The sequence below is a fragment of the Monodon monoceros genome, unplaced genomic scaffold (assembly GCF_005190385.1).
Source record: "Monodon monoceros isolate NGI ecotype Baffin Bay Population unplaced genomic scaffold, NGI_Narwhal_1 Super_Scaffold_12, whole genome shotgun sequence".
Lineage (NCBI taxonomy): Eukaryota > Metazoa > Chordata > Mammalia > Artiodactyla > Monodontidae > Monodon > Monodon monoceros.
Genome location: NW_021703768.1, coordinates 84,093,411 through 84,165,499, shown reverse-complemented (window position 1 = coordinate 84,165,499; position 72,089 = coordinate 84,093,411). Strand labels below are relative to the sequence as shown.

Sequence of the window (72,089 nt, the reverse complement as noted above, 5' to 3'; positions counted from 1 at the left end):
TTCAAAAGAACACATGTACCCCAGTGTTCATTGCGGCACTATTTACAATCGCCAGGACATGGAAACAACCTAAATGTCCAACGATAGATGAATGGATAAAGAAGATGTGGTACATATATACAATGGAATATTACTCAGCCATAAAAAGGAATGAAATTGGGTCATTTGTAGACATGTGGATGGACTCAGAGTCTGTCATACAGAGTGAAGTAAGCCAGAAAGAGAAAAACAAATATTGTATATTAACGCATATATGTGGAATCTAGAAAAATGGTACAGATGAACCTATTTGTAGGGCAGCAATAGAGATGTAGCTGTAGAGAACGGACATGTGGACACGGTGGGGGAGGGGAGGGTGGGACAAATTGGGAGATTAGGTTTGAGATAAATACACTACCATGTGTAAAATAGATAGCTAGTGGGAACCTGCTGTATCGCACAGGGAGCTCAGCTTAGTGCTCTGTGACAACCTAGATGGGTGGGATGGGGGGAGTTGGAGGGAGGTCCAAAAGGGAGGGGATATAGGAATACATAAAGCTGATTCACTTCATTGTACAGCAGAAACTAACACAACATTTTAAAGCAATTTTACTCCAGTCAAAAAAAAAAGACATAAGACCATCACATTCTGAACCAAAGTAAGCAGTTCTCTCTCTAATAATAGCATTGTCCAGTAGGTAGCCTCAGCTACAAGTGGCTATTGAATACTTGAAATGTGGCTGGTGATGTGTTGTTAGTACAAAATATGAACTAGATTTAGAAGACCTAGTACCAAAAAATGTAAAATAGCTTATTAATAATCTTTACACTTACTACATGTCAAAATTATAGTCTATTAGAGATATTAGGTTAAATAAAATATATTATTAAAATAATTTTATCTGTTTCTTTTAAATTTTTAATGTAACTACTAGAAAATTTTAAATTGCCAATGTGTCTCACAATATATTTCTATTAGACGGTGCTGAGTTTCAATCGCCATCTGGTCCTGACTGAAAAAACAAAACAAAACAAAACAAAAAACAGCAATGGACACAGGAGTTTCCTGTTCCAGGAAGTCTTGACTGGAAACTGAGCCCTACCACACAGTCTTTGTATCACCAAGAAGCTGATATGAAAGGCTGTACTTTTCCAAGGTGACTAAGAATCTAGGAAATCTGTGATTCTACAAAAATTAAGCCAGAGAGCTATGAAATAAACTGTTGGAAACTGTAAGGGCTTTTAAAAGAACAAGAGAAAAGGGGATCAAAGAATCATGGGAATAGACCTCACTCAGACAGATGTACTAAAGATAATCAATGTGAGAATTGTGTGAATTCAGATGTAGAAATTAAAGTGGGACATACTCCAGAATGTATATGTAATCTTGCTGTAGGCATACTTCCAAATAAACCAGTTCCAACAGTGAGGCTTTTGTTGTGACATACTGAGAATTCGCTTGTTCTACATCTAACCTGATGCCCTTCTTGTATTCCCTCCTATACTACAGAGCTAGAAAGCCGAAGACTACATATCCTAGACTCCATAACAGCTTGGCTTCTAGATGTGAGTTTGGTTATATGAATCAAATTCAAAATACAAGACCTGAGTTTGGAACTGAGTACATGGTAAAGTGCAGAGCAGGAGCATTGATGTTGCAAGCTTGATTCTCAAACTGATAGCTGGAAGGGTGAAGCTTCCGTTGGATAGGCAGCTCTCTGATGGTGGCCAGGAACAGCTCCTTGGCAGCCCAGTTTTTCCATGAAGATTTGGGAGTTACTCCTAGAAGCTCAGTCTAATATCTGTCTCTTCAGCTATAAAATGTACACAAAAATTGTACCTATCTTATAGGCTTTTTGTGAGGAGTAATGAACAAATGCATAAAAAGGATTAGCACAAATGATTGCCACCTAGAAAGCAATTAATAACTATTAGCTATTATTAGAATTTTAATGTTAGCTATTAGGATTTTTTTTCTTTTCAGTAGGGAATCAGAAATGTCAGTATCTATTAAAACTGCAATAGGGATAATTAATTTTTTAATTCGGAGACCCGTTAGTTTTCACTATTACTGTTGTAATTTACCTATGGCTATTGATCATCTATAAATATTACCACTGAAACAACAACAGCATAATATGCAATTTCAAGGTTTTAGTTTGATTTTTTTCTCCCTTAGATAAGAAGCATGGAGCCACAAATTCACTGACATATTCTTGCTTATTTTTCTTTTTTTTTAACTTTTTATTTTATATTGGAATATAGTTGATTAACAATGTGTTTGTTTCAGGTGTACAGCAAAGTGATTCAGTTATATATATACATGCATCTATTCTTTTCAAATTCTTTTCCCATTTAGGTTGTTACATAATATTGAGCAGAGTTCCCTGTGCTATACAGTAGGTCCTATTGGTTATCCGTGACAAGGAGAAAGAATAGTTAGGGAGTTTGGGATTGACATGTACACACTGCTATTAGGATTTGAATTCAGGGCCGATCATGGAGGAGGTTTGCATAGCAAGTGAGATTTTGGCCAGAGGTAAAACTGATTAAGCTTTCTTCCCATGAAGAACCAAGATAAGTTCCTTAATCTGGAGATGAAGAGAAGTTGGAGAAGTAACTCTCTTAAGCAGGTAAGAACAAGAGATCTGAACGACAAGAACTTGCCACACAGCAATATTCCAGGAAGTTAATTACCTGGGACTGTTCAGGAAAACGTGTACAGACAGAGGGGCCATAAATAGAAACCTCTCATTCAAAATTATAACAAAAAAATTATTAATGCTTAACTCTCATACTAATGGAGAACGTTAAATGAAGGTTGGACTTATTTTCTAAGACTCTATTGCTGACTTCATTTCCAGAGGGCACCATTAATTAATTCTTTAAATGTTTATTGGGCCTCCCAGGTGCCAGGCACTGGGAATAAAATGTCAGAAAGCAAGTTCATGGCCAGTAGTTGAAATGGTGAGGGTTGATAGGAGCCAAAACGAGAAAGGAATGGAGTTTGAATGGAAAGTAATCAATCTTGGGAGATAGTTCTCAGGCTGGGTAGGAGTCAACGGCATAACATTCCCCATAAATGTTTTTCTCCTTCACTTTGCACTCTACATCAGTCTTCTTCCATATCCCCTTTACCCAAGATAGGATCAACAATGAATATAGAAGCAATGCTATGAGCCGCTTGGCCAAAAATAGGGGAGCAACTTTAATGTTTTTAAACAATCTCAAATATACAAAGAAGTTGTATGAGTATTGTGCAAAGAGATTTATTCTTGAATCATCTGAGAATAAGTCGCTGACATGATATACCATCACACTCATGTAGCTGATGTGCATTTCCTACAAACAGGACATTCTGCTATGCAACTACAACACAATCATGAAAAAAAGTTAACACTGATATATTACCACCAGCTAATCCTCAGACCTTACTGGAGTTTCACTGATTGTTACAATAATGTCCTTTATAGGATCCACTTCAGAGTCATGCATTGCAACTAGTTGTCACATCTCTTTAGTCTCCTCCCATCTGGAACAGTTCCCTGACTTTCATGAAGAGGGCATTTTTGAGGTTTATAGGTCATTTATTTTGTAGCATTATCCTCAATTTTGGTTACTCCGATATTTTCTCATGATCAGATTAAAAATAACACAGATGAGAAGCTATATTCTTCTCATTTCATCCTATCAAGTGGCAAGCAATCTATTCCCACCATCACTACTAATTTCACTTTGATCACTTGATTAAGGTGGTTCTGCTAGGTTTCTCCACTGAAACCATATTCTTTAACACCCTGTACTTAATAAGTAGTTGGGGAGATGCATTTTTAAACTATGTAAATATCCCTTCCCTCACCAAATTTTTAATGTATTCACTTATCTATTTATATCAGTATGGATTCACAGTGTCTGATTTTATTCAATAGGTTATAATCCATTATTCTCATTACTTTTTTTGATGTTTGAATTGCCTCAGATTTGGTCAGTGGGAGTTCCTTCAAACTGGCTCTGTGTCAGGTTGATACTGTCCACATCATTCTTAGATCACTTTCTTACTTTCTAGCACAAAAAGATGTTCCAGATTTATACTGTACTTTCCCTGCCTCAGCCTGGAATTAGCCATTTCTCCAGGAGACCCTGATTCCTTTTGGTTGAAAGTAAGAGTACTGTCAGCTGTCACCCACTTCAGGGAGTGCCTTAGCTACAGATAGCCACCTTGCCCAAAATCACACTCTACGCTGGGAAGCCAAGTGAGGCAGGTATGAAAGTCTGGAAGACCCAACTGCAACTGCAACCCACATCTAATCACTAGCTGTATTCATTGACATTGGGATGTTGCTTTCCCCAGGCCCTCTCAGTGGGCAGAGGTACTGTGTGTGTGTGTGAACATGAACACATTTACAAGAGTATTTATTCATTCATATATCTGTGGTAGGCTTAAATATGGCCCCCCAAAAGATATCTACATCCTAATCCTGGAAGATGTGAATGCTTCCTTATACAGTTGGGGGGGGGAATAAAAGAAGGAGAGCCTTTGTAGATATAATTAAATTAAAAATCTTGAGATGAGGAAGTTATCCTGGATAAGTGGGCTCAATGTAATCGAATGGGTCCTTATAAAAGAACAGCAGGAGCATCAGAATCAGACAAAGAGATACGATGATAGAACCAAAGGCCAGGGTGATACAGGGCCACAAGGTCACAAGCCAAGGAATGCTGGCAGCTTGTAGAAGCTAGAAAAAGCAAGAAAATGGGTTCTCCCCTATAGCTTCCAGAAGGAATGCCCTGCCAAAACCTTGATTTCAGCCCAGTAAAACTGATTCTGCATTCCTAGCCTCCAGAACTGTGAGAAAATAAATTTCTGTTGTAAGCAACCAAGTTTTTGGCAATTTGTTATAGTAGCCATAGGAAATTAATCCAAAATCTATCACCACATGGAAGCCTTCCTCACCCAGCTCAGACCCTGATACCCCATATTAGGCCACCACCCTCCTCACCATGCTGGGCTCCATCCTGTGGCAAAAAGCCTACCGAGAGAATGACCTTCTCCCCCTGCTCAAACTCGGAGACCTCATTCATGCTGGGCCACACTCTGTACAGATGCTCTCCACATCCTCCCGAGGTTCCAACTCTGCAGGCCCCACACCAGGCTGCCTTTCTGTGCATATGTCCTCTTCCCTTTCTTTCACCCTTATAAGCATTCCAATCTGCCCCTCCACGGGTACATCTTTTTCCCATTGTTTGCAACGAAGTAAGCATCTTCTCTCTTCCCATCATAGGAGGCCAGACATTTGTTCTCTGAGAAATTAAACCAGAGAGTCTCCAGACCAGAGAATACCAGGCACCTGGGGGATTAAAGGAGTTTCTTCTGCCTTTCTCCAAGAAGGCTGTCAATCAACCCTGCACTCAACCAGAGAGGAGATTAAGGGAATCCTCTCTGGAGAAAGTGAGTAGCCTTAAAGAGGAGACCTATAGATACTGGTATTTGGAGGCACTCTCCCAACAAACAGGCTATTCCACTGTTTGTAAGTCAACAAGTTCCACTTAGGCACACAGGTTCTGATAAGGGTCTTCATGTATAACACTTGATTTATTGGACAGCAAAGTATCACCTGATTATTCAGGGAAACCCAAAATGAAAGGTCTTTTAAAAAATCAAGAAGACAAAAGAACTCAGAAAAAAATAGTGCAGGGAATAGCAGAACAAATTTTAAAAGACATATCCTTAGAAAGATAAAAGAAAAATAGAATTATATAAAAGACAAATAGACAGCAAGAAAGACCTCTTAGAAATTAAAATAAAATTGATTATATTTTTAAACTCAGGAAAAAATGGTAACTATGCAAAATTATGGATGTGTTAATTGACCTGATTATGGTAATCATTTCACAAAGTAAAGATGTATCAAATCAACATGTACATTTTAAATATATATAATTTTGTCAATTATACCTCAATAAAGCTGGAGAAAACATTTTAAACAAATAAAAATTCAGTAGAAGAGTTGAACTTTAAAATTGAGGCTTTCTTCCACAAAGTAGAACAGAAAGACAAAGGAAATATAAAATTAGAAAGAAAAAGTGAGGAAAGACCCACCTCCTAGAGTAATGGAAATAAAAACAAAAATAAACAGATGGGACCTAATGAAACTTAAAACCTTTTGCACAGCAAAGGAAGCTATAAACAAGATGAAAAGACAACCCTCAGAATGGGAGAAAATATTTACAAACGAATCCAAGGACAAAGGATTAATCTCCAAAATATATAAATAGCTCATGCAGCTCAATATTAAAAAAACAAACAACCCAATCAAAAAATGGGCAGAAGATCTAAATAGATATCTCTCCAAAGAAGACATACAGATGGCCAAGAGGCACATGAAAAGCTACTCAACATCATTAATGATTAGAGAAATGCAAGTCAAAACTACCATGAGGTTATCACCTCACACCAGTTAGAATGGGCATCATCAGAAAATCTACTAACAACAAATGCTGGAGAGGGTGTGGAGGAAAGGGAACCCTCTTGCACTGTTGGTAGGAATGTAAATTGATACAGTCACTATGGAGGACAGTATGGAGGTTCCTTAAGAAACTGAAAATAGAATTACTGTATGACCCAGCAATCCCACTATTGGGCAGATACCCACAGAAAACCATAATTCAAAAAGACACATGCACCCCAATGTTCATTGCAGCACTATTTACAATAGCCAGGACCTGGAAGCAACCTAAATGCCCATCGACAGACGAATGGATAAAGAAGACATGGTACATATATACAATGGAATATTACTCAGCCATAAAAAGGAACGAAATTGGGTCATTTGTAGAGACGTGGATGGACCTAGAGACTGTCATACAGAGTGAAGTAAGCCAGAAAGAGAAAAATAAATAGCGTATATTAACGCATATATATGGAATCTAGAAACATGGTACAGATGAACTGGTTTGCAAGGCAGAAATAGAGACAGATGTAGAGAACAAACATATGGACACCAAGGGGGGAAAGCAGGGGGTGGGATGAATTGGGAGATTGGGATTGACCTATATACACTAATATGTATAAAACAGATAGCTAATAAGAATCTGCTGTTTAAAAATAATAATTAATTTTTTTTTTTTTTTTTTTTTTTGCGGTACGTGGGCCTCTCACTGTTGCGGCCTCTCCCGTTGCGGAGCATAGGCTCCGGACGTGCAGGCTCAGTGGCCATGGCTCACGGGTCCAGCCGCTCCACGGCATGTGGGATCTTCCCGGACCAGGGCATGAACCTGTGTCCCCTGCATCGGCAGGCGGACTCTCAACCACTGCACCACCAGGGAAGCCCAAATTTTTTTTAAAAGTAAGGAAAAAGAATATCATTCCAGGCTATATAACATCCAACTAATAGGAATTATAGAAAGAAAAATAGGGAAAACTATCAAAGATATAATGCCAAATTTATCAGAGATGAATGGCATAAACTTCAAGGTTGACCCTCAATAAATAAAAGTAAAAAAAGGCTCACATCAAGACACATCATAATGAAATCTCTAAACACCAGGGATAAGTAGAAGACCCTAAAAGCTTCCAGGGAAAAGCTAGGTTGCATACAAACAGATAGGATTAGAATATAATTTTTCTATAATCTAGAATTCTATATTCAGCTACTCAATCAAATGGGAGGGTGGAATAACAATGTTTTCAGATCAGAATGGCTCAAAAATGTATTTCCCATTAACCCTTTTGTATCAGTCAGGAGAGGCCAGATTACAAGCAATGCCAAAATCTCAGTTGCTTAATTCAGCAAAGGTTTCTTTATTGGTATGCCTGGAATTTATGTGAGTACAGGAGATTCTCCAGGTCAACCATCTTCCATGGCAATTTAGCAATCCAGGCTTAGCTTTGGTCTTATGACCATCTCTATACAAGGCATGGTATCTCCTCCCATGGGTAAAGAGTATGCTTTTGCACGAACTGGTACGTGTCACTTCTACTCACAGGCCACTGGCCAGAAGTAGATAATGACCTATGTAGCTGCAAGGAGGCAATAAACTGTCACCCTCCCATTTGTCCAGGAAGAGAGGAAAACTGATCATAGAGAAGTATTACAAGTGTCTACCAAATTTATTTTAAGAGGCCACTGTTGGATGTGTTAGACTCAAGCAAAGGAGTTATCCAAGAAAAGGGAAAATACGAGATACAGAAAATAAGAATTCCACATCATCAGGCCTGGAAAGCAATCAGTCCAGATTAAAGAAGGAGAATCCAGGGCTCTGGGAAAGTGGTCATGAAAGGAGGGGAAAAAAATGGAATTGACGGACTGTCTTACATGTGTGAGGATTTAGAAAAAATGATTATAGTTAGCTATAATGGAAAATATTAGAAAAGTTCTTAGAAAACAATGGAAATAAAAACTTGTGGTAATTAGGGAAAATGAAAGTTGTATAAGAAAGAAAATATAATTATATTCACTACTTGGCTTAGCAATAATATAATTTAACACAATAATGCAAACATTGACTATTACCTTGAAACAAAAACTATTATATAACTATATTGGAGTGGGAATGAAAAAAGGGGTGTAAGAGAGAGTTAAATACTCATCAGCCCATATTAAGAAGTCAATATTTAATGTCTAAAATTGGTATATCAAGGAATAAACATAGTATATGTATTATACAACCACTCACATTGCTCCTACTGTCTCCTTTCTGAAGGTGCTCTATTCCAGGTGCTCAGCCTGGTCTGTATTCCAGGCTGAGCCACCACCCCCTCTCCATCACCTTTGCCAAGCTTCCCAGCTGGCTGGAGTTAAGGTGAAGTCCAGCACCTGGATGGCCCATACACCTCGCATGCTGAGACTGTCCATGCCAAGTCACCCTTCCACTCCTGGACTTCAATGGAATGCAACACCACAGGGTGTGGGAGAAGCTTCTAGGAGGTCACCAAGGGCCAGATGGCATGATCCTGAACTACAGAAGAGTTAGCTCCCCATGGAGTGAACTCTGACCAAGGGGAAAAGGGAGATCAGAGCAAGCCAAGCAGATGAATTTCCATCCACGCAGTATTTCGGGATGGGGTTACTCATCACAATCCATGGGGACAAATCCATATGCTGAGTTGACATGCCTGCTAAGTACCCATCATGTAATGTATTACATGGCACTGCTTTGTAGCTTTCCTTGCCTCACTTCCCTTTTTTCTTACCTTCATCTACCTGGGCTTATACCACCCAAACTATCAAAACATTAACCCCTTAGTTAATCTGTTTTTAGAGAATCTAGGCTAAGACAGCATATTATTTTTATTTTTTATTTTTATTTTTTAAACATCTTTATTGGAGTATAATTGCTTTACAATGGTGTGTTAGTTTCTGCTGTATAACAAAGTGAATCAGCTATACATATACATATATCCCCATATCTCCTCCCTCTTGCGTCTCCCTCTCACTCTCCCTATCCCACCCCTCTAGGTGGTCACAAAGCCCCGAGCTGTTCTCCCTGTGCTATGTGGCTGCTTCCCACTAGCTATCTATTTCACATTTGGTAGTGTATATATGTCCATGCCGCTCTCTCACTTCGTCTCAGCATGCCCTTCCCCCTCCCCGTGTCCTCAAGTCCATTCTCTACGTCTGCATCTTTATTCCCGTCCTGCCCCTAGATTCTTCAGAACCTTTTTTTTTTTTTTTTTTAGATTCCATATGTATGTGTTAGCATACGGTATTTTTTTTTCTCTTTCTGACTTACTTGACTCTGTATGACAGACTCTAGGTCCATCCACCTCACTACACAAATAACTCAATTTTGTTTCTTTTTATGGCTTAGTAATATTATTATTATTATTTTTTTTTTTTTGCGGTACGCAGGCCTCTCACTGTTGTGGCCTATCCTGTTGCGGAGCACAGGCTCCGGATGCGCAGGCTCAGCGGCCATGGCTCACGGGCCCAGCCACTCCGCGGCATGTGGGATCTTCCCAGACCGGGGCACAAACCCGTGTCCCCTGCATCGGCAGGCAGACTCTCAACCACTGCACCACCAGGGAAGCCCAGTAATATTATTTTTAAATACAGAGATATATACTGTCTCTGGGGAGTATGATTACAGTATCGGGAGGGTGAGACGAAAGATTATTAATTTCTTTTATATATTTTCTGATATTACTGATTTAAAAAACTATTTCCATATATTACTTTCATAAATAAAAATTAATTTAGAAAGAAAATGTATGATGATTACCATTTCATGAATTTTAAATTGCTCACATACCTTTTATAACTTTTCCCCACAGACCAGAGAAACAAGCTAACAATTATTTTAGTAGTAGTATAATAATGTTGTGACTTAAACCTCTGTAGTCATACACATATTATAGATTTTTCTAAAAAAAAAACCCTTTTATGGAAAGTGAAGGAAGATGTCACCTTAAGATCAATACTTCCTTGTATCCTGCTTAAAGTACTATATTCTTGAAATGGTGGCAAGTGCTTTATGGCAGAGTAGCAATAAGTCAATCTATAGACTCATCCTAATGACTTATAGAGGAAAGAGAAGCAGCTAAAAAAAGAAACCGTTTTATTTTTACATTGACTGTCTTTTGAAAAATGGAACTGAGGGTGGAATTAATGATTTAATTAAACCACTTAATGTATTATTAAAGTCAATATGGCCTAGTGTTTCTGTGTAACCGTCAGCTTATCAATAAAACCTCATATTTGTTTTTGCCAAAGGATTCATAACTTTTATTAGATGTGCCTGTATTACAGAGCCTCTAATTGTTTTCAGGAAGTCATATATACCCTTATTTTATAAAACCTTTCCATTAGGGGATCACAAAATTCCACTGAAAAAAAAAAATCAGGCCAGGCTCTGAAGGCATGATTTATTCAGCTTGGTGTACTACTCAACATGAGGCGCTCTATCTCTGCTCTATTCAGCACAATATCTGCTCAGCTTTTACAGCAGAGGAGGGACGGGACTCAAGGTCACCAGAGCAAAACCCACCTGAGGCTGATGTACTCAGCAAGAAGCACTGAAGCACCAAAGATAATCTTCTCACTAGAACCTGTTAGTTCTTCCCCTTTCTTTGGGGTATGTCTTTACTCATCCCAAACTCCCCCATTTCTATAGCCAACATATATTACTGAAAGTAAATGGCCAGTTAAGGAAAGAGGAAAATGGGTAAGAGGGGCCTCCAAGATAATTTACAAATGTGAACCCATTTATTTCATTCGAAGCATGGAAATTAGATGGGAACAATTCTGGCAGAGAGGAAGAGTGTGGAAATGCAAATCCAAAGAATAAAATGTGATGCAACATGTATGCATTTCCTGCCACCCTGACTTTCCACTTATGTGGCTTCACTTACACATCTTCACTTATAAGACCTAGGACACTGTGAGACTGCAGATCAATAATCAGACAGAGGCCATGTCCTCATGCCCACACCATCCTATTAGTATTTTTGCTTTGGTCTATGTATTGCTAGAGGGGAACTTTCCAGACAAAAGCTGCCTTTTAACTAGAAGGGAGTATCTGTCCCTGCAATGCCGACTTCTATGTTCACAGATCAAAGCCTCTGTGGGCGGGTCATGTTCCCACACTCTCTTAGGACAAGTGTCTTCTCAGGCCCCTCATTTAACAGAAAACACAGACATACAGAAGAACGCTTCAGGCCCACTCAATGTCACAGACTCATTTTCTCCACACTTTAGCCTAATGCATTTTTATGACACTTATGGCTCAAATTAAAAATTTTAAAATTCACATGTTTCACATTATTTGTTTCACAAGATATTGACCAACTGGCATGACTGACTCTATGATGTAATTGACTTGCTTTGTAATATATATATGTATATATTTTTGGGGCTGTGCCACAATACTCTATTTATATTCTTGTCCACTCCATCTCCTCCACAATCCGTCCCTCATATGTTTTCACTCACCTTCAATCCTCTGCCTTAAGTGTTTCCATCTTCTTATTCTTGTCTTGATTATGGAATATGAAATAGGAATTGGATTCTTTTTCTCATTCTTTTCTTTTCCTGGTTGCTGCTAAGGAATACCTGATAGGGAAAAAGAAGATCAGTGTTAATACTGGCATTTTAATACATTGAAATAATATAGGTATCTTCAGTAAATGCTCTTTTTTTTCCCTACAACACAGGAAAAAAACACATATTCCTACCATCCATTTACAAAATTATTAACTTTCAATATTGAATTGCTCCAATATTTTTTCTGTGAAGATAATTTTAAATAAAACTGCACAAGCAATTCACACTTGCATTCTTTTAGGGAAAGAAGGGATGGAGGAAAGGAGGGAGGGAAAGGAGGGACTAAAGTTCTCTTTGACAACCATCAAACTCCTTTCTCACTTCTCCTCTTTATTCTCTGCCCCAGAGGCAACTCTCCCACACCAGGCAACCAGTAGCACAATATACATAATTAAAAAAATTTTTTTCTTGCTTATATATGTAACCAGAAATAACACACTGTACATATCTGTCACTTGCTTTTTCACTCAACATTAAGTTTTTGAGCTCTATCCCTGATGATGTATATAGATCTAGGGCATTGTCATTTATAGCTTTGTCAAAAGTCCCCTCACTACTTGCTAAGGAAGTAGCATTATTTACTAAGTATATAGGGGCAAACTCAGCCCTTACTCACATTAAGTCCTCTCATAAATGCAATATATTCGCCATCACTGAAAAGTGGTGGTTATTTTGGCAAATTCATAGAAGGACAAATTTACAGTAAAGTCCAGATTTAAAACCAAAATGAAAACTTTCCTTTGGAAAGTTTAATTTTATACTTGAAAAAAGCATTTCTCCAGCTGTCTAAATTAAGGCACTACTAAAGTTCAATCCAAGAATACTCCTTGGCTTTGAATCAGTTGCCTTTTCTTGTGGTTGGAAAGCAGATACATTTTTTTCCCAAAAGCTCTTGCCAACATATTCTTTCCTCTAAAAGAGTTAAATAAATGTCAATAGGCAAGCCAGCTCCCTTATTATTTCCTTCACTCAGATGATCTATTTTGGTTGAAGTTTTGCATATAGAGATGCACTCACTCTTCTTGACACATTTCCAGAAAATATGCAAATAAGGCTCATAATCTTCTAAAGCCTTTTGCTCCCCTGATGTTCAATATGTAACATTCCTTCCCTTCACTGCCCTGAAGCCTTACTGTCTCTTTATTTTGATGCTCTCAGAAAAGGGTAGATGCTTTTAAGAAGTTCTTCGTTTTCATCCCTTGGCCTCATCCTACTAGTGACTGCTTTAGGAACTGTTTTCAGATAGTATCTACCTGGTTTTCCATTTATTTTGCTTCTCTAAACTCTCTTTCTGGACCCCACGGGTCCTTACCCTTTAGAATTTTGATGAAAGTTCCCAAGAAAGGCACACGTATACACAACGACTCCAACATTATGCATATGTGTATCAGAAGGATGGGGGCTCTCTAGACAGCCACCTAGACCCCAGCCTTTGCCAATCAACGCTTCCCTATCTGCTGCCATTTCTGAGACTTTTCCACTAGTACAGGCGTCACTGCCCCTTCTCCTTTTCCTCCTACTTTCCCAAGCTCTTGCAGTCTCAGTCTATACACACAAGGTTGCTTGGTGGTGCCATTTTAGGAACCATAAAACCTGTCTTGTATGCCCGAATGGAAATTAATGCTGCCTTTAGCTATCCATTAAAATTAGCATTTGTTGATGAGAAAAAGAAGCACAGTGAATGAAAACAGAGCAAATGCACCAAATATTGAAAAGTACACCATTTCTATACAGTTAGACACGCTGGTTGACCCATTTTCCCCCAAATACCCCCCAAGTATTCATTCTCTACTCCAAAATATTTCTTTCTGTCTATTCTCCACTATGAACTTGAGTGACCTAAAGGTTAAGGTCTACAGGTGTGAAAAGAAGAATTGCTGGACCAGCTCACTCCAGATACTCTGGAGAATTCAATACTGAAAACAAAGAAACATGAGCTTTTGGTTTGGGGATATCTCTTCTCCTGTGTGTTTTTTCCAGTTTTGCCAGGAATTCATTGGTGAAAGCAGGTGACGACTGAGGCAATACCCAGACAGACTCACCTCAAGCCCATCAATGACTCATCTTTGTTTCTACCATCTGCACAATAGGAATAAAAATATAGTGATTTCTTAATCATCTCCATGTATGTTATTCTTCTGCAAAACTGATATTTAAGCTGATTTCCCTTCAACATGTTTCTGAAGGAAATTCCCCAGTCTCCAATTGACTCATACTGAGATAATACACACCTATTTTAATATCAGCCTGAGTAAAACACACTGTAGAAGATACATATATCACCTAGAATTCTAGATGTATGCTTTTGTCAAAGGTACATAATTTAGAACTTAAAAATTTATTTTGGATGATCTGCACTTACATTACGACATATCTGGGTAGGTAATAACCCTATCTTATTGCTTGTCCCACAGAGTTTCTAGAATGAGTGCTTTTTTTGTTTGTTTGTTTTCTTTGCGGTACGCAGGCTTCTCACTGCTGTGGCCTCTCCCATTGCGGAGCACAGGCTCTGGACGCGCAGGCTCAGCGGCCATGGCTCACGGGCCCAGCCGCTCCGCGGCATGTGGGATCTTCCCGGACCGGGGCACGAACCCGTGTCCCCTGCATCGGCAGGCGGACTCTCAACCACTGCGCCATCAGGGAAGCCCTAGAGTGAGTCTTTTTAGTACCAGAAGTGAAAACAGATGTATACTCTAGAGTCCTGCTCCATGTAATCCTGCCTCTGTGTCAGAGACAGTAAGCTGTGGTAAGTCTTTGATGGCCCCAATTATGCAGCTTCACACTAGGGTGAGAACACTAAACCCAACCTGCTCACAATGAACTCATCACCTTTCAAACACAATATCTCATGTAACCCACTACCCTCTCCTGTACCCCATAAATCTGCCAGCAAATCTGATCAGATACTCCTAAACTCTTTAATTGACATCCACATCTTTCCTGTTCTTATTATCATTGCCCTCATCTAGAACCTTATAGTTTTATTTTCTGTTAGATTAGCATCCTCCTTCACTGTCTCCCTGGCCCTATCCATTCCCTACCTGACTGCTGAGAAATCTTCCTAAAATGCTACTTTTATCATGTCAGGACCCTTTCCTGAAACCTCTGCTCCCCAGCAGTGGTAGGCAGTACAGTGTCTCCCAAAGCTGTCCATATCAGATATCCCTGACATGTCATGTTATATGAGAAAAGAGACTTTGCATACATAATTAAGGTTACTGGTCTTAAAATAAGGAGATTATCCTGGTAGGCCCAATTTAATTACATAAGCCCTTAAAAACAGAAATTTCTTAGGCTGGAAGCAGAAGTTATGTAGCAGAAGGGAAAGTCAGAGAGATTCAAAACATGAGGACTCAACTCATCATTGCTGGTTCAAAGATGAAGGGAAGGATAACAAGGAATGTAAGTGGCCTGAAGGAGCTAAGAGAGGATTCCAGCTGACAGCCAGCAAGGATGTGTCCTCAGCACTATGACCACAAGAAACTGAATTCTGCCATCAGCCTGAATGAGCATGGGAACAGATTCTCCCCCAGGGTCTCTGGCTAACAGCCCAGCCCATCCAACACCTTAATTTCAACTCTGGGAGACCCAGAACAGAGGAACCAGAGTTCTGATCTACAGAACCATGAGATAGTAAATTTGTGCTGTTTTAAGTCACAAAGTGTGTGGTCATTTATTATGACAGCAAGAGAAAACTGTTGCGTCAGATAATCAATGTAAACTCTCCTTCTACTCCAAGACCCATCAAAGTCTAGGCCTACTTGACTAAGCCCAACTAATTTCCCCCTGCTCACAAACACTGGCTTTTGATTTCCACCAGGCCAGTCTCAGCTTTGTCCACAGAGCTTTTATTTTTTGGAGTAGAAAAAAAATCAGTAGAGAAATGACTGAACAGTATGAATTCAGAGAGTGTGTGGTAGATGCAGAGCTGTGCTGTCCCAATCTCCCTCAAGGAAGGACTTTCTGTCCAGGTGCAGCACTACAGTCAGCAGGCAGCCCCAGCTGTCAACTCTTTGAGGATCCACTTGAGCTGTAGAAAGCCACCTTTCTCAAAGCCATACTCTTCCCAAGGAAGTTTGCATCTGCGACTAAGTGGGGAAGTGGGGATAGAGAGGTTCAGCCTTTGGGCTCAACATGGGCCACTCTGACAGGCTCTACATGAGGCTGGCTGAGGCTCTATCAGGCCCACGTTGCAGTTTGACTTCTTCCTGTGCCCAATCCTGCTCCTCACTTTCTTCACAGGTTAATTCCTAATAAACAACTTGAACCCCAAACCTCATCGCAGCATCTGCTTCTGTGACAGAATAATAAGTACTAATAAGAAAGTAAGGCAGGTTAAAAAGACGGTATCTGAGATAACAACCCAGAGGAATGAGCATAAAAATCATCATGCTACAAAGACTCAGAAAAGTCATACAAAAAAAAAAACCAACTTAAAAAATTTATGTATGAGTTTATATGAAAGTAAGAGATATCCCAAAATGCAAGAAACAAAGGCTAAACTGAAAATCAGAATAGTAAAAGTGCAAGCTGACATGGAATGCAGTACAGGAAGTAACTGGACCTGGAAATAGGAATTGATGGCAAGAAGCTTTTTTTTTTTAATTTAAGTATGGTTGATTTACAATATTGTGTTAGTTTCAGGTGTACAGAATAGTGATTTTTTTTTCTGATTATACTCCATTATAGGTTATTATAATATACTGGGTATAATTCCCTGTGCTATACAGTAAATCCTTGTTGCTTATCTATTTTACATGGAATACAAAAAATAATACAAATGCATCTATATACAAAGCAAAAACAGACTCACAGACATAGAAAACAAACTTATGGTTACCAAAGAGGGGGACGGGAGGGACAAATTAGGGGTATGTGATTAACAGATACAAACTACTATACAGAATCTTTGGTTGTAATTCACACAGGGGCAGGAAAATAGAATTTAGGCCCATGTGAAACATAAATTGGAGCTGAGACTCTGCATAAACATGGGACATGAAAAGAGCTGCATCCTCAGTAGAAGAAAGGGTGGAAAAACTCAACCCATCTGCCAATGAAAACTATAAAGAAGCTTGTTCTGTCATGGCTCTGCCATGAGTAGGAAAAAGAAGTATCCCATAAGAAACCAAATGGCCAAGATTGTACCACACATGTGTTTGGAGCTCTACTTGGGTGGAATAAGAATTCCCAAGCTGATAATTAAGGTAAGTATAACATGGGCCCAAAATATCTCTAAAACCAGGCAGCAGCAAATCAGTCTGCCCTATATTCCCTCAAAACCAGCAGAAGATGAACTCATAAGTTAGGACACATATCAGGGAACTAACCAGGATGAGTGAGAGGCAGGCAGAATAGATTACAAAATAAGCATAAATAAAATAAGAGATTAAAATGTATAGAAACTATAGGAAAAGAGTAAGACAGTAAAAAGAAAAAAGAAAACTAGACAGATTGAGAAAAAACAAATAGAACCCTTAAAAGTGAAAATTTTTATCAGTTGAAAGTAAAAATTCAGTGGTTAGGTTAAACAGCAGATCAAATAGAACTGAAGAGAGAATTAGCAAAGTAGAAAATGAATCTGGGAACATTTGTCCAAGGCTGTGGAGGCCACAGAGGTATGCCATTTAGATCTCTCTTTAACATATTCTGTTGAAGACAGCATAGTTGACCAATAGCCCCAGCTACTGAAACTTTGGATTCACCACTTTGTTCACTTTGAGGTCTAGTCTCAGGGGTCCTAGAGCCAAGCATTCCTGCTCAACATGAAATTCTTCTGATGGGTATTTTTTTTGTTTTTTTTCATGTCCTTTTTTTCCCCAGAAACTTCCCATCACCCTGACATAAACCTCTCCAGAACTACACTGCAGTCTAAGGTTCTACTTACCAAATCCTCCTTTCCATCTCTCCTTTCACAGTTGTCAGCCATGCATGATGGTCTGCAGGCTCTCCCTGTCTATTCCTGCTCCTTCCCTCTCTATCCTTAATGTCTTTCAAAAAATTTCTTGCATATGTAATCCTGCATTGGCTTCTGTTTCTTAGAGAATCCAAACTTAAACAAAAATAGAACTAAGATAGTCAAGCAACATTAGCGTTGAATATAGGAGTGTGTAATCAACATTAGGACATTAAACAGTCCATTTATTGTATGAAGGCAAAGAGTTTGCCAGAGTTTGATTAGATTTATATTTTTAAAGAATGAACATTTAAAATGTGGGGACAAACTTTTAAAAATTGCAAATAGAGTGCATTATTGCAAATGCAGAAGAGAGGAGTTAAGAAAACTTTATTAATCTAATAAAAGTATAAAAGAAGAAAAATCAAAGCAAGAAAAAGGCGAGATAACTAAAAAGTACAATCCATGATGGCAGAAAAATCCAAGTAACCACAATAAATTTTTCATTTAAATTGAAAATATTATATGAGCTTATTAAAAATCAAGATGCATATAGTAACAAGAGAAACACCTAACCTCAATGATCCCCCAAAATAGAAACTAAAATTATGAAGAAAGATGTTCTAAGAAAAGAATTTCTAAAAGTGGGATTGCATTTTTAACATCAGAAAAAGGTGATTTTAAGGTTAAAAAAAATTATAGGGAAAAGAGGGAACATTTTATAATGATAAATTCACTGGAATTATAATAATCTTAAAACTGTAAGCACTTAATAACATAGCTTGAAAATACATAAACAAAAATATGAGGGAAAAGTTTTCAAGAGATATGAAAGGATACATAATCATAATGAGAGAATTTGATACACCTCTCTCAGGCACTTAGAAGTCAAGTGAATAAAAATTATTAAGGATATAGAAGATTTGAATATGACAATTAACAAGAGCAACCTAATAAATATATACATGAAATCCAATGCTATTTGAGAATATATATTCTTTTTAACTATACCATAATGCAATAAAACTAGAAATCAGCAACAAAGTAAACCCAAAATTCCATACATTTGAAACTCTCTTTAAAAAATGTTATACAAACAATGTGGCCAACAAGGGCTTAATTTCCAAAATATACAAATAGCTCATATGACTCAATAGCAAAAAAAAAAAAAAGAAAACCCAATCGAAAAATGGGCAGAAGACCTAAGTAAGCTTTCCTCTGAAGAAGACATCCAAATGGCCAACAGGCACATGAAAGGATGCTCAATGTTGCTAATTATTAGAGAAATGCAAGTTAAAACTATAATGAGGTATCACCTCACACTGGTCAGAATGGCCATGATCAAAAAGTCTACAAATAACAAATGCTGGAGAGAGTATGGAGAAAAGGGAACCCTCCTACACTGTTGGTAGGAGTGTAAATTGGTACAGCTACTGTGGAGAATAGTATGGAGGTTCCTTAAAAAACTAAAAAGAGAGTTACCATATGATCCTGCAACCCTACTCCTCGGCATATATCTGGAGAAAACTCTAATTTGAAAAGATACATGCACCACAATGTTCATAGCAGCACTATTTACAATAGCCAAGTCATGGAAGCAACTCAAATATCCATTGACAGATGAATGGATAAAGAAGATGTGGTACATATATACAATGGAATATTACTCAGCCATAAAAAAGAATGAAATAATGCCATTTGTAGCAACATGGATGGACCTAGAGATTATAAATGGAGTAAGTGAGACAGAGAAAGACAGATATCATATGATATTACTTACAAGTGGAATCTAAAATATGATACAAATGAACTTATTTACAAAACAGAGACTTACAGACATAGAAAACAAACTTATGGTTACCAAAAGGGAAAGGGGGATGGGGGGGATAAATTAGGAGTTTGAGATTAGCAGATATAAACTACTATATATAAATAGATAAACAACAAGGTCCTACTGTATAGCATAGGGAACTATATTCAATATCTTGTAATAAACTGTAATGGAAAAGAATAAAAAATGTTAAATAATCTGTAGTTCAAAAATTAAATCATCATGAAAATTTGGAAAAAAAATTAGAATTGAACAGTAATTCAAAAAAAGTAAAAACTATGTATCAGAACTAATGGGATATAGCTGTTATCATACTTGAGAATAATTCACAACCTTAAATTCATGTATCAGAGGAAAACTGAAAAATATTGAGTTAAGCATCCAACTCAAAAAGTCAGTGTAAAATGTAAAGACTAATCCTGAATAAACCAAAAGTAAATAATTGAGAAAAGATATTAAATGGGTACAATGGAATTAGGCATTTATTTTAGACAAGATGGTAAGAAATGGTCTCTCTAAAGTGATAAATTTGGGCAGAAATATGCAAAAGGAAGATTTTAAATATTAATAACATATTTTTTGAAAATAACAATATGCACATTTTGCTTTCTCCTCGGCCATGAATAAAGACAGAAAATTGGCTGTCCCAGTCTGCAGTTCGTAGCAGGTGTATATATAGAGTGGAAAAATCATGCATCTCTTGGCTCATGAATCCTTCCTCAGGGATAAAGCCATAGATGCAGCAAGTGCTATGAGAATAGATCCCTTAGAGTCAGGGCGATGACAGAATATGTGAAGGGAATTCATACACCTGAAAATTGGAAAGTCTCTCAGTTCTGTCATCCAGTTGCCCCAGTGAAAGTCAGCATTTTAACCTTGTGTCCCAGCCACACAACACTGCACCTCTTATGGGAAGAGGTTCACCCTGGCCTCTTACCAGTAATTGAGACTCAGCTTGTAACACCACAGGACTGCGGCGTCACTCAGAGGCTTGTGCTCCCAATCCTAAAATACCTTTCACTTATCCTCATTTCCCTTCATACCCTGTTGATCACCCCATCCAGATTAAGTTGATTACTCATGTTCTCCCAGGAGATGATTCCCTCATCAGAGTCACATCGCTGTCACCAATGCAGGTCATCTATCATCACTGAGGCTTTCACCCCCCACTCTTCTGTAACTCCACTAGTTGGATCCAACTTTCCACACCTGCCAGCCTTCAGAAAATCCACCAAAGAACTCCCTATTGTATCACCCTACTTTACTCCTCTAGAGAGCACGTATCATCTGATCATGTTCTTGCTTATTTATTTGATTGTTTCTTTTATGTCTCCCCTGCCCCAACAACCATGAGAATGTAAACTGCATGAAACAGGGACCTTCACTACCACATACTAGCTCCCGGCAGTGCCTAGCACATTGTGGGAACTTAATAAATATTTTTGAAAAGATGAATTAAGTAATGAATGAATGTCTCCATATATATCCAGGGAATCTTCTCTCCATATGAAGGCAAGAGGGAAGAACATTAGCACGAACATCCATTCTTTAGTATAATGCTGCCATTTTAGAGTTTGCAAGCAACTCTAGAGATAATGTTTTACAGCCCCCTCATGTCCATCTTCCTCTGCCGCATGAGAGTTATGCTCCTGCTGTGGTGGCCCCATGCCCAGATTCAAAGGACTATACTACATCAATTTTAGCTGGGGCAAGATGCCAGCCAAGGACCATTTGGGAAGAATTTCCCACAGTAGGCAGAAAGTGACACCTCAGTTGCAAGCTTAAACTGCTCTCAGCAGCAAGTGATGCTAAACAGGCTTCATTTGAGACTGCGCTGTGGGAGAGCACACCTGGGCATTCTGGAACATGATATCAGCAGCCAAAACTGCTTCATGTTTGAACTCCAACCCCGGCAACCCTAGGAAATCCACTCACAAAGCAAGAAACATATTGAACCTTGTTAATGGCAAACAGTTTGCAACTCATAATTAATCCCTGCCTCCTTAAAGGGTTTTCTCTTTGGCATTTGCTTACTGCAAAGCTGCCTAAAAGTTCAACAATTAGCAACACTCAGGTCATATTCACATTATTTTTTTTTCAGCAAAGGTGTGTGTAGAGCCAAAAATAAAGTGTCAATTGGGAAAAGATGGCCATAGAATGGGAATGTTATCTTAATCAACCAACAATTTCCCTGCCAAATATTCATACCGTGGCAGAGAACTAATTCTAACAAGTAGATTTCGTAGAAATTGCTAAAGACTAAATTTTAATAGGTAAAACTGTCAGAATTGCAACCAATTCAGCTAATTTTTATTGAGTACCACAACACCAATCATAGTAAGGTATAATTGGCTACACTCCAGGCTTTCCAAACCACCTTAAATTTTGCTTCTTCCATTAAGAAGAATCTTCTCTGACCCTTCCAAGACTAAGTGTCCATGCTATTTCTTCTTATGGAATCTTTTATTGACTCCTGCTAGTTTTCATGAACTCTTGTTTCCTCAATAAAATATAAGCTGATTAAAGATGAGGATGATATCTTGCCTTCCCATTGTGTCTCTAGGGTTTAGCACACGACCTGGGATAGAATGGGTGCCAATTAAGTGCATTTGGTTGAGTAGATGGATGAATAGATGGATGGACAAATGGACTGATGAATGAATCAGAGTGAGCATTTTAGCAGACTATTTAAGTACCCTGTATCACAGTCCCCTCTGATTCTAGGACAGCTGCAGTGGACAGTACATGAAAGCTCAGACTAAACCATCTCACTGCTCTCCATTTCCAATGTAATCTGCATGTCTTTCTGCTTTCTGCTCAGGGTCTTTTCTGACACTGCAGGTACCTATTCAGCCCACGCACAGGCACAGTCTGGTCCACAAGCACAGGGGAGTTAACACTCTCAGGGAAATCCTTACCAGTGAGGTGCAAGGGCCAGTGGATGGATGTCCCAGTCTCTAACCCTTCAGGCAGACAAGTCTCAGAGGCATTCTGTACATGTCTCATCAAGTCTCAGCAGAATCAAGCCCCTACTGCCTACAGCAATGCCCTAAATACTACATCCTTATCCTGGCTTTCACTCTGTTCGCTCCTTCACATCTGCTTCCTGGGATCATCCCCCAGATAAAATGCCTGCACCCAAGTCCCTGCCTCAGGCTTTACTTTCATGGAAACCCAAAGAAATGTGTCATAATGAATTTAATGTGAGACACTCAACCTGAGAAAAATGTCTAAGACAGGACAGCCTGAATAATCTAAGACAGGACAGCCTCAGAAAACATATGTGAGAAAATATCATATCACATATGGCCCATCATTAACAAAATAATGAAAGACAAAGCAACTACACAGTCCCTAAAAATAGCAAACGTGTGGTAAATTGTTCCTTCTTCTCTCCTGGTTACTTCCCATCCTTTGTGCATTCCTTCTTCTGCAGGCTATGTGGGAACCCCACCAAAGACATCAACATCTAAGGTACTCCCACCACCATCAGCCAGACATTAGCCTCTATCGGCCTCTGGTTTTCCATATGCTTCTTCAGTTCCCTATTATTAATAAACCTATATGGGATGATACATATTGCCACTTAAAAACAACAGAATTTTTCTTTAAATTGTCAGCAGCTTCACTTCAGAATGCCTTTGTGGAGTAATAATTAAACTCCAGGCTCTAAGCCTTTGTGAAGATTGTTATAAAGTGGCTATATGCAACCACCTTCACAGAAACTATAATAAACCTACCTAAGCCATTGAGACTCAAACCCTCAAGAATTTGAATTTTGAACAGAAATGCAGAGGTAAAGGAAGTCATAGCTGAATCATTTGGATGGCCATGCCAGACCTAAAGAGACTGCATGTGTACTCCCCCTACCAACATTCTCTGAGTTGCCCTGGTTTCTGCACATCCCAATACCTGAGCGCTCGTCCTCTCCAGTCCCATGAGGCATCTATCCAGAATTCATTTTTTAAATTTCTCCCTTCTACGGGCTTAAGCTACTGAGTCAGTTTTCATTTTCTTATGAATACAAATTGCTAACTGATAAAATTTCATTACTAGAGATTGTGTCCTCATTCCAGTAAAAGTGTGGAGAACTTCCTAGAGTAGCATCCCTGGTAACTCTCTATCTCCTGCTAGATCGTCCTCCTAGAGTAACTCACTTGACTGGTGAGTCTTTGAGAAGGAACTAGCATGCCCAGTTCAGACCTTCTTTGCCCCTTTTTCCTTCAGCCAGATAATCTAGAGTAAGCCCTATCTAAAAGAAAAGGGATTTGTCCCACTCTACCACTGACTGTTTCTTAATCTCTCTAATTCAGCATCAGCAAGCACACGTGGCTGCTGTCCACCTGGTATTGGCAAACAAATCTGATTCTTTGATTATCATCTCTCTGTCTGTCTGTCTGATTTCTCTGTCTCTGTCTGTCTGTCTCTGTCTCTGTGCCTCTCTGTGCCTCTCTCTCTCTCTCGGTTTGGACTTAGACGGAAGAAGCAGCGTTGTTTATTAGGTCTCATCAAACCCAAACAGAGAGCACTGACCATTTTTAACATCTAAAAGAATTTGGGGAATGAGTAGAAAACGTCAGAAATGAATAATGATGGATTGGGAAGTATACTTAATATGTTCACATACTGATCCTAAATTCCGTGGTTAGGGATCCGGGCAGGAAAAACATGAGAAGTGGAGGATCATCTCCAACTGTAAGTTAATATATTTGTTTTGTGGCTGTGAGCATGTTATGGTGGTAATATTTCATTTCTTCCTCTGTTCTCTGCTTACCATAAGGAAGAGTAGGTATAAGAACTCAGAAGACTTGATAGAATGTGTTCTTAGAAGAATTATAACTATGACAGCTAAAAGGACCAACTAGCTACTAAGTTGCTTATGAGACCTGCTGATAGATTCTGATGAATTCTAAATTGTGATACCCTTTTGTAGAAATGTCTCAGAAGGTTTCTTATCCTGAAATCTGAGGCTCTTGGTGAGTAACTATTTTAACAGAGAAATCAAAAGAAGCAGTGACCAATAAAAGTTGTAAGAGTTGATGTTTAGTGTAAAAAATAAAAATTATACTCTAGGGTTGGTATTTAGATCTTCCACTTTTACAGAAAGTATTTATTGATGAATTAATACTATTGGTTGACTAAATGAACAAAATCAATAACAATGTTACAAGTACTGGAGTATAGCCTGTGCTGTCAGTCATCCTTGCCTATACAAAGCTTAGTTGCTTATTCCATAAAGTTAAATGTAGATGTAGTTCCCAGGAGAGGCACATATAGACGCGCCTTATAAATCGGAATTTGCAAAATGAGTGTAGACATAGCAACTTCTCCCAGACTACATTTTCATTTTAGTGATTTTACCCAAAGATGTGAGACATCTTAGAGTTTCAATCATGAAGGGTAACCAGATGAAAAGGTTTGGAAGACAAAGTGACCTCAAGACAAATCACACAGGTATTCCACCTAAATGCAGGATTTAACCTTATTCCCTGACCCTTTGAAATGCCAACAGTGCCTTTCATTAAAAACAAAACAAAACAAAACAAAAAAAACACTGTAATATTACTGTCTCTTCAACACCCTTGGATTACTCAAGCATCCAAACTTAAAGTGAGCAAACATCACAGATCCTGAAAACATACTGTATCTTAGGAAAGAAATCACAGCACGTGCATAACTCTGATATCACATTTGCAATTCTCAACCACTTTTTCAAACACCTTGTTTCTGCAAAGAGAAAAATCATTCCAAGTCTAGGAATTAGTGGTGAGTGAAGTTGGCAACATTTGAATTCTTCACATGTCTAATCTTCACACTATATTTTAAACAAATTCAACTTAAAACAGAAACCCTAAATATATCTTGGACAGAATTTATCTAAGTCGTGGCTAAAATGAATTACAGTCCTACCTCTGTCTCTATCAATACACTCAAAGCCCCCAGTTGACACACTGGTTAAGTAATAAAATTGGCCTTGCTATACAAAAGCAGCTTTAAGAGGGGCCCTGTATTTTCATGAGCTTCAAAGTCATCCCCAATAAGTATGCAATCTGGGTGAAAACAGTGGGCTGGCTATGCAAACATAACATCAAAAGGAACTCTAGTTTTTCCTTCCAACCTGATTGTTATCCTAAGCCGGCTTACATAGACACTCTAGGCCCATTATTTATCACTTAATTTTCTAAATTTTATAAGTGATCTTAGAAGAATAATAACAATACTTAGCCAATGATATATTTAGTGATATTACTTTTAGTACTTTATTTTCTATTATCATTACATGAAAGTCTCCAAGAAGCTCTTTGACCCTTTACAGAACATTTGTTTTAATTCAAACATGGAAAGAATTCTGTTGTCAAAATTAACAATTTAATACCATCAAATTTGATGAGAGATTCAAAACAATTTTGTCAAATGGACTTTCTAGTCTGTTAAATATATGCTCTGATCAATTTCAGGATGCATATTTTTACAGCTTCAGTGTTGGTTTTCCTACTCCATCAACGACATAAAAAAGAAAGTAAAATGAAGATTTTCGTCTGTGTTGGGTTCTCTGCTAGCCCAACACCCATTGAGGACTAAACCTGTTTCTGTCTTCCAATTTACAAATGAGGAGGCTTAGGGTCAGAGTTGTTTAATAGCATGCTCAAGATCACAGTGACAAAGGCAAAACACAGACAAGAGAGGTTGAAAATCACTTGCTAATACTTACTACTGCTGTTACAGAAGAGAGTTAATTGGATCAAACTATATGTCTCTGTCTCTCTGTCTCTCTCATCTCATTGGAATTCTAGGAAGAAGATGCTAGGACGCTGTATCTAGTGTGTACTACCTCTTGTTAGAAGGTGCTCTGGGGGTTCAATAGAAAACTTCTTTGAAACCAGGAGCTAGAAATTATTAAAACCACTAAGAAATCAGATCGATGCCCAAACAAGGAATAACAAGATCTAGGAGTGGAAACAGACATGCAGAATTTGTATTACTATAACCTTTGGCAGAAAATAGTAGAGCGTTCAGCTAAAAGCAGGAACAGAGGGTCTGTGTGTGGATAACGGTAAAGTGGGAGTTCAGAAGCTATGTCTTGCCCGATGATTGTTCAGCTCAAGCCTGTCAGTGAGTTTCAGACAATAAACTAGGGAAGAAGAGAAGTGAAAACCATCTTCTCTCTAAATTCTTCCATAATGCACATTTAGCACAAATCATAATGCAGAGGCTAAAATGAAGTCTGGGTTTGAAAAGTAGAAATAAGCTTAGTTACTTTGATAGTTGTTTCACGGAACAGCTGCTCCAAGAAGCAAACTTCCATTAACAATCAAGGGCAACAACTGCAACCAGTGGTCACTTCTCTCCAAGGTCAAAAGAAACATGAAGGGCGCTATGAGGAGTATTCATGAGCAAGAGTCGGAAGTCTTCTCAGGTGACACACATTCATGGACTCATGGCCAAATCAGTGCCAAGAGAGAGCAAAGGAATGGCACCAGGAAAAGGATGTTTATGTCCTGTTTCTGTTGGCTTTGTGAGTCTTGCCACTTGAGAAAAATTAATTATCTGGAAAAACCAAAGTACTTAAGTAGCCTGAGGACAAGGTTAAATGAAACCGAGTTTCTTCCTGGGGTTGGAGGGAATGGGGAGTGGATAAGATGCAAAATCCTTATTCCTCAAGGCTGAAATATTAACAACAAAATGCAACCCAAAACACAGGCACACACCCACTGAAATGAAGAGGAATGCAATCCTATGTTTGTTGTAAACAAGCTGCATCTTAGAGATTAATATTCCTCAGCCTTTTCAGCCTGCCAGTCTCTTTGACCCGGGAGTTTAATTTTAGCTCTGTATTAATTATACATTACAATTACGCATAGACATGGGCGCGCACACACACACACACACACACACACACACAGTAATGATTATGCTGCCATCGAGGACTCGCTCTGGAACCTATTCATGTCACTTCAGTCCCTGTGGGGTACAATGTTGTTTACCATCTAGTACCTCACACTCGATTTTCCCTGGAGATGGCTGCCCGGAAATAAGATTCCTCAAAAATGGAAACTCTTTGCCAAGGCGTTTCAGAGGGAAGAGATAATAGATCTCTATATCAGATGCCATGCAATGACAGAATGTATACCTGGTGACAAAATCAAAATTTTCCAACCATATATCTCAGGCAAGAGGGGCTTGATATGCTCAGAGGGCCACACATGTGGCAATGCTTCACACAGGCAATCCGATTCAGAAATGTGGTTTATGGGTTTCACGGGAAATGGATGTTGAAGGGTTTTCCTGTCGTCACTGCAGTTCTGGTGATTGCAAGATGGGCTGGGGAACAAAGGCTCAGCAGAAATATCTCTGCACTTCCCCCAAGCCCAGCTGCTTGCCCTTGACATCTTGAAACTGGCACTTCAATGAGCTCTTAGCCTCTGAGAGCGATGCATGAAATGTAAGACCAGAAGCATCTATTTATTAAGCTTGGTCACTAAATTAATCTTTCCCCATGGCCAACTATGAAGTGGAGTTAATGAGGATGAAGCAGAAGCTGAGCTAGGACATATTTAGCCAAGGGCTGTACCTCAAGGCCTCACTCCCTGGCAGAAGAATCAGGACAGCTCCCTCCTGACATCAAAAGGGCATGAAGCGGACATACAGGCAGAGAATTCAGGCAACTTTTACTCCTCTCACCCTCCCTTATCTATTACTGAAAGCCTAGCTGTGTGGTTTGTCCAATACAATGCTTGCCTGACAGGACTGCAGCCTTCTCACAAGAGTTAGAGATCTTCATTTGCACATGGGTCACACATCTGTTGTGACCCTCCCACGTGTGGGCACTGTGCTATGTGCTGAAGATACAGCTGTGAACAAAGCAAAATCCCCTCTCACGGACACCTCGCAGTGCAGTGGGAGTAACCAGCAATGACTCAGACAAATACACCCATGTTTCATGGTTGTGACAGTGCCTTCATGGCAGCTGTGGCGTGGTTGAATAACAATCTCAGATAGTGTGGTCAGGGAAAGCTGCTCTCAGGAAGCGTCATGTCAGCTGAGCCCTGCCAAGCCCCAGGGTGGATGCCCAAGCACACCCTCCAAAGAACATGAAGGAGGAGAGATGTCCAGAGAGTTAAATGCATCTCTGCTTTGATAAATGCTCTTGCATTTTATCTCCCCAATAACTTAATGCAAAGTATTTATTACTGGGGACATGGCTGTGTAATGGATTCAACGGTTTGGGCACTGAAACCCCAAGGAGGCCACATGATATACAAAGAGACATATACAGGTCCAAATTCCCAGCACCCTGATGACTGTGTAACATTAAGCATGCTATTTAACTTCTATGACCCTCAGTTTGCTCATCGGGAAGGGTGGGTTGATAAAGGGATTAAATTACAGAGCGTGCCAAAGTTCTCTGGCATTTCTTGGCACACAGTAGGTGCTCAAGGAGTGTTCATCAGAGTCAGTAATTGTGTGTGTGCCAGGCATGAAGTTAAGCTCTTTGTAGACTTTTAAAAATGTAATTCTCCCAGTAAAACAGATACTATTGCTATCACCATGTTAAACACGAAGAAACAGGAGTCCAGAGGACCTAAGTAAATTGCTCCATTTGTAAAGCTGGTCAGTGGGAGAACCGGTACTCAACCAACCTTGGTTTAGCTCCAGGGCCAAACGATGAACTCACTTCCTTAGCACATCATAGGCATTGAGGTAGTTTTAACTCTAAGCCAAGTTGCACTCCTCAGGTGGAATCAGAAATCACCCACCTTAACAGTCCCCTGCCATCTCATCTTCCTTTGAGAGGATCGAAAAGGAAAAGGGGTTCCATCCCATTTTGACCTTCTCTTTCTGGTTTCTTCTCAGCTAAAATGGCACAAAGCTGAAAGCTCTTTTGCTTAACTCTATTTTTTAAGAAAATAGGCTGGAGTGGGCCTAGCTGGGGTGAGATTCCTGCTCTGTGCAGTGAATGGTTTATCACACACAAACACACTGTGATAGATTAGGTCTGGTGATAGAAACAGCCTGTAAGTAGCACACCACTTCGCCACTATCTCCAAAGAAAAGCTGTCTCTGTAAGGATGATAAAAACTGTGTCTGACAAATCAACAAAGTACAAAATAGCAAAAGTTCAATGAGACCGTCCATGAAAAATATCCTTCCATTATCCTATATTCCTTTGAGAATTTACAAGGAATTAGACAGTCGGCTACATACAAACAAAAGGGGGGGGGGATAAACCAAGAATTCGTTACTTTAATAATAATGACTATGATGTCTATATTCTAGGAGAGTAGTAAGAATATTTAAAAAGTATATGAAAAACTATTTTGAAAATTATAAGATTTTTCATTCATTTGGTCCACAAAATTTATTAAGAGCATATTAATAAATATACTCAGCACTGTTCTAAACACTGGGGATACAGCAGTAAACAAAGCAAACAGAAAGACATACCACCAAAGCAATATTAACAATAAATACCTACCATCATGGAACTTACTCTATTTGTGTAAATACTGATCACACAAATATTAATCATTTTTGTTTCCTTAGCTTTGAGGTTGACTCCTATTTAAATATAAATGTCTGACAATACACTCCCTCAATTTTATATGTCAAGTGAGCCTTACCCCTTCACCAGTTTCCAAATAGTTCACTTTGATAAGAGAAGGAATAAATAAAAAGCAACATGTGATATGAAGGCGGGAGGAGTCTGTGCCAGGTGAGGTTGAGGGGCAGAGGAAGAAAGAGGAGCATGGTACCTCTCACAGTTTTGCCTACCCCAAACACAGGCGATACATGAGTAATTTCACTATCATTCTAAGTAAACCACCTACTGCTTTCAAAAAGGAAAAAAAATATCACACAACACATTTCAAAGTCAGAAACAATGTGTATGGTCTGAATTACTATTCCCTCCATTAGCATGGATAATCAAGAGTTTATTGTGTGTTCAATCCCAGCTAGCCCCAAGCAAGTCCTAAAATATAACAATTACATGGTTTCCTCCCACTCCTGCCCTGCATAATGGATCCTGAAGGAGAAAGGGTGTTCAAACAGGCTGAAGCATAATTCTTAGTATGTGGGTAAATCTGTAAAAAGTGCAGCATTTTAAAATAGGTAGGAGAAAGGAGCATGGGTGTGTCCTTCCCTGAAACACCAAGAACAGTCCCATTTTGGAGGAAAGAAGATAAAGCCAGAGTGACAAAATGAGATCTGATTGGTTGGTTACTCTTTACTTCCAAAAGAAGATTCCAGGAGACTGAGACCAGAGGCCAATCCAAAACAGTAGTTAGCTAAAAGAAGAGAATAAGTGAGTGAGAGAGAGAGAGGGGGGCAGGCTCTGTGGATTGTCAGATCTGTGATAAGGAATGGCACCATTATGCTTGCATGTTCAGAAGTGTCCCTCCTCTTATCCTGGTTTCAAAAGAAGCCCCTCTATTCACCTTCTCATTAAAACAGCCTCTCCAGAAAAAAATGCTGAGACCACACAAAGCAGGACATTCATCACTAGGGCAACCCGTGTACTCAATGAAAGCTGGCAAGCACAAAAGGGCTTGCTTAAGGCTTTGCAGAGAAGCTGGTTCTCTTTGCCTCAGACCATATTTCAGATTTAACACTGGATTCAAACAGGAAACAAATTCTATTTTTTGTTTTTTGCACTAGGAGTACTTATGAAGAATGAAATCATCCTTTTAATTTAATTTTTTTAAAGCAGGAAAGTTCTTGGCTGCTATTAAGCACCAAATTTTCATTTATCATGACATTAACACCAGCTACATTCCATCCCTTTTTATACTATACCATTTATACCATTTAAATTCAGTGTGGCTAATGGTCTCCCAGGATGTCCTGGACACCTAATGTGCAAGGACCATTCAGATACACTTCTTCCCAGCTTTGCCCCTACGTGCTCCCCATCCCCAACTGCCTTTCACCCATCTTCCCTGTCAAAGACCACACACACACACACACACACACACACACACACACACACTCACATGTCTAGGGCCGGGAGAAGCTCACCCAGCTATAGCCCAAATATAATGTGTAAAATGATGCAAGAATCTGGCTACAACACTATCCACACATATAATGGAATTTACTGCAAGTCATTTTTTGTCTTATAAATTCTTTTAAGGGCTTTTGAGATATTATAGTTACAAAAAATACAAAACAAAAAACCTCCATTCAGTGGAGGCAAGGGGGGCAAAGTATCTTATAGCAAAACTATGTTTACCTTTCAGCTAGTGTGCTTACCTGATCAACCATACTTAATTCCTGGGCAACCTTATATGCCACTTTCTTTTCCTGAAGATGGAATAAAACCACTACATTTAGCTAGAATAATAGTATTTTATCTTAGCTTTATTTTAATCTGCTACTGACAAAGCTTTTTCTCAGTCACTTTTCAGAGAAATAACATCTCCTGAGATATCATCTTTAGCATATTAGAATCTCAAGCAGAAGATCCATTGTGGACACCTGGGGCAGTTTTCTCAGATATAGGACAGATATAGGACAGACTTCAGCTGGAGTGTGAAACTGGAGCTTTGTTTTCTTGTTTTGTCTTTTTCATGTATTCCAAGGAGTGGGGTGAATTGGTTTAGTACTCCTGTTTCATAAACTATTGTTTCGTTTTGTTTAAAATCTACACAAAGCACCTTAAAAAAAGAAAGAACTTAAAAAGAAATGCAGCTGAAATACTTGCTGACTCTCACACTTACCAACAAAGAATAAGTGAGATCAGGGACATAAGACAGAGTTAATAATAACCAAAAAGAGTACCAAGTTCTGAGTCAGTCACCAGTATTCCAAGATTAAATAGACATAAATTCTGCTCTTGTGGTATTTACTCTAGGTAAAAATAAAGAGGACAGAGTATCTATCCATCTAAAAAGAAAAGTTAAGCATCTAAGAATAGGTGACACCTTGTAGCTAGCTACCTAAACAAGAGCTGTTTGTGCTCTTCTCAATAATTCAATAATTTTCAAGAGTCCTGAGATCAAAATGTTTGAAAATTGCTATTCTAGCAGATTGAGTAGGAAGTGAGGAAACAGAGACAGAGAGTAGAAACAATGCTTTCAGGAAGTTTGGCTATGAGAAAGAAAGATATATCATTATTTAGAAGGGAACTTTGGGGTCAAAGGTGGGGTGTGCGTGTGTGTGTGTGTGTGTGTGTTTTAAGATAAATAATATTTAAACTTGAGCATGTCTAAATACTAAGGATAAGGGCCTGTTAAAGAGAGGAATGTTGTATAGGTGGGAGATGGGGTAAAGAGAATAAAATCCCTAAGAAGAAATAGAGGATTAGTCTTAGATTGGAGAAGGGACAGCTTAGTCCTTTCAACAAGAGAAAATTAGGAAAGGATTGATTCTGATGTTGAGAAAACTTTAGTGTTTGTAGCAGGAAGTTGAGGGAGCTCTCATCTTATGGCTGCTATATACCCTGTGAATTAGGAGGTAAGGTTATGTGTTGAAGAAGAGGAGAAAGGTTGGGAGCAAGAGAAGAGTAGGAGACTGGAGAGACTGGAGAATGTTTGAAAGCATTTCTATGGAGAATGTGAGGGACATGACTATGGAAACCATAGGATTGCGAGGAAGCATTGAAATACTGTTGACTAAGGTTGAAGACCATAAACTTATAGTGGACCAAATTTTGGATTAATTTTTTTTAACTTTACTGTAAAATATAACATACATACAGAAAGGTACATTCAAAATATATTTTTAAATCACACAAATATTTCTAAAGTTAATCAATACCTTTACCCTACCAGACAAAAAGACTATCAAATGCTTTCACTGAATTTACTCACTCACCATGTGTTATTATTACCATGTATTTTAATACTGTGTTTCGACTTTATAATACATTATTATCATTTTACATAGTAAGGGTCCATTTATATTTACCTGTGTATTTATCATTTTCTTTACTCTCCATTCCTTCTTTCATTTTAGGCCTTTCATTTGGGCTTACCTTCCATTAGAATTTCCTTTAGTGATGGTATACTGGCACAAACACTCCTTATTTTTGTTTGTTTGAGAATGATCTTATTTCACCTTTATCTTTTAAAGATTTTTCTCAGGGTATAGAACTCTAATTTAGCATGTATTTTCTTTCAGCAGTTTGGAGATATCATTCCGCTGACATCTGCGATTTCATTGCTAGGACTGAGAAGTCAACAGTCAGCCTAACACTTCCTCCTTTTAAAGTATTCTAACATTTTTCTCTGGCTGCTTTGAATATTTTCTTTTTTTTTTTAGTGTTATGCAGTTTCATTGTAAAATATCTAGATACGAAGTTATATTTACTCTGCTTAAGATTTTATTAGTTTTTGAATCTTTGGATTGGTATATTTCATCATTCCGCAAAATTCTCAGTCATCATTTCTTCAACTATGGCCTCTGCTCCTATTCTCTATCTCCTCAAATTAAATGCATACTTCCCTCTATGACTGTTAACCCTATTTTTATACTCTTGTCTCTTTATAATTTATTCTGTATATTTTTTCTCATCTATATTTCTATTCACCTTCCCATTAGTTCTGTGGGTAATTTTCTATTAAATCCAGACATTGAATTTAATTGGGGTTACATTTTGTTTTTCATTTCTAGAAGTTTTTCTTGGCTCTTTTTCATCTGTTAGGTCAAATTCTAGAATTTCCTGGGTTTGCCGCTTATTTCTTTATAGAGTAAGCAAAAACGTTTACAATTTATGCCCAGTGAATCCAAATTGTGAACTCTCTGTAGACCTGTTTCTTCAATCTGCTATTCCTAATTTTCCCTCTTCATGATATTCTGTTGCACTGTGTGATTGATTTTATTTTTGATTATATAATTTTCATTTTCCCTGAAAAATACTGGTGGGGATTTCTTGAAGCAAGCATCAAGTTACCTACCTCCAAAGGGATCTGAATTTACTTCTGCCTGGAAACCAAGGGCACTACCAGTCTAGAACCAACTTAAAACAAATTTTTTTCTTGAGGTTTCCTTGGATCCCTTCAGGATATGTGAACTTAGTCTGCAAATCTGTACACAGTTTGGCCTGTGGCCACAACTTTTCAAAAAACAGTTTTTCTTTCCTTTTTCCCTCTTCTGTACATAGTTCCCAAATAACCTTTCCAGAAGTTTCTTTCTCATTCACCCTGAGAGCCTATTCCTTTGTGATTATGGCTTACCTTGAGGAGGCTCTCTTATTAGATCGCCCACTTACATTGGCCCTGGGCCTTAAATTATGATTCCTTACCCTATGAGGCTACCAAAAACAAGTGCAAGTTTTCCAGTGTTAGAAAATACTTCTGGGCCAACTGGCTTCAATGTTCAGGTTACTTCTTTGAGTTTCCAGTTTTTCTTAAATTTCAGTCTGGTAATTCCTTAATATCTTAAAAATTCTTCAATGTTTTAAAAAAGACATTTTAAATATTATATTAGCATTTCAAAATATTTTCAGCAGGAGAAATTAGTCCAAATAATCTAGTCAAACATTACCAAAGTGAAAATTATGATATTTCTTCAAGAATGCTCATCAGCTCAGGTATGGCACAGAGAAAATGGGCATTTTGTTTCATCCAGGACAGGAATTTTACCAAGTAAGAATAGGAAGAGTATATGGCAAGTCAGCTAAGGGAATTAGTAAAGCAGTATTTGAAGTCTTGAATTATAAAATATGATCTGGATGAGAAGAAATAGGAAATATTTGAAACACTGAAAGTAGATGATAAACAGAGTAGATGTCTCATTGAGGTCAAAGAATTGATATATTAGGAACAACTTGATAAGGTGTAGATTTCATGAACAAGGTGAAATAGGAGATGGTATACCGAATGTCATTTGCTCTAGAGAGCAGGGTAATTTTCACAGAAGTAGAATTAATGATAGGCAGATTTGAAAAACAACTAAACAGGACTTCAAGATATGAAATGGTTCTTAGTTTTTATCATATTACTGTGGATCCCAGTGAGAAATTAAGATTCACTTTACTCTCTTCAAGGATCAAATCAAAAGCAAGAAGAGAGTCCAGGAAATGGTAGGCAATTTAACATCAAAGAATTAGCTTTATTAATGGTCAGGCAAGTGCTTAACAACCTGCAACATTTCAAAACCTCTGGTATAGCTGGTATGGATAAAATGGCTTAGAAAACCTCTCTGGCAGGATGGTATGTTATATATTCTGAATAACAAATAAAAATGCTTGAAGAATTTCCACAGAAAAGATCCAAGAAACCTGAGCTCAACATTAGAAACAATCACAAAACTCGCAAGTAAACAACAGCTTGCGAGCCAGTGAGAATAAAACAGCAGGGACTTCCCTGGTGGTGCAGTGGTTAAGAATCCGCCTGCCAATGCAGGGGACATGGGTTCGAACCCTGGTCCAGGAAGATCCCACATGCCGTGGAGCAACTAAGCCCGCGTGCCACAACTACTGAACCTGCGCTCTAGAGCCCACGAGCTACAACTACTGAGCCCACGTGCCACAACTACTGAAGCCCGCGTGCCTAGAGCCCAGGCTCCGCAATAAGAGAAGCCACTGCAATGAGAAGCCCGCGCACCACAATGAAGAGTAGACCCTGCTCACCACAACTAGAGGAAGCCCGATTTCAGCAACGAAGACCCAACTCAGCCAAAAATAAATCAAAAACAAACAAACAAACAAAAAAACCCCAGCAGAATCAGACCTACAGTATCTTCATATACTAGAATTAGCAGCAGAGAATTTAAACTAAGTATGCTTGATATGTTTAAAGAAATAAAAGAGGAGATATAAAATATGAATAAGATGTCTGGGCATATTTGAAAAAGAAGTAAATGAGACTTTTAAATCTTAAAAAAAATGAAATTAAAAATCCAATGATAGGTTTAACAGCTGATTAGACACAACTGCCGAATTAATGAATCAGAGATCTGGAGAATTATCCAGAATACAGCATGAAGATCTAAGAGATGGAAAATATGAGAGTTAAAATAAATGAAGAAAAGAATGAGAAATTCTAACATAAATCTGATCAGGTTTTCAAGAGCAGAGAAGAGATGGGGAGGGGCAATTTCCAAAGAGTTTACGGCTAAGAATTGGTTAAAGTACCACAAATCCAAAGCAGGAAAAATAATTCACACCTAAACTCATTTTAGCAACTACACAACACCAAAGAGCAGATAACCTACAAAGAATATAGCAGAATTAAGCAAAATTTTTTTCTGTATCAGACCAAATAGCAAATATTTTAGGCTTCACAGGTCTCACAGTCTCTACTTCAATTATTCAACTCTGCTGTTTTCGTGCAAAAACATCCACAGACAACGTGTAAATAAATGACCATGGCTGTGTTCCAGTAAACTTTATTTATAAAAACAGGCAGCAGGACATATTTTGTTCATGAGTCATAGTTCTCCAGTCCTGGAACTACAGAATGTCCCCCTGACTTCTCAACAGTAACAAAAGCATCCAAAGAAAAAGGCTTAAACTGGTATCAAGTAGGTGTCTCCCACTCCCTCCCCAGGGTTCTCATTGCCCACCCAACCTAATTAACCCCCTTCAGCCTAAGAAACGAACTAAGAGTGGCCCTACTTAGTTGATTGCATTCTGCCAATCAGAAAACTACTCCCCACATCTCCAATAATATTTCCCCAAAGCCACCCAATATGACCAATGTAAACAAAAGGAGCTCACAGGAGGTTATCTAGAATTTGCTTTTAATAACCCCCAGTCCTTACACTCCCCCCATCCCCAGGCCAAAGAGGGCAAGGCCCATAGACACATAGGTATTGGCCCATCATTTTCACAGTGGGTACCAATTTTACGTCAAAGAAGCTAAACAACAGACCAGTTTATGGAAGAATGATTATGGCCACATTTTCTGTGACTATCCAAAAACAGTAATGATAGAAGGGTGAATATACCTTTGGAAGTACTACTGTGGATAGTGTGTGAAATGACCAAGTGGAGAAAAAATTGTTTCTAAGGATGTCCTTTTGTATCAGTGCTCAAAAACAGGGCCAATAGAGACTAACAAGGACCTTGACCAAAACTGCATCAGGCTGCAGAAGCAAAACAAAAAGCAAAGTTGCAACCACCAACCCACCCGAAGAGCACATTTCAGCAGCATTCCCAGAAGTTTAGGTTAGCATTCATCATTGCTCCTAATTGCTGTCAGTTAACTCTCCTGAGCCCTTCCAAGCCAAGCCATCATGCCATGAAACATGCTGTCTTTCCTTATAATGCATTTTCTGTCTTGACAGTAACAGAATCTGTGGCTTTGGTGTTCTTTTACAAGAACACTGATCGAATTACCCTAAGACCTTTTTGTGTGTTCTGGGTTACTGGGCAGAATTCCAGAAACAAATGCTTACATTATCCTCAAATAGAATACCTAACTTTCCAAGACTGCACAGAAGTAGATGTTTCTCAGTCATTTCCAGCTTGGCCATTGATAAAGGCACAGTGTACTTGACATCCTACTCTCTGTCCACTAGGTTACACAGGCCACACGTAATCTCATAAACTCTAAAACAGTTCCAGTGAAGGCCCTTTATTGCCACAGCATCCTATGTTTTCCACTGAAAATGCAAACAGGCCAAGTTTCTTTTAGTCTAGTCCCTGCACATTTCAGGCTCGTTTCCCAGCCTTATAAGTCTCATTGTAATTTCCATTCCATTAAATCCATCATTTAGGAAACTGCTGCCTATTCTATTATTTAAGTGCTCAGGAAACAAACAAACAAACAAAAAACCTCACATCCTTTTCCCCCAGTATGTTTCAATATTTTGCAACATTTTGGACGTTCTTTCTAATGGTATCTAGAAAACGTATCACTTAAAATAGGAATAAGAGTAAAGACTGTGACAGTTATGTAGTTCATTCTCCTGACAGTTGGGGAAACTGAGACCTACAGTTTAAATGACTTGTCCAAGATCAACAATGTCAGAATCAAGTACAATATTCATTCTAGTGATTCATTTCGTACCACGTGATACACATCTTAAAATTTGAACTTTTTATTTGCCCTATGATTCCAGGATTCCTAACTTCCTTTTCCCAAAAACATTGCTAAGTATATTTATATATATATACATATATATATATATAAATGCATAGGACTAACAGAAGTTGATAACCGAATATTCAGCATGTCAGTCTGACTTTCATTTGACCCTGAAGTGTCAGTGTTACTTAAAGTGAAGATATCAAGATGATAGCACAGCAGATGCTGCCAAATGAAAAATTTGCTGCCATGAGCTTTTTATGAAATACTGAGGCTAAGCAGAGAACCAGTTCCTCTGACAAAAATACTCATTCTCCTCACTAAATCACAGTGTGGAGGCTGCAGGCACTCTGGGTTTTCTACTGCCATCCTGAATGTGCTGAGCTGGGAAACATCCAAGATCAAGAGATGACCTTTTTATTGCAGATTGTGAGATCATCTTTATTCCCATAGCTTTACATTCAAAACAAAGGTTTTGTTTTTGTGGGTTTTTAAAATTCCATATAAACTCTCATTTGTATGAAGGTAAAAAATATCTCACACTGAGCAGGAAAGGAATTGGCAAACCCTCCACCTGCAGCAGCACGAGAAGCAGTCAGATCTGGGAAGCACACTGAGTTCCCTTACGTCTATGGCAGTGCTACTGACCCTCATCCTCCCCTCATGTGGAAAACCTAACATCACACACTTAAACAGGAACACAGTTTATTATTTAGTTGACACCTTTGACCTACCACTCAGTGACGTCAGCCTCAGTTTAGAGGAAGACAAGGAAGTCATAATTAGAGAAGCTGCAAGTGGGACAAGGAGGGTGTGCTGTGCATAAGAAGCATGATGGTGAAGACCACCTGAGGTGCTTTCAGATTTTGTTGTGTCACCTGGCTGGGGCACTCCATTTCAGATGACGTTTATTGAGCACCCAGGAGGGGCTGAGATCACATTCACTGTTCTGCTTGACACTGTTACTCAAGGCTAAGCAACTTTCTCAGGGACAGGTTTAGGAGATAAGGGGTATGCTGCATTCCTCTGTGGATACAGAGAGCCCACAGCTTCTCCATTCAGTGACACAGAGCAGTGGCCAGCGTGGAATGAGGCATACGGTCCAGCTACAGTTCAAGAACACTCCCTGACGACACCATGGTAACCTTTAGTTTCACTGAGTGCAATGGCCCCGCTGTTCTATTCCTGGCACAATGCTTGGTGCTGGCCAGGATTCATTTCTCTCTATTCAGCTCAAGTTGTAGTCACATAATAAAATGCACAGTGACAAGATTTCCTGAGGCTTTCAGGTGCATCCAGCCTAGCAGGATGTGGGTTGCTACATTTCTAAGTTCAGTGGTGAAATGAAGGCCCCTATTGCTTCCAGACTCCAGTCAGAATCCAACAGATACTATCTAGAAGTAGTTATTCAGGAGACAGTTAAGGATCATTTGAGTCATTTATGCAACAAAATATTTTTACAGTACCAACTATGTCCTAGGCATATGCTCTGCCCTGGTTGATACAAATATAAATAAGACACAGCAAGGAGGAGCTCACAGGTAAGTAATAGAGAGAATTACACACGCAGTACAATATAGTGAGTACAAGTTAGAGATAAGTGCAGGGTCCTCAGAAGAACAGAATCTAACCCACTCCGAAATGGATGAGAAGACTTTCTTAAGAAAGTCTGACAAAAAAAAAGGAGGGGAGGTGAGCTAAAAGGTGGGTATTACAAGCAAAAAAATATATATATAAGCAAAGGTAAAGGAGCTGGAAGCAGAATGCTGTGTGCATGTAGTTTTCTATTGCCAGACTATATAATGTGTGTGCATCACAGGGATGGTGGCTTGTCAGTAATTAGGAACCCAGGTAGACGTCAGGTTAAGGAAACGTTTATGTCCCACGTAAGGAACTTTATTCTGCAGGAACTGGGCTTTGAGTAGGGGAGGGACACAGTCAGTCTGCATTCCTGAAACATCACTCTGGCAACATTGTAGAGGACAGGGGATGAGAATGAAGAAAAGAAGAACAGTGAGGAATTTATTTCAAAAGCTGGGATAAGTACTAGTGAGGTCCTGTCTCCTATAGCTGACTACCAATTCTGGAAACCCCAAGCATCCCCATTTATGCACAGTGCACAACCAACTTTGAACTCACTGCAACAAACCTACTGTGTGAAGTGTACCAGACATAAAATTGGAATTCCTCTTAAAGCAGATGGAAGCCAGGGGAGAAAAGGTTGAGAAATTCCATTCATATCCCACACACCACCCATCTCTCCCCCAGTTGCCAGGCAGAGCCACCCTGGGCCAGAGAAGCAAGCCAGGTACAGCCAGGTATGGGTTGGCCTGGGCCCCCATGCTTCTGACCCTGTTCCATGAGGGCCCAGACCAACCCATACCTGGTTGTACCTGGCTTGCTTCTCTGGCCCAGAGTATGACCATTGCTCATTTTCCTTGCCTCTGCTCACTTCTGAGGACTTGCTTCTCATCTGCTTTATAATCATTGTCATTTCTGTCTCCTTCTAAATAAACCTACAGAGTTGGCCCCTCCTTGACAGCTCAATACTGTGGTTGCTCAAATTCAATGCAATATAATGCTTGATGGGGGTAAAGAGTAAATCCCAGTCCATTACATAGGGAAGTGCACTGTTTCCTTCCTCCTAGTGAGATAACATCAGGCATTGCAGCCCCACAGGGAGACTGTCTTCCAGTCTTGAGCATTAACAGGCCAATCTAGTCTCCTTTTTAGTCCTCCAAGACAAGGAATCATCCTCTCTTCACACCTTAAGGGGTTTTGTCATTCAGACTTCTCAGACAGTGAAAGCTACTCAGTCTTCAGTCATCCCTGTGCTACCGAGCAGAGCCTGTGCCAAGGCTCTTGGCTCCTTGCCTGGATTGACTGAGCAGAAGACCTTCCTGGGCTGCAAACTCTCCCTTGCTAGGTGACGGTCACTGTCCTGCTGCCAGCCCCACTGTTTCCCCTGGTAATGATAAAAACCTTTCTTCTCCTTTTCTGCTTTCATTGAAAAAGCCAAGAGAAAGCAAGCGTTCCTGGGCACCTTCTTATACACTTTTCAGTTCTCTTCTCCCTTCTCAACTTTAAAGAAAGCCAAGAAAATAAGGATCTATACATAACCTCCTTCCCATTCCCCACTAGGGAGCCTCAGCGTTGCTTTTTGGATGCCGGCATGAGGGAGCGGAGGCTGAAACAGGCAACCTGTGCTTTCCCTCCCTGTCACAGTGTCATATGACATTATAATTGCTGCTTTCTTTTTGTTTCTTCCCCTAGACGATAAACTCCTTGAAGAAACTATGACTATTTCCCCCCTGTCCTCGGTCCTAGCAGAGTGTCTGGGGGTCTCTGGTTGTGCAATTTATGTTGGCTGAATAAATACACAGGGGCTACCTCCAATCACATGAGCAAATGACCATTCAGTCAGGCCTACAACACACCCCAAGGCATTCTGTGGGTCGTACCTCTGGGAGACTCATGTCTTACAGGCTGTTCCTTGCATGATTTTTGAGGTCAATATTCTTTCCAGGATAGTCATGATCCTAGGCAGGCATTCTTGAATAGCAGGTTAAAAAACTAACCAAAAGAAGAGAAAATTCTGCACAGCTACTGGAAAGTAAGAGCAAGGAAACAGGCACCTTGAATAAGAAGTGAGTGCACATGCTGGAGAGGTGGCATCCATGGTAATTTTAAGTGACAAGACTTGGTCTGATGCTGTACAAAATCGTAGATGGCAGTTTACTCTCATGCCCTCTCTTCTCCCTGCTGGCATCATTTCCCATCACAGTTGCTGCTGTGGGGCTCATGACATTGGAAAACAGTCATAGCTATATGGAACTTATGGTGAAGTCAGGACTGTCAGGTACTGTCAGGCCTGGCATGAGGCTCAGCATCCGGACCTGAAACTTGGGGGACTCTCCCAGACAGACCCAGATAGACCCCAAGGTATCCAAGTGCACAATTAACTTTAAGCAGGATTTAGACAATAATTGTTATCAACTCAAATTTAGTGTTGGGGAGATCAACTTCTGGCACAGCAGAGTGAGGAGCTCTGCTAACCCACTTCCCAGTGAAACTGGTGAAACTTTATTATTATTATTTTTTTTTGCGGTACGCGGGCCTCTCACTGTTGTGGCCTCTCCCGTTGCGGAGCACAGGCTGCATCGGCAGGCGGACTCTCAACCACTGCGCCACCAGGGAATCCCGAAACTTATTTTTAAAAACTACTTTAAAGTCTCTGGAAATTGTCCTAAGAACAAACAGCAAATGAAATATCTACTCAAGAAAATCTGTGAAGATTTGGTAAGAAAGGTGAGAATCTGTGGAAATGGAACAAAGCTCTCTCCCTCCCTCCTAACTCTCAGCTCAGTAAGGTGGAGATTCCACTCCAGATGGCTATAGCCTAGAGCACAGGGCTCCCCTTCCCCCATCTCCCGGTCAGAGGACTTTCATCCCTGGAGGAATTGGACTTCAGCATTTCTCATCTTGCCCCAGCCACCTGTTGCTGAGGCTATGTCCCAGATGAATGTGGTCGAGAGATGGAGGTTCCCTTCTTCCACCAGTCCCTACTTGTGGAACAGAGGCTGTACCTTGGGTGCTGCAGGCCAAGATTAAGGGAGTCCTGGTTGCTCTTCCCTTGGCTCAAGAGACAGTGGTTCCATGCCAGAAAAGGCAAGCCCAGAGGACATCAGACTGCTGCCTCTATCCTCCACTGAGCACTGAACTTCTAGAACAGGGTATCACACAGAAAGAAGCTTGCTATTATACCCACACACCCCCAGCTCTAGAGCCCGAGTTCAGAGATTTTTTGCCTGGAAGGAGAAGCAGACTGTAAAACAGATAGCTCCTACTCTCTTCCCAAAGAAACTGACTTCATTTGCAATGGAGTGTGGAGAAATTCAACTCTGACCGCTCTTTCAAGAATAGTGGAGGTTTGAGGCTTCCGGGAAGATGGCGGAAGAGTAAGACGCGGAGTTCACCTTCCTCCCCACAGATACACCAGAAATACATCTACACATGGAACAACTCCTACAGAACACCTACTGAACGCTGGCAGAAGACCTCAGACCTCTCAAAAGGCAAGAAACTCCCCACGTACCTGGGTAGGGCAAAAGAAAAAAGAATAAACAGAGACAAAAGAATAGGTACGGTACTTGCACCAGTGGGAGGGAGCTGTGAAGGAAGAAAGGTTTCCACACACTAGGAGCCCCTTCGCGGGCGGAGACGGCGGGTGGCGGAGGGGAGAAGCTTCGGAGCCATGGAGGAGAGCGCAGCAACAGGGGTGTGGAGGGAAAAGTGGAGAGATTCCTGCACAGAGGATTGGCGCCGACGGGCACTCACCATCCTGAGAGGCTCGTCTGCTCACCCGCCAGGGCGGGCGGGGATGGGAGCCGAGGCTCGAGCTTCAGTCGGAGCGCAGGGAGAGGACTGGGTTTGGCGGCGTGAACACAGCCTGCAAGGGGTTAGTGCACCACGGCTAGCCGGGAGGGAGTCCGGGGAAAAGTCTGGACCTGCCGAAGAGGCAAGACACTTTTTCTTCCCTCTTTGTTTCCTGGTGCGCGAGGAGAGGGGATTAAGAGCACTGCTTAAAGGAGCTCCAGAGACGGGCGCGAGCCGTGGCTAAAACCGCGGACCCCAGAGACTTGCATGAGACTCTAAGGCCGCTGCTGCCGCCACCAAGAAGCCTATGTGCGAGCACAGGTCACTATCCACACCTCCCCTCCCGGGAACATGTGCAGCCCGCCACTGCCAGGGTCCCAGGACCCAGGGACAACTTCCCCGGGAGAACGCACGGCACGCCTCAGGCTGGTGCAACGTCACGCCAGCCTCTGCCTCCACAGGCCCACCCCGCACTCCGTGCCCCTCCCTCCCCTCGGCCTCAGTGAGCCAGAGTCCCCTAATCAGCTGCTCCTTTAGCCCCGTCCTGTCTGAGCGAACAACAGACGCCCTCAGATGACCTACACACAGAGGCGGGTCCAAATCCAAAGCTGAACTCAGGGAGCTGTGAGAACAAAGAATAGAAAGGGAAATCTCTCCCAGCAGCCTCAGGAGCAGCGTATTAAAGCTCCACAATCAACTTGATGTACCCTGCATCTGTGGAATATATGAATAGACAATGAATCATCCCAAATTGAGGAGGTGGACTTTGAGAGCAAGATTTATGATTTTTTCCCCTTGTCCTCTTTTTGTGAGTGTGTATGTGTACGCTTCTGTGTGAGATTTTGTCTGTATAGCTTTGCTTCCACCATTTGTCCTAGGGTTCTTTCCGCCTGTTTTTTTTTAAAGTTTTTTTCTTAATAATTATTTTAATAACTTTATTTTATTTTATATTACTTTATTTTACTTTATCTTCTTTCTTTCTTCCCTTCCTTCCCTCCTTCCTTCCTTCCTTCCTCCCTCCCTCCCTCCTTTCTTTCTTTCTTTCTTTCCTTCTACTTCTACTAATTCTTTCTTTCTACTTTTTCTCCCTTTTATTCTGAGCCGTGTGGATGAAAGGCTCTTGGTGCTGCAGCCAGGAGTCAGTGCTGTGCCTCTGAGGTGGGAGAGCCAACTTAAGGACACTGGTCCACAAGAGACCTCCCAGCTCTACGTAATATCAAATGGCAAAAATCTCCCGGAGATCTCCATCTCAACACCAACACCCAGCTTCACTCAACGACCAGCAAGCTACAGTGCTGGACACCCTATGCCAAACAACTAGCAAGACAGGAACACAACCCCACATATTAGCAGAGAGGCTGCCTAAAATCATAATAAGTCCACAGACACCCCAAAACACACCAACATACGTGCACCTGCCCACCAGAAAAACAAGATCCAGCCTCATCCACCAGAACACAGGCACTAGTCCCCTCCACCAGGAAGCCTACACAACCCACTGAACCAACCTTAGCCACTGGGGACAGACACCAAAAACAACGGGAACTACGAATCTGCAGCCTGCAAAAAGGAAACCCCAAGTACAGTAAGATAAACAAAATGAGAAGACAGAAAAACACACAGCAGATGAAGGAGCAGGATAAAAACCCACCAGACTTAACAAATGAAGAGGAAATAGGCAGTCTACCTGAAAAAGAATTCAGAATAATGATAGTAAAGATGATACAAAATCTTGGAAATAGAATAGACAAAATGCAAGAAACATTTAACAAGGACCTAGAAGAACTAAAGATGAAACAAGCAACGATGAACAACACAATAAATGAAATGAAAAATACTCTAGATGGGATCAATAGCAGAATACCTGAGGTTGAATAACAGATAAGTGAACTGGAAGATAAAATAGTGGAAATAACTAGGCAGAGCAGAATAAAGAAAAAAGAATGAAAAGAACTGAGGACAGTCTCAGAGACCTCTGGGACAACATTAAACGCACCAACATTCAAATTATAAGGGGTTCCAGAAGAAGAAGAGAAAAAGAAAGGGACTGAGAAAATCTTTGAAGAGATTATAGTTGAAAACTTCCCTAATATGGGAAAGGAAGGAGTTAATCAAGTCCAGGAAGCACAGAGAGTCCCATACAGGATAAATCCAAGGAGAAATACGCCAAGACACATATTAATCAAACTGTCAAAAATTAAATACAAAGAAAACATATTAAAAGCAGCAAGGGAAAAACAACAAATAACACACAAGGGAATCCCCATAAGGTTAACTGCTGATCTTTCAGCAGAAACTCTGCAAGCCAGAAGGTACTGGCAGGACATATTTAAAGTGATGAAGGAGAAAAATCTGCAACCAAGATTACTCTACCCAGCAAGGATCTCATTCAGATTTGATGGAGAAATTAAAACCTTTACAGACAAACAAAAGCTGAGAGAGTTCAGCACCACCAAACCAGCTTTACAACAACTGTTAAAGGAACTTCTCTAGGCAAGAAACACAAGAGAAGGAAAAGACCTACAATAACAAACCCAAAACAATTAAGAGAATGGGAATAGGAACATACATATCGATAATTACCTTAAATGTAAATGGACTAAATGCTCCCACCAAAAGACACAGACTGGCTGAATGGATACAAAAACAAGACCCATATATATGCTGTCTACAAGAGACCCACTTCAGACCTAGAGACACATACAGACTGAAAGTAAGGGGATGGAAAAAGATATTCCATGCAAATGGAAACCAAAAAAAAGCTGGAGTAGCAATTCTCATATCAGACAAAATAGACTTTAAAATAAAGAATATTAGAAGAGACAAAGAAGGACACTACATAATGATCAAAGGATCGATCCAAGAAGAAGATATAACAATTGTAAATATTTATGCACCCAACATAGTAGCACCTCAATACATAAGGCAAATACTGACAGCCATAAAAGGGGAAATCGACAGTAATACATTCATAGTAGGGGACTTTAACACCCCACTTTCACCAATGGAGATCATCCAAAATGAAAATAAATAAGGAAACAAAAGCTTGGAATGATACTTTAAATAAGATGGACTTAATTGATATTTATAGGACATTCCATCCAAAAACAACAGAATACACATTTTTCTCAAGTGCTCATGGAACATTCTCCAGGATAGATCATATCTTGGGTCAAAAATCAAGCCTTGGTAAATTTAAGAAAATTGAAATTGTATCAAGTATCTCTTCCAACCACAACGGTATGAGACTAGATATCAATTAAAGGAAAAGATCTGTGAAAAATACAGATGGAGGCTAAACAATACACTACTTAATAACGAAGTGATCATTGAAGAAATCAAAGAGAAAATCAAAAAATACCTAGAAACAAATGACAATGGAGACACGACGACCCAAAACCTATGGGATGCAGCAAAAGCAGTTCTATGAGGGAAGTTTATAGCAATACAATCCTACCTTAAGAAACAGGACACATCTCGAATAAACAACCTAACCTTGCACCTAAAGCAATTAGAGAAAGAAGAACGAAAAAACCCCAAAGTTAGCAGAAGGAAAGATATCATAAAAATCAGATCAGAAATAAATGAAAAAGAAATGAAGGAAATGATAGCAAAGATCAATAAAACTAAAAGCTGGTTCTTTGAGAAGATAAACAAAATTGATAAACCATTAGCCAGACTCGTCAAGAAAAAATGGGAGAAGACACAAATCAATAGAATTAGAAATGAAAAAGGAGAAGTAACAACTGACACTGCAGAAATACAAAAGATCATGAGAGATTACTACAAGCAACTCTATGCCAATAAAATGGACAACCTGGAAGAAATGGACAAATGCTTAGAAATGCACAACCTGCCAACACTGAGTCAGGAAGAAATAGAAAATATGAATAGACCAATCACAAGCACTGAAATTGAAACTGTGATTAAAAATCTTCCGACAAACAAAAGCCCAGGACCAGATGGCTTCACAGGCGAATTCTATCAAACATTTAGACAAGATCTAAGACCTATCCTTCTCAAACTCTTCCAAAATATAGCAGAGGGAGGAACACTCCCAAACTCATTCTATGAGGCCACCATCATCCTGATACCAAAACCAGACAAGGATGTCACAAAGAAAGAAAACTACAGGCCAATATCACTGATGAACATAGATGCAAAAATCCTCAACAAAATACTAGCAAACAGAATCCAACGACACATTAAAAGGATCATACACCATGATCAAGTGGGGTTTATTCCAGGAATGCAAGGATTCTTCAATATACGCAAATCAATCAACGTGATACACCATGTTAACAAATTGAAGGATAAAAACCATATGATCATATCAATAGATGCAGAGAAAGCTTTTGACAAAATTCGACACCCATTTATGATAAAAACCCTGCAGAAAGTAGACATAGAGGGAACTTTCCTCAACATAATAAAGGCCATATATGACAAACCCACAGCCAACATCATCCTCAATGGTGAAAAACTGAAAGCATTTCCACTAAGATCAGGAACAAGACAAGGTTGCCCACTCTCACCACTCTTTTTCAACATAGTTTTGGAAGTTTCAGCCACAGCAATCAGAGAATAAAAGGAAATAAAAGGAATCCAAATTGGAAAAGAAGAAGTAAAGCTGTCACTGTTTGCAGACGACATGATACTATACATAGAGAATCCTAAAGATGCTACCAGAAAACTCCTAGAACTAATCAATGAATTTGGTAAAGAAGCAGGATACAAAATTAATGCACAGACATCTCTGGCATTCCTATACGCTAATGATGAAAAATCTGAAAGTGAAGTCAAGAAAACACTCCTATTTACCATTGCCACAAAAAGAATAAAATATCTAGGAATAAACCTACCTAAGGAGACGAAAGACCTGTATGCAGAAAATTATAAGACACTGATGAAAGAAATTAAAGATGATACAAATAGATGGAGAGATATACCATGTTCTTGGATTGGAAGAATCAACATTGTAAAAATGACTCTACTACCCAAAGCAATCTACAGATTCAATGCAATCCCTATCAAACTACCACTGGCATTTTTCACAGAACTAGAACAAAAAATTTCACAATTTGTATGGAAACACAACAGACCCCGAATAACCAAAGCAATCTTGAGAACAAACAACGGAGCTGGAGGAATCAGGCTCCCTGACTTCAGACTATACTACAAAGCTACAGTAATCAAGAGAGTATGGTACTGGCACAAAAGCAGAAAGATAGATCAATGGAACAGGATAGAAAGCCCAGAGATGAACCCACGCACATATGGTCACCTTATCTTTGATAAAGGAGGCAGGAATGTACAGTGGAGAAAGCACAGCCTCTTCAATAAGTGGTGCTGGGAAAACTGGACAGGTACATGTAAAAGTATGATATTAGATCATTCCCTAACACCATACACAAAAATAAGCTCAAAATGGATGAAAGACCTAAATGTAAGGCTAGACATTATAAAACTCTTAGAGGAAAACATATGCAGAACACTCTATGACATAAATCACAGCAAGATCCTTTTTGACCCACCTCCTAGAGAAATGGAAATAAAAACAAAAATAAACAAATGGGACCTAATGAAACTTCAAAGCTTTTGCACAGCAAAGGAAGCCATAAACAATACCAAAAGACAACCCTAAGAATGGGAGAAAATATTTGCAAATGAAGCAACTGACAAAGGATTAATCTCCAAAATTTATAAGCAGCTCATGCAGCTCAATAACAAAAAAACTAAACAACCCAATCCAAAAATAGGCAGAAGACCTAAATAGACATTTCTCCAAAGAAGATATACAGACTGCCAACAAACACATGAAAGAATGCTCAACATCATTAATCATTAGAGAAATGCAAATCAAAACTACAATGAGATACCATCTCACACAAGTCAGAATGGCCATCATCAAAAAATCTACAAACAATAAATGCTGGATAGGGTGTGGAGAAAAGGGAACCCTCTTGCACTGCTGGTGGGAATGTGAATTGGTACAGCCACTATGGAGAACAGTATGGAGGTTCCTTAAAAAACTACAAATAGAACTACCATATGACCCAGCAATCCCACTACTGGGCATATACCCTGAGAAAACCATAATTCAAAAAGAGTCATGTACCAAAATGTTCATTGCAGCTCTATTTATAATAGCCCTGAGATGGAAACAACCTAAGTGTCCATCATCGGATGAATGGATAAAGAAGATGTGGCACATATATACAATGGAATATTACTCAGCCATAAAAAGAAACGAAATTGAGCTATTTGTAATGAGGTGGATAGACCTAGAGTCTGTCATACAGAGTGAAGTAAGTCAGAAAGAGAAAAACAAATAACGTATGCTAACACATATATATGGAATTTAAGGGGGAAAAAAAAATGTCCTGAAGAACCTAGGAGTAAGACAGGAATAAAGACACAGACCTACTAGAGGTGGACTTGAGGATATGGGGAGCGGGAAGGGTAAGCTGTGACAAAGCGAGAGAGAGGCATGGACTACCAAACGTAAGGCAGATAGCTAGTGGGAAGCAGCCGCATAGCACAGGGAGATCAGCTCGGTGCTTTGTGACCGCCTGGAGGGGTGGGATAGGGAGGGTGGGAGGGAGGGAGATGCAAGAGGGAAGAGATATGGGAACATATGTATATGTATAACTGATTCACTTTGTTATGAAGCAGAAACTAACACACCATTGTATTGCAATTATATTTCAATAAAGATGTAAAAACAACAACAACAAAAAAGAATAGTGGAGGTTTTGGTGAAAGGCAATTGAGAGGAGATTTGTGGATTTAATGAAGATACCTAGACTGAAGGCCAGCTAGTTTACAGGCAAAAACCAGGGGGATAAGACCGCAGCGGGTCAGAATATGTACCTCAGAAACTATTCCACCAAAGGAGTCACAATTTGATTAGATTAGTTTGTAGAACAATTTAGACCCAGGTTACTGTTGAAAACAATAGAACAATCAGCAGGCAATTAGTGGAGTTAAACAGCTGGGTGAGATTGAGTCTCTTTCCAGAGACCCCTACCAATACCACTGTCATCCCAGAGTGATGAAGAATACCCAAAGTTATACCTTCCTGACAAGCAACATAAGAGACTTAATACTGTGGGCAGGAAATACACTTCACTAAAATAATAGGAGCCAGCCACTAAAAAAATAAACAAGTAAATGAGAATATCAAGCCCTGGGGTAGAAGCAGTACCCAGAGTTGCTTCAATATATTATCTAAAATGTCCAGTTGCCCCTCTCAACAAAAAATTATCAGACATGCAAATAAATAGGAGAGAATGATCTATACACAGGGGAAGAAAAGCAGACAACACAAACTGCCTGCGAGAGCAACTACATGACAGATTTAGCAGAAAAAGATCTCAAATGGCCATTATAAATATGTTCACAAAACTAAAGGAAAGTATGGGAAGGTTGCAGCAATAGAGAGTATCAGTAGAGATAGAAATTATAAAAAAGAACCAAATGGAAATTCTGGAGTTGAAAAGTAAAATAACTGAAATAAAGATTTCACTATAGATACAATAGATTTGAACTGGGAGAATGAATTAGTAAACTTCAAGATCAATAGAGACTATGCAAGTCAAAGAACACAGAGAAAAAAAGAATGAAGAAAAATGAACAGAGCCTCAAGAAATGTTGCATATCATCAAAAGTACTAATATATGCATAATGGGAATAGCAGAAAGAGAAGAGGGAGAGAAAGGAACAGAAAAAATATTCAAAGAAAAATGGCTGAAAGATTCTCAAATTTATTGAAAATCAATAACCTACACATCCAGGAAGCTCAATGAATTCCAAGGAGAATAAATGCAAAGAGATCCATAAATAGACACAGGATAGTAAAATGCTAAAAGTCAAAGACAAGGAGAAAATATTAAAAGCAGCAAGAATAAAATGGCTGGCTATCCTTCACAAGAGAACCTCAGTAATATTAGCAGCTGACTTCAGAAGAAATAATGTAAACTAGAAGGCAGTGGGATAATATATTCAAAGTGCTTAAAGAAAAAAAAACTGTCAACCAAGAACTCTATATCCAGCAAAGCTATTTTTCAAAACTGAAGGCAAAATAAAGACTCCCCCAGAAAAACAAAAACAGAAAATTTATTGTTAGAAGGCCCATTTTGCAAGAAATAGTAAACAAAGTTCTTCAGGCTGAAAGCTAGTAACCTAAGACAGTAATTCAAATCCACACAGACAAAAAAACAAAAAAGAGAAAGAAAACCACAGTTAAAGGTAATAACAGAATAAACTGTATAAATGCATATTTTTCTCATTTCTAAGTGATTTTAAAAAAACAATTGTATAAAATAACATGTATATAGAAATGTAGAAATGTAATGTATGTGTAATATATTTGCTGATAACAGCAAACGGAGGTGGATATGAACAAAGTTGTATAGCTTAGGAAGTGACCACAGATGGTAAAGTATCATTGAGTCTGTGACATTAATAAATATGTCTAATAATAATACCACAAAAGGAGGAGAAGGGAAGAGTTATACAGTGTAACGTTCCTATTTGTCACTGGAATTAAGCTAATATAAATCCAAAGCTGACTCTTAAGATGTATATGGCAAACTCTAGAACAACCACTAAAGAAAAAAAGAAAACCTAAAAAAATATTATAGTGAAAAATAATCATTAGAGAAATAAAAATGCTACAAATCTAGTGTAGGCTCATAGAGATAAGAGTTTTTCTCAGAACCAGGTGGGCCACTGGGCATCATCCCTAAGGAATCTTGCCAAAAGTGTTCCCACGGGGTCCAGTGATCTCTAGGGAACTAAAAAGAAATGCAGACCTAGGGCAGTATGGAATAGGCAAGGAGGAAACAGAACACACACATCCACGCACTTACAAGACTTGCTTGCCTGAGGATGAACAGAATGCTTGTCAGGACTTACCCCTCTCGTTTGACCAGTATAGTCCTAAAACAGTGTATAACAAAGACGTACCCAGAGACACCGCTCCAAGCTGAAGTTCCACACTCTAGCACAAATCAGAAGCCCCTGGAGGGCGTGTTCAACCACAGATTGCTGGCCCCACCCCCAGAGTTTCTGATTTGGTAGATCTGAAGCGGGGCCCAAGAATTTGCATCCCTAACAAGTTCCCAGGTGATATTGATAGTGCTAGTCCAGGCCTGCCCTAAAGTGTGAAGCCCATAATGGATAAACAAAACAAAATAAAATAGTTCCACCTACAGTTTCCAAACTGTAGGCCATAGCGTAAAATGTAAGAACCTACTTCGAGATGAATTGGTGTGGTGAGCACAATAGGAGAATAAGCTGCAAGTATAGTGAACATCTAATCATTTTGCTACCCCAAATCAATTCACTCTCCTTCTGGTAACTGTACCCCAATTTTCCTCCGGGAAATACTTTTCTCTCTCATTTTTAGTCCATGTGGTTCGGAAGGACTTAATGATCTACCTCTGCCTCAGGGAAAGGAATTTGACCCAGGCCAAACCAATAAGGGCTTCACATTTTCCCACCTCCAGTGATTACTTCAGAGATGGATAATCAAATTAAGATTTAAGGAGACATTCTGAGACACTTCAGAGGAGAGAGAGAGAGGCTCTTTTTCTGTTAGATTTGAACCTGGAAAAGCTTAGGTCTGCAGTTGCCACTGACCACCACGTGGAGCTTAAAAGTGAAGCCAGTTTTGAGGTGAAGCAAGAGTTGGAGAACAAGCAGATCTTGCTGTTATCATTTGAGCTCTGGATCAAACACACCTGAAACTTGTATTGTCCTGTGAACGAATGAAAATCCTTTTTCCTTTGAGCCAGCGACTGGGCTTCATCATTTGCAATTTAAAAAAGGAAGGGAGATACTAGGACAATTTAGTAACCAAGTGAATAGACAAAGCAGACAAGCTATATGGCGTATTATGGGAGACAATGGGCATTTCTGTGGAGAGTTATGAAGGGAGGCATTCTACCTGCTAACAGGGCAGGCTTCTGAAGGGTATTAGACCAAGATTGTCAGGACCTAGAGAGTGTGACCACATAAGTACACAGACAGAAATAAAGGTATGAAGATTCTTCCAAATCTGATGTTCAGAGGACTGTAGGAGGTAAATAAGAGGGCAGGGACTTGGAACCAACAAGGGACCCAGGGACAGCCTAGGAGCGTCCTGGGGCCCAGTTTGATGGACATCAAGGTGACTCACAGGTCAACTTATACATCTGCCCTCTGCCTTCCCGCTTTGTTAACTCTCTGACCTCTGGTCCTACCGTTCTCTTCTTGCCAGCTCCAGTCCAGACATAGTAGCATCCTCACGTGTCTTCCAAGTACACCAAATATACTCCCACCTTGGGACCCCTGCACTTGTTTCATGTTCCTGGGAGGCTCTTTCCCCAGATATCTGCATGGCTGTTTTCTTCATTTCCTTCAGGCCTCTCCTCAAATGTCAACTTATTAGACAGGTCCTTCTGGATCAGTCTATACGAAATAGCAAAACTGACCACCAACCTCGCTCATCCTAAGCCCCTTTCCTACTTTCTCTTTCTCCACAGTGCTTAACACTATCTGGCCCGCTGTATAGGTACTATTTATTTGTTAATTGCCTTTCCTTAATAGAATGTAAGCACTGTGAAGGAACAGACTTGTGTTTTTTGCTGCTATATCCCTGATACCTAGAACAGTCTAGATCACAGTATGTGCTCAATAAAATATTGTGGAAGAAAGGAAGGAAGCAAGATTCAGCAGCCATAATTGGGACACTGAATCCTAAATCTGTGTGAGGGTCTCTATTATTATCACCACTTAATGAGACTGAAGTGGAAGCTTGCCTCCCTCAGGGTGCCACACTCTGCTTCCTCCTACCTACCCCATTACCACCCTCTGACTACCACTGAACCCCTGCTAAGATAATAAAGTTGTTCATTGATAGGTTTAAGGTATAATTTATTTTAGATGTCTGTGCAATTTTTATTCTGTTTAGTAAGGATTTTCTTAGTGCCTAGGATATGTATTAACTATACTATTGTGCTAGGAGCTGCTGGAGCTACAGATATTAGAATAATGTGGACAATGCCTGATGAAGTTATAATCTCATTTACAGCAATCCAGAAAGGATTGTTGGAGATCTAAAAGCCTTCAAAACTCAAAGAAATGCAGTTATGGTCACATAAAAAGTGGAAATTTATATCTGAGAATAAGAGGTCTTATCCCCACCTTCAGTGGTAGGCTAGAGCTGGCTACAGCAGCTCAAAAAAGCCATCGATTTTTCAGGAACTTTGCAGGCCAGCTGTTAAACACAACCACTATTTAAAATTAAATTACCTAAACTGCAATCAAATAGATTATATTAAAAACAAAGGTAGTAAAAATAAGTAAAATCATCACTTTCTTATGATTTTATTACACCTTACTGTTATTTATGCTCTCAAGGTTGTTTACGTCTATTATTATCATGGGAACACTATATAATGGTGAGCTACTGAGCATCCCTTCCCAACTCCGCATTCGATATCACATTGGATGCCTGGAATCTGCCATGGTGAAAGTATTTACACCATGGAAATCAGCAAATTGCTACAAATCAGGGCTTAATTTATTGTTTTGATGATTGTCAAGACTTAAGAAAGTGACGGAGGAGCTGTTAGTAGTGTTGATTAGAATTAAAAGTGTGTCATGTCTGTAGCTGTCACATTGTGAAAATTCAAAATGTTCTTCTATTTGAAAGTATTTGAAAATTGTTACCTGAGTCAGCAAAAATGTAACTTACATCACTGAGAAATAAATGAAGTTTCAAAATACATTTTTGTTTTTTCACTATATTGATGTTGTAACATGACATTCATGTCATAACTGTACCTGCTCATCAACTGAAATCATAGTTGACTAGGGACAAAAATGTTTAGCAGAAATCAATGAAAGCATTCTGAATAATGAAGAGGATTTTATACTTTATTTTATTTCTTATAAAGAGTATGCTACCCAACATTTATATCAGAAAAATTGATAATAAGCTAATGTATATACACACTGGCATACCTTTTTTCAGCAAGCTGGGTGTTAAATATTTCCAGCACACTACTGCCCACCCTCCTCCCCTTACCTGTATTATACCATGTATATTAAGTCACTTTGTATGACTTAATAAGAAATGTAAATTAAGTCTCTATGCTGACTTCCTAGCACAGAGCTCCTAAAACCTTTGTAATTTCCTGAATGATAGGGGGAATAGAAGTATCATTTGTTTTATAATTTTTTTTTCTACATTCCAGGTTCCAGACACATTTACATTTCCCAGCCTTTCTTTCAGTTAACTTGGGCTGTGTGAATGGTGCTACCCAATGAAATGTGCACGGATGTGACATGTGACCTTACAGACCAAGACAATTAAGAGCCGATATGTCTCCTTCCTTTCTCTTCCCCTGCCTGCTCAACCCTGGAGGACACCTGTTCCAGCTGGCATAGTTACGAGATGAAAGCAGCCCAGGTCACTGAGTCATCTTTTGGATGAGAGCCACACAGGAATGTCATCTAAGCCATATTAAACTTTGAGTATGAAGTAAACTTTTATTGGGTCAAGCCACTGATATTTTACATGTTTGTTACACAGCGTATGGTACACCTATTAGACTCCAATTTATACCAATATGAAATAATGTTAAAAAAATAAGAAATTGAAATATAATGATAAATTTATGTACATAATGTAACATAACAAGGCTTTGGAACCAGGATACCTAATTCAAATACCAATTCCACTAGGGTTAGAGCTTAAACACGCGACCGACTTGGGTAAATTACTTAACCACTCTGTGTTTCTCATGTGCAAAATAGGGGTTATTAAAATGGGGCAGTTGTGATGAGTAAATGTAACTAAATCTCTATGTTGGCATATATTGAGTTTATACATAATGGGCCATGTATGTGAATAATAAATTACATTTGCCAACATAAAAAAAGTTTTTAGGGCTTCCCTGGTGGCGCAGTGGTTGGGAGTCTGCCTGCCGATGCAGGGGGTGCGGGTTCGTGCCCGGGTCCGGGAGGGTCCCATGTGCCGCGGAGCGGCTGGGCCCGTGAGCCGTGGCCACTGGGCCTGTGCCTCCAGAGCCTGTGCTCCGCGGCGGGAGGGGCCGCAGCGGTGAGAGGCCCGCGTACCGCAAGAAAAAAAAAAAAGTTTTTACTGTCATTCACTCAAGTTTATTAAACAAACAACAAACATATTTAATGAAACCATACAGCTAACACTAAACTAGATTCTGAGCATACAAAGATGAATGAAATATGGCTCTATTTTCATAGAGCTCACAACTTAGAGGAGCCAGCCATACTAATGTGATTAATGACAACCATAGAGAACCATGTTCTGGGTTTCACAACTATATCTTGTTCCAAAAATATTTAATTTCCAGTGCCTTCTGGGATGCAACTTGAGAATTTTTGGCATAAATAACCTAGCATATATTGCTCATGTGGTAGAAAGAACATCAGTCTCCCAATTGACTTCCTGGACTCAGTTTCTCCTCTCTCCAAATTTTCTAGGCTGCCTCTTAGGACACAGATCTGATTAAGTTATTCTAATACTTAAAAATCTTTAATATTGCCTATAGAATAAAATATTGTAGAGTAGAAAGACTTACCTGCAGCCCCAAACCATGTGCATCTAGCATCCTTTCATGTAGGAGAATCGGTGAGATATAGTCTAAATAGATATAGTCTGGACTAGAAACCCTTAATGTAGATCTAAATTCTGCCTCTTATTGTCTTTGTAACCTTGGGTGAGAAACTTAACTTCTCTAGATCTCAGTTTTCCCATCAATACAAAGGAGATGTTACTTATTCTTGTTCTTTATACCTAACAAGGCTTCTATGAGCAGGATGACAGCATGTGTCACGATTTATGATGCATAAAATATAAAGATACACACACACAAATAGGCAATGCTTCTGAAACTTTAGTGTAGGGGAAAAAATTCCTCTGGGGATGTTGTTAAATACATATTCATCCAAGCACCTTCCCCAGGAATCATGATTCAGTAAGTCCAGTGTACAGATTGATAACCTGACGTTTTGCTAAGTACTCCAAGTGATTCTGATGCGGGTGGTCCATAGAAGCACACTTTGAAAAACACTGATGGAAAGTATTATAAATTCCAGAAGGAAGAGTCCTGACTAATGTAAATATTACTTGACCCAACAAAAATATATCTTCATCAATATCTTTATTTTTATCTTTATTCCAAAAATGGAAACTGTTTTCAGACTTCTAGCAAACTGGAAATAGATATATTTATTGAGAGACCCAGAAAGTTTCATCTCATTTTAGTCTTTTCACTTCATTTTAGTCCTTGGAAAAAATTTAAAAATATACATTTACTCCCAATTTAATGATAAGGAGACTGAGGCTTAGATATTGTAGAAACAAATTTCAAATCTCTGGTGCCATTTGGAATGGAATTTGAGAACTTTTAGAGCCTGAGTATAAACCCATGGCCTTTCTATTTCTCATGGCTGCCTCCTAGATGGAGCCAGAATTGGCCAGAAGCCAGACTTTGTAGAGCTCTTGAGGTGTAAAGGTGGCTATTATCAGTCCTGATGAACTTCAGCTCATCCCAAATCAATATTTTTCCATTACCGGCTCTGCCTCCAGACATTTTTGTATTTGAAACATTGAAAATATTACCTCTATTGTAGTTACTTCTCTTCTCTGTATTGACCACGTAACCCAAGGCAGCTCATGCGTGGGGGAATGGGGGTTGCAGCTGTCCCTAAGAAGGCAGCCCTGTTAAGAGATTCAGAGGAGTCTGTTGGTGATCATTCTTGATGTCACTTTTTCCAGTAGAAATTCCAAATAAAGGGCCTTCCTATCTTGATAGTGAGAAATGTAAATAAGGAGCTGACTATGTATGAATAAATACATATGTTTCCTAAAAGCCCTTTGGCAAAGACAAAATTAAGCTATTTAAAGATCTCACACTTTTGCCACCCAATTGTTCTTTGTTTTGTTTTAAACTACTAATAAAATAAATGAGAAAGTATCATTAAATTTTCTGACCAAAGTACACAGACATCTTAATAAAAAGAGAGAATTTACCTGTCAAACCTAGTTTACCTTAATATTGCAATTAATAGCTCTAATTAAGCACTCTAAGATGCAGAGGTGCATGATAATATAGAAAAAATCATTTTCATATACAAAAATAATAATGCCAAGATAGTCTGAAATCCAAATAAATTTTTAATAGATGGAAGCATTCATATTTTTATTTACTCCTAGGTGTCTGCTTGAAGCTAAGTGGTTACCATGCATTAACAGAAAAACTTCCAGGAAATGAGGCAAAGTAATAAAAAAAGAAAATACAGAAAAATATTTTAAATATAGGGAAAAAATCCCATACACCATCCTATAACCCACTATCCACACGCACACACACAAAAAGCTATGACAGATGTGCAGCAGAAACTGAGGGACATTTTCACTTGGGCTAATCTGAGCTAACAGCTGTTATTAGGCCTGACTCTGTAACACTTCTGTCATCACTTCTAAAAACCAGCTTTTCGAATGTGGAAAGGGGAATTTGCAAATAGAGAGGAAAACTTTAGGAATATAAATTTGTCTGTTATCAATACTGAAGTTCATCACCTTTTAAACTCACAATCAATATTTTTCCATTACCAGCTATGCCTCCAGACATTTTTATATGGAAGCATTGAAAATATCACTTCTATTGTGGTTATTCTGCTTTACTATATTGACCACATTTTTGAAGGCGCTCATATAGAATTTTGAAATTCTTGTATTGCAGATAGGCTTCAAATGAATATATCTCAACATATTAATGTTCTGGTGACTATTTATGTAGTGATAAATAAATAGCACAGGCTTTACAGTCAGATGGTCCAGATTTAAATACCACCCTTACGATTTTGTGACACTGGACAAATTGTTCAAGCTCTTTGAGCCTCTATTTCCTTCTTTGCAAAATGGGATAATAATAGCATCTACCAATATCAAGGATGTCTTGAGGATTAAATAGTATACGTATGTGTATATATATACACATATGTATATATGAGGCATATGTATGTGTGTGCACGTATGACTTTAAGCCATGCCTACTACATCATACACATTTTTTTAGCGGTTAGATGCTGTCGCTGTTTATTATTAGTGTCATTACAAAACTACGATACAACTTAGCCTACAGACCAGACTGGAGCACTGATTAATTTAAAATTTGTATCTCTGTAAAACTTAACTCATGAGAAAACTCCAGATAAACATATTTCTTTCTTTTTTTTTCACTGAGCATTGTTTTGAGGAAGTTAAATTTACTGCACGGACTGACTGACTGGTGCTGTGTACATGCATAGGGAATATGATTATGACTCATCTCAAAGCTGTTTTATCAAATTCAGCTCTCCGTCATGAATAAGAGGACATCAAAGATTTCTACAATCTTATATTCAGTTTGTGGCAACCAGGGAGATTTGGTTGGATAATTACTTTAATGACTTATTTCAATTTGTGCTTATCCAGTATTTAAGCAGAAGGTAGCATTCTTTTCTGCATTCTTTGATGAGGGTTATACTGGGCTGGGACTAAGTTCCTTAAGTCTCTGAGTTGACTTGATTGTTAGCATGGGGGGAGTGAGATGTGGTTTTCCAAAGGAGATAAAGATATTATGTTTTCAACCAATTTTTCTAGAAACTAAAGGGCCATATTCTTTTACCATTACTAATGCAATTTCATTTTTGTCTTCACTAAGAAAAATACATAGTTTGTATAGGAAATAAACATAGCTACAGATTATTCTTCCTTTTGCTAAATAAAAATAATCCCAACTCTTCTTTCTCTGACATACTATTCTTTTCGAAATAGCTCTTCTAACTCTGACCTTTTTCATCTATCAGATATTGATTTTTTTTCAGCATTTAATGGAATGAAAATTAAGTTGCTCACATTGTATAAAATAAAGTAAAATCACCTTGGCTCCTTATTTGGATAAAATATGTTTTCAGATACCAACATATCCAAGTGGGTCAGCTCTAGCTTGGGAAGAAATACGGTTTTTCATTACCTCTTTCTAAGTCCACAGGAAGGACTAAGTGTGAGCTTTAACAGGGACAATCAAATATGTGGATTCTTGTATTACTTTTTATATTTCTCAGAAGCCCAGTGATAACTTTTTCCATATCTTTAAATTCAGCATGGTCATGAGGCTAAAATCTGAACCCTGGCTCTTTATCTTGCCTTGTCATTTGACATATTTTAACAATGCATTAATTTTAGGTGATTAACAAAAAGCAACTGAAATGTACAGGATAATAGAATAATAAGGCAACTGATAGCATTCTTCCTGCCAGATAAACATGCCTCACAGAAGGCTTAACTGTCAGATACCTACAGTTTCAGCTGTTTGAGAGAGTTCTGATAATAGCCTGAAATGTCAAAATTCAGCTGCCAACAGTAAGCTGCCAGCTTTCAAAATGCTCTATGGAGTGCTTGTCCCTTAGGGCATGAATTCCAAGGAGCAACTGAGCTGCCATACAACCTGACAGCTCTCTCTCTCTGGGAGAGGCTTGCATCTGTGCAAATCTAGTACTGCAGCTCTAAAATGAGGAGCTGTGATTGGAGCACAACCTCTCACAAAATAGCACAGAGGCTAGATAGTCAAAAGCCTTTTCAGGTCTCAGGAAATGAAGCTAACTTCAGCTACACTAGTTTGATCGCAGCTGGGCAGAAAGCACTCAGGCACTACTTCGGCCAAGATTCTCAAGGTGGAAAATGATATCCTGGGACCGCTCCTTCCTCACTGGTGACCCTGCTAAGTATAAGCAATTTTCCCAATTACAACTGCAATTTCTCATCAAGCATTACATAACCCATATCATTTCATCTTCCTAAAATAAATTATTCACATTGTTTGGGAATTCATCTGGGAGCTGCAGATCAAATGCCCCATTTGCTACTAAATTACTGTTAACATTTTTCTTTTTTTTCTGATTTATTAACTGTTTACACAAAATATTGCTTGGATATAATACATTTTCCTCAGTGTAGTTTTTCTGTAAAAAAAATTACATCTTTATTTTCCTTTGAATCCTCAAGGACAAGTTAAAGATTCTCTTTGGCCCTGAAAAAAGTAGACTACCACCCTCAAAAACTTTCCATCATATACAAAAAATTTCTCAACTGATACTGTCCCATCAAAGCCTTGAATGCACAGGATGCTATTCTGTGAAGGCAGAGTAGTGTGATGGAAAGTAGTCTGACTGTGGGGTTTGTATGCCAGCTCCTCTACTTCCTAGCTATGTGACAAGAGGCAAATTATTTTCTTCTCTTGGTCTAACTGTCTTCATCTCTAACATGAACATATTGGGTTTATTTATTTATTTATTTGAATTTTAGAATTTTATTTATTTTTTATACAGCAGGTTCCTATTAGTTATCCATTTTATACATATTAGTGTATATATGTAAATCCCAATCTCCCAATTCATCACACCACACCACCCACTCCCCGCCACTTTCCCCCCTTGGTGTCCATACATTTGTTCTCTACATCTGTGTCTCCATTTCTGCCCTGCAAACCAGTTCATCTGTATCATTTTTCTAGGTTCCACAAATATGCGTTAATATACGATATTGTTTTTCTCTTTCTGACTTACTTCACTCTGTATGACAGTCTCTAGGTCCATCCCTGTCTCTACAAATGACCCAATTTCGTTCCTTTTTATGGCTGAGTAATATTCCATTGTATATATGTACCACATCTCCTTTATCCATTTGTCTGACGATGGGCATTTAGGTTGCTTCCATGACCTGGCTATTGTAAGTAGTGCTGCAATGAACATTGGGGTGCATGTGTCTTTTTGAATTATGGTTTTCTCAGGGTATATGCCCAGTAGTGGGATTGCTGCGTCATATGCTAGTTCTATTTTTAGTTTTTTAAGGAACCTCCATACTGTTCTCCATAGTGGCTGTACCAATTTACATTCCCACCAACAGTGCAGGAGGGTCCTCTTTTCTCCACACCCTCTCCAGCATTTGTTGTTTGTAGATTTTCTGATGATGCCCATTCTAACTGGTGTGAGGTGATACCTCATGGTAGTTTTGATTTGCATTTCTCTAATAATTAGTGATGTTGAGCAGCTTTTCATGTGCTTCTTGGCAATCTGTATGTCTTCTTTGGAGAAATGTCTGTTTAGGTCTTCTGCTCATTTTTGGATTGGGTTGTTTGTTTTTTTAATATTGAGCTGCAGGAGCTGTTTATATATTTTGGAGATTAATCCTTTATCTGTTGATTCGTTTGCAAATATTTTCTGCCATTCTGAGGGTTGTCTTTTCGTCTTGTTTGTAGTTTCCTTTGCTTTGCAAAAGCTTTTAAGTTTCATTAGGTCCCATTTGTTTATTTTTGTTTTTATTTCCATTATTCTAGGAGGTGGATCAAAAAAGATCTTGCTGTGATTTATGTCAAAGAGTGTTCTTTCTATGTTTTCCTCTAAGAGTTTTATAGTGTCCGGTCTTAAATTTAGGTTTCTAATCCATTTTGAGTTTATTTTTGTGTATGGTGTTAGGGAGTGTTCTAATTTGATTCTTTTACATGTAGCTGTCCAGTTTTTCCAGCACCACTTATTGAAGAGGCTGTCTTTTCTCCATTGTATATCCTTGCCTCCTTTGTCATAGATTAGTTGACCATAGGTGTGTGGGTTTATCTCTGGGCTTTCTATCCTGTTCCATTGATCTATATTTCTGTTTTTGTGCCAGTACCATATTGTCTTGATTACTGTAGCTTTGTAGTATAGTCTGAAGTCAGGGAGTCTGATTTCTCCAGTTCCATTTTCTTCCCTCAAGACTGCTTTGGCTATTCGGGGTCTTTTGTGTCTCCATACAAATTTTAAGATTTTTTGTTCTAGTTCTGTAAAAAATGCCATTGGTAATTTGATAGGGATTGCATTGAATCTGTAGATTGCTTTGGGTAGCATAGTCATTTTCACAATGTTGATTCTTCCAATCCAAGAACATGGTATATCTCTCCATCTATTTGTATCATCTTTAATTTCTTTCATCAGTGTCTTATAGTTTTCTGCATACAGGTCCTTTGTCTCCCTAGGTAGGTTTATTCCTAGGTATTTTATTCTTTTTGTTGCAATGGTAAATGGGAGTGTTTCCTTAATTTCTCTTTCAGATTTTTCATCATTAGTGTATAGGAATGCAAGAGATTTCTGTGCATTAATTTTGCATCCTGCAACTTTATTAAATTCATTGATTAGCTCTAGTAGTTTTCTGGTGACACCTTTAGGATTCTCTATGTATAGCATCATGCCATCTGCAAACAGTGACAGTTTTATTTCTTCTTTTCCAATTTATATTCCTTTTATTTCTTTTTCTTCTCTGATTGCAATGGCTAGCACTTCCAAACCTATGTTGAATAATAGTGCGAGAGTGGACATCCTTGTCTTGTTCCTGATCTTAGAGGAAATGCTTTCAGTTTTTCACCATTGAGAATGACGTTTGCTGTGGGTTTGTCGAATATGGCCTTTATTATGTTGAGGTAGGTTCCCTCTATGCCCACTTTCTGGAGAGTTTTTATCATAAATGAGTGTTGAATTTTGTCAAAACTTTTTCTGCATCTATTGAGATGATCATATGGTTTTCATTCTTCAGTTTGTTAATATTTGGTGTATCACATTGATTGATTTGTGTATATTGAAGAATCCTTGCATCCCTGGGATAAATTTCACTTGATCATGGTGTATGTATGATGCTTTTAATGTGTTGTTGGATTCTGTCTGCTAGTATTTTGTTGAGGATTTTTGCATCTATATTCATCAGTGATATTGGTCTGGAATTTTCTTTCTTTAACATGAACAACATTGGTGTTAGCACCAATTTTGGTAACCACTATAAAAATGAAATTAATACATAGAGTGTTTACGCCACTGCTAGACTTTTAGTAAATGCTTATAAATATTAACTATTCTTTTTTACTTATTTAAAGTAATTATCCTGATTTGATCTTTTCAGGAATTCTGTATTTTAAACAAAATAATAGAGTCTGCAAACTGTGCAATTATGTTACTTTTGGAATGTGTGTTACTAATATCGCCATGAAAACTAACCATTAATCTGTCAAGGATTGGTAAATTTTTGAAGCCCATGCATGTATCTAGGAAAGGAAGAATTTTCCAGTTTACTAGGGAAGCATCAGTAGAAACCACAGAGTTCCAGTTCTTACCTGTACAACTGAATATCCTCTGAGGGCCTGCCCCAACCATCCTATCACAAGAAACTGTTATTCTGTTACACCACCTCATTTATTTCCTTTATAGATATACAAGTATCTGAAATTGCCGCTTTTATTTATTTTTTCTAATTGAAGTATATTTGATTTACAATATTATATGTTTCAGGTGTACAGCATGGTGCTTCAGTATTTTCACAGATTATACTCCATTAAAAGCAGTTTCAAGATAATGGCTATAATTCTCTGTGCTATACAATATATCCCAGTTGCTTATCAATTTTATACATAGTAGTTTGTATCTCTTAATCCCATACCCTTAACTTGTTCCTCTCCCCTTCCCTCTCCCCACTGGTAACCACTGGTTTGTTTTCTATGTCTGTGAGTCTGTTTCTGTTTTGCTATGTACATTCATGTGTATTATTTTTTAGATTCCACATATAAGTGATATCATACAGTAATTTATTTTTCTCTGTCTGAGTTATTTCACTATGCATAATATTCTCCAGGTCTATCCACACTGTTGCAAAGGGAAGAATTTTATTCTTTTTTGTGGCTAGCATTCCCTTGTATTATAGAGTGTTCCACCCTCTTCAATTTTTTGGAATAATTTGAGAAGCATAAGTATCAATTCTTTATATGTTTGGTAGAATTGCCCTGTGAAGCTGTCTGGTCCTAGGCTTTTGTTTGCTGGGAGGTTTTTTTTGTTACAAAATCAATTTTACTACTAGTGATTGATCTGTTCAAATTATCTGTTTCTTCTTAATTCAGTCTTGGCAAGTTGTATACTTCTAGAAATTTGTCAATTTCTTCTAGGCTGTCCAATTTGGGAGCACATAACTGTTCATAGTAATCTCTTGTGATTTTTTTGTATTTCTGTGATATTGACTGTTATTTCTCCTTTCATTTCTTGTTATTTTATTTATTTGGGTCCTCTCTCTTCTCTTCTTGATGAGCCTGGCTAAATGTTTATCAATTTCGTTTATCTTTTCAGAAAAACCACCTTTTGGTTTCATCAATCTTTTCTATTTTTAATCTCTATTTTATTTATTTTCTCTCAGATCTTTTTATTTCCTTCCTTCTGTTGTCTTTGAGGTTTGTTTGTTCTTTTTCTAATTCCTTTATGTGGTAGATTAGGCTGTTTATTTGAGATTTTTCTTGTTTCTTAAGAAAGGCCTGTATCACTGTAAACTTCCCTCTTAGAACTGCTTTTGCTGCATCCCATCGATCTTAGAGTGTTTTGTTTCCATTTTCATTTATCTGGAGGTATTTTCTGATTCCCTCTTTGATTTCTTTATTGACCCATTGGTTTTTTAGAAGCATGTTGTTTAGCCCCACATGTTTGTTCTTTTTCCATTTTTCTTTCTGTAATTCATTTCTAGTTTCATACTGTTGTGGTTGGAAAAAATGCTTGATATAATTTCTATCCTCTTAATTTTGTTGAGGTTTGTTTTATGGCCTAGCATGTGATCTATCCTGGAGAACATTCCATGTGCACCTGAAAAGAATTTATATTCTTCTATTTGGGGATATAATGTCCTGTAGATATCTATTAAGTCCTGCTGTCTATTGTGTCATTTAAGATCACTGTTGCCTTATTGATTTCCTGTCTGGATGATCTGTTCATTGATGTAAGGGTGTGTTAAAGTCCCCTACTATTATTGTATTATTGTCAGTTTCTCCTTTTATGTCTCTTAGTATTTGCTTTACATATTTAGGTGTTCCTGTATTGGGTGCATATATGTTAATGAGCGTACTTTCCTCTTCCTGTATTGATCCCTTTATCATTATGTAATGCCTTGCTTTGTCTTTTGTTATAGTTTTTGTTTTAAAGCCTATTTTTTCTGATATGAGTATTGCTACCCTTTTTTCTTGTTGTTTCCATTTGCATTAAATATCTTTTTCTACCCCCTCACTTTCAGTCTGTGTGTCTTTTTCCCTTAAGTGAGTCTCTTTTAGGCAGCATATAGAAGGGTCTTGGGGTTTTTTTGTTTGTTTGTTTTTTTAATCCAATCAGCCATCTACTGTCTTTAGATTGGAGCATTCAGTCCATTGACTTTGTTTTTTTATAAGTTTATTTATTTTATTTTTGGCTGCACTGGGTCTTCATTGCTGCGTGCGGGCTTTCTCTAGTTGCGGAGAGCAGGGGTACTCTTTGTTGTGGTGTGAGAGCTTGTTATTGCAGTGGCATCTCCTGTTGCAGAGCACAAGCTCTAGGTGCGTGGGCTTCAGTAGTTGTGGCACGTGGGCTCTAGAGCACAGGCTCAGTAGTTGTGGCACATGGGCTTAGTTGCTCCACAGCAGGTGGGATCTTCCTGGATCAGGGCTCAAACCTGTGTTCCCTGCTTTGGCAGGCAGATTCCTAACCACTGTGTCACCAGGGAGGTCCCTCCATTGACATTTAAAGTAATTATTGATATGTATGTACTTATTGCCATTTTATTTCTTGTTTTCCCATTGATTTTGTAGTTCTTCTCTGTTCATTTCTTCTTTTTGTTTCTTCTTTTGTGCTTTGATACTTTTCTTTAGTAGTATGCTTGTGTTCCTTTTTAGTTTTTGTGAACATATTGTAAGTTTTTGATTTGTGGTTACCATGCGGTTCATACATGTTGACCTATAACTATATCTACTTATTTTAAACTGGTGGTCATTGAAGTTCAAACTCTAAAAGATCTACATTTTTTTACTCCCCTCCCCCACATTTTGTGTCTTTGATATTATATTTTACATCTTCATTTTAAACCTTTAACTGTTTATTGTAGTTATAGTTGATTTACAATTTTTTGTCTTTTAATCTTCAGACTGGCTTATTTAAGTGATTGATCTTCAACCCTTACCACATATATGCATTTCCTAGTGGGATTTTCCCTTTCCTGTAGATTCTTCTTTTCCACTTAGAGAAAAACCTTCATATTTCTTTTAGTGTAGGTTTAGTATTGATGAACTCTTTTAGTTTTTGCTTGTTAGAGAAGTTCTTTATCTCTCCTATTCTAAACGATAATCTTGCTGGTAGAGTATTTTAGGTTGCAGGTTTTTCCCTTTCAGAATTTTGAATATATCATGCCACTCCCTTCTGGCCTGCAAAGTTTCTGCAGAGAAATCAGCTGATAGGCTTATGGGGATTCCCTCATATATGACTCTGTTTTCCTCTTGCTGCCTTTAGAATTCTCTTTGTAACTTTTGCCATTTTACTTATGATGTGTCTTGGTATGGGTCTGTTTGAGTTCTTCTTGTTTGGGAACCTGTGTGCTTCCTGTACCTGGATATCTGTTTCCATCTTCAGGCTTGGGAAATTTTCAGCCATAATTTCCTCAAATACATTTTTGATCCCCTTCTCTTTCTCTCTTCTCCTTCTGGGACCCCTATAATGCAAAGGTTGGTATGCTTAATGTTAACCTAGAGATCTCTTAAATTGCTTTCAATTTTTAAAATTGGTTTTTCTTTTTGCTGTTCTAATTGGGTGACTTCCATCATTCTATCTCCCAGAGCACTTATGCATTCTTCTGTACCACCTAGTCGGCTATTTACTCCTTCTAGTGTGTTTTTTTTTTTAATAAATTTATCCATTTATTTATTTTTGGCAGTGTTGGGTCTTCATTGATGCATGCGGACTTTCTCTACTTGTGGCAAGTGGGGGCCACTCTTCATCGTGGTGAATGGCTTCTCACTGCGGTGGTCTCTCCCATTGCGGAGCACAGGCTCTAGGCATGCAGGCCTCAGAAGCTGTGGCATGCGTGCTCAGTAGTTGTGGCTCACAGGCTCCAGAGTGCAGGATCAGTAGTTGTGGCACACAGCCCTAGTTGCTCTGCGGCATGTGGGATCTTCCTGGACCAGGGCTCGAACCCATGTTCCCTGCATTCACAGGTGGATTCTTAACCACTGTGCCACCAGGGCAGTCCCCTAGTGTGCTTTTTATTTAACTATTGAATTCGTCATTTCTGATTAGGTCTTTTTTTATATTTTCTAGTTCCTTGTTTAAGTGTTTACATTAATTCTTTTCCCTAACTCAGTTAACATTTTTATTACCTATGGGAAAGACTCAACTGTTGGACATAGAGGCAACCTGGTCCTGGGATAGAGCCTGGGTGGGGTGACTGTGGCCACTGTTGTCACTTACTCAAGCAGTGAACCAGAAGCAGCCCAGATATCTGATGATGGCAGCTCCAACATAGCTCACCTCCCAAAACACGCTGAAAGTCCATGTGGGCACTGCCAGCCCTGCAGAGCAGTTACACAACACAGCAACAGTGGCGGAGGCTATGGGCAGTGATCAGCTATGAAGGACAAAGGGAACTTACACCCAAGGCTGTGTCTGAGCTAAGCTATAGAGGCCTGCACAGGCAGCACATCAGACCTCTATATGTGCATGGGCCCCACTTGCTTTAGCACTCTCCCCTCTGGAGCAAGGGTCCCAGTGCAAAGAAAGGGAAAAAAATACCCTTAAAGGGAACGGTCAGGTTGGGCCCAACCCTCAAGGCTTCTGCTTCAGCAACTAGGGATTCAGACCCCACCCTCAGTAGGGCAATGATTGCCACCGAACACGGAGAAGTCTCACCTCACATCTGGCGCCAGTTCTAGCCCCCCCCGTCTCCAGCTCCACCCTCTACCAAAGTGATAGCTGCCAGCACACCCTGAGGAAAGATGTGACTTGTGTCCACATCAAATTTAGCTCTCCCACCAAAGGCACTGGGCACACACAGTCTGTATAGGGATGCTCCCACATAAGAACACCCCTTCAAGACTAGAATAGGTAACTGTTTCACCTAAGTTCATAAAGGCAGAGAAAGTTAAGCAAAATGAAAAGGCAGAGGAACTACTCTTAATTGAAAGAGCAAGAGAAAAACCCTGAAAAAATAATGAAACAGAAATAAACAATTTACCAAAGAACTGAAATCACCACTTTTAAATTTTAATTTGCTTACACCTTTATTTATTGTCACCCCCACACATTTTTCATGCATTTCTATTTCTACTTCTCTTTTCCATCCACAGAATTCATGGCAAAACATTCCTACTGCCAATTTGTTCCTCAACACCTTGCTCAAAGGAAGCAAAGCATGTGATCTACCCTTGCAGCATTCTCCTGCTGCCCATGTGAAGCCTCAATACTAATATGTGTGCGGCACCAAGAAAAGGCACAAGCTCTAATCATAGGAATCATAACTATAACAGCTGGTAACTATCACTGTCAAATTCCAAGTTTATGTACCACCATTGGATAGGTGGAAAGATGGTTGTAAAAATGGTTATTGCAGCTCTTGTTGCTCGTTCTCAGACTTATTTTAGGAATAAAAAGTACACTCTAAAATTAAACTACATTATTCTGATATTCAATTGGGTCATTTGTCTTTAATTCATTAATTAAGAGACGTTAAAGACAAATGAGTAAATTGGCTGTTAAATGTGAGGATCTCTAAACACCAATTTAAGACATTTGGTGACTCCTCTGCATCCACAGGTGCCTTGTATTTTCTATTTACCATAGGCTCACTTTCTTTTTTCTGATACTAGGGTGTAGAATGACAAAGTATAAAAGGGAATCTTTGGCCTTGGATTCAGACTCACAATTATTCCATGACAACTATGACAACCAAAGTGAGATCTAGTTTATTGGTCTGCACAGAGCATTTTCATATTTGAACTTAGATACACTCCTAGACAACTCTATATATTGAAATTACTGGTACACTAATATATTTGGTTAGCTTTCATTTGCAAGAGACCAAATTTAGAAAATATTTCTACAAGCATTACCTACCATATGAGGTCACTTAGTAGTGTTCAGTTGGCCAGTGGAAAATCTCAGATGAGTTCACTCACATATCTATGCTTTGACAAGGATGCCTGAAGGAAGGCTGTTGACCAGATCACCTTTACATGGCCTCTCCAGCATGGCAGTCTCAGGGCAGTGGACTTCTGACATGACAGCCCAGGGCTCCTAAAGGGAGGATACCAAGAGACCTGAGTAGAAGCTGCCAGTATCTTAAGGTTGACGTCTCAGAAAGCATCACTTATGTCATTTTATACTGGTCAAAGCAGACAGACAGCACTCCCAAATTCAAAGGAAGGGGACATTGACTTGAGACCCCTACCTCTCAATGGAAAGAGTGTCGAAGAATTTGTGGCTGTCTTTACTCTCCCATACAATCATTCCATGGTTTAAAAAATAACTATATAGCATCCACTAGTGAATTAGTGAAATGTGCTTTTACCACACATGATTACATACTTTATTAATAATCAAAAATATGCCTATGATAAAATATACACATTCTAAAATTTAAAATTAAATACAAAACATGATATAAGAAAAGTCTTTTTTCTGTCAATAAATAGAAATTAAAATTTTGAAGCAGATTGGTTTTTGTGATTGCTATGGGCTGAATTCTGTCCTCCCAAAATTCATATGTTGAAGTCCTAACTCTCATTACCTCAGAATGTGACTGTATTTGGAGATAGGGTATTTCAAGAGCTAACTAAGTTAAAGTGAGGTCATTAGGTTTAGCCCCAATCCAATATGACTGGTATTCTTCTAAAAGGGAGATTAGGACACAGACATGTACAGAGGGAAGACCATGTGAAGACATAGGGAGGAAATAGTGATCTACAAGCCAAGGAAAGAGGCCCAGAAGAAGCCAACTCTGCTGATATTAACCTTGGACTTCTAGCCTCCAGAGTTGTGAGAAAATAAATTTATATTATTTAAGCCACCCAGTCTGTAGTATTTTGTTATGGCAGCCTTAACAAGCTAATAAGTGATGCTTGGCTTTAGTA

General features: G+C 38.9%; 1 long non-coding RNA gene across 1 annotated transcript; it reads right to left on the bottom strand.

The window, feature by feature from the left end:
- Positions 1-11,846: 11,846 nt before the first annotated feature.
- Positions 11,847-71,241, bottom strand: LOC114893134. Its single transcript, XR_003792836.1, has 3 exons — positions 71,074-71,241; positions 58,751-58,849; positions 11,847-12,029 (listed from the first exon to the last, which is right to left on the bottom strand). It is a non-coding gene; the product is annotated as an uncharacterized LOC114893134 (long non-coding RNA).
- Between the last annotated feature and the right edge of the window lie 848 nt (positions 71,242-72,089).